We start from the raw sequence: 60,284 nt of genomic DNA, 5'->3' as shown, positions 1-60,284 counted from the left end.
CCCACAGACAATACAAAACAGGTCAGGGTCTGGTGACAGGTTGTACTTTCCAAAGATGGCTGCAATAACATCTCCCATCTGCATGCTATTTTTATAAGGTAACCATGACACTTTTTCTATCAAATGGTGGAGGTTACTTTTCCTCCCCCGAATCTGAGTGGGACTTTATGAATTCCTGAAACAATAGTATAGTGGAAATCATACGATGTGACTTCCAAAGCTAGTAAGGCATAAAAGTGCCATGCGTTTCTGCCTTGCTCCCTGGGAATGCTCACACCTGTAACCCAGCCTCAATACTAGGAGGGAGCCCAAGGCCCCTGTGGAGTGGAGAGGCCCATGCTGAGAGGAACCAAAGCACCCAGCTCACACACTTAGCTGGGTTCTTAGCCAACAGCTAGCTCTAACTGGCCAGTAATGTGAGTAAACTATCTCGAAAGTGGGTCCTCCAGCTCCCATTTAAGTAGCCGCAGCTGAGACCATGGAGAGCAGAAACAAAGCCATTTCCTGCTCAGTCTTGCCTAAATTACAGATTTATAATCAAAATAAATGAAAGTCATTGTTTTAAGTCACTAAGCTTTGGAGTGACTTTTTACACAGAAATTTTGAATTTGTAGCCAGAGGCACTACTGGAAGGGCAAAGAAAGGCCCAAGATCAATTCAGAACCTCCAAAAGCACAGATACCAAAATGTTTAAGTTAAAAGGAAAAGGTGTTTTCTTTCCAGGTTTCCAAGCTGAGAGAGAACTCACTGAGACAAATAGCAGGGGGAAATGGACGATCTGAAGCTTAATTTGAACCTGACATCAGGCTGAGGAAGGAGTAGTAACCCTTCCATAGCTGAATGTAGCATTGCCCCAAACTGTTTTTAAGTGTGAAGACTGAGCATTTTAGTTGATCATCTGGGCCAGTGTTCCTCCAGCTGTGATTTTTCACACTGTCCCCTGCAGCCAACTGTCTTAGAATGGGGTCTGGGAAGCTGCATTTTTCAGTCACTTTCCACATGATTCTTTTGCACCTAAGAATCACTGATTGTTTCTAAGTTTAGAGATCTATACTTCACACATCTTCCATGTAACCCTTTAAGACATTTTTCCTGCAGTTTATTTCTTAAAGAAATGCTCATAATTTAACATTTAAGCCGTCCGCATCTTGTCAGGGGAGGAAGCAGGGTTTCATTTCTCAGCTGACAGAGGCCCTGTGTCCCCAATGACTGGATATAGTGGGCTTGGCATTAAGCTTGAAGGAATGGAGGAAAAGGGGCATCTGAGACAGATGGTGGGTAAAAAGAGGAATAATCATTTAGTTCTGCTCTGATCTTTGTTAATTTCTTTTATTCTGCTGGTTTTGGGTTTGGTTTGTTCTTGTTTCTCTAGTTCCTTAAGGTGTGACATTAGATTGTCTATTTGTGCCCTTTCAAACTTTTTGATGTAGAGATTTAATGCTATGAACTTTCCTCTTAGCACCACTTTTACTGTATCCCAAAGGTTTTGATAAGTTGCGTCACTAACATCATTCAGCTCAAAGAATTTTTAAATTTCCATCTTGATTTCACTGTTAACTCAAAGATCATTCAAGGGCAGATTGATTAATTTCCATGTATCTGCATTGTTTTGAGAGTTCCTTTTGGAGTTTATTTCCAGTTTTATTCCACTGTGGTCTGAGAAGATACTTGATATGATTTCAATTTTCTTAAATTTATTGAGACTTGTTTTGTGGCCTATCATATGGTCTATCTTGGAGAATGTTCCACGTGCTGATGAGAAGAATACATATTCTTCAGTTGTTCAGTAGAATGTTCTGTAAATATCTGTTAAGTCCATTTGTTCTAGGGTATAGTTTAAATCCATTGTTTCTTTGTTGATGTTCTGTCTTAATGACCTGTCTAGTGCTGTCAGTGGAGTATTGAAGTCCCTCACTATTATTGTGTTGCCATCTATCTCATTTCTTAGGTCTAGTAGTAATTGTTTTATAAATTTGGGAGCTCCAGTGTTAGGTGCTTATATATTTAGGAATGTAATGTCTTCCTGTTGGACTAATCTTTTTATCATTACATAATGTCCTTCTTTGTCTTTTTTTACGGTTGTTGCTTTAAAGTCTGTTTTGTCTGATATAAGAGTAGCTACTCCTGCTTGCTTGCTCTTGGTTTCCATTTGCGTGGAATGTCTTTTTCCACCTCTTTAAGTTTATGTGAGTCCTCACGTATTAGGTGAGTCTCTTGAAGTCAGTAGATCCTTGGTTGGTGAATTTTTATCCATTCTGCCATTCTGCATCTTTTAAGTGGAGCTTTTAGAACTTTTCCATTCAACATTAGTATTGAGATGTGAGGTACTGTTCTATTCATCAAGTTAGTTAGTGCCTAAATACCCTGTTATTTTTCATTGTGTTATTGTTTTATAGGCCCTGTGAGATTTATGCTTTAAGGAACTTCTATTTCAGTGTATTGTGAGGTTTTGTTCCAAGACTTAGAACTCCTGTTAGCATTTCTTATAGTAGTGGTTTGGTAGTGGCAAATTCTCTCAGCATTTGTTTGTCTGAAAAAAGACTTTATCTTTCCTTCAGGTATGAAGCTTAGTTTTGCTGGATATAAAATTCTTGGCTGACAATTACTTTGTTTAAGGAGGCTAAAGATTAGACCACAATCCCACTGGCTTGTAAGGTTTCTGCTGAGAAATCTGCTGTTAATCTGAGTTGACTGTGGGGACCGGAGCCTCTTCTGGCTGGCAGAAATAGACCATTGCCACTCCCTGTTCAAATATTCCTATAACTTCATTTTTTGGGGCACTGTTTGGGCATCCTTAATACACACCAAGTCACTGCTCAGTCCCAACTACCACCCAGAGTCCCACTGAGTCCTTCTTTCCTTTCAGTAGTAGAAAGAATTTAGGCTGCAAGAACTTAGGCTAAAAGTTAGAGAATGTGTGATTTTAGTAAAAATAATACCAGCAAATGTTGTTAAAATATTCTCTGCCTCCCTCCCTCCCTTTATTTTTTCTTCCACTATCTTTCTCTCTTTTTTGAGAAATGATTTCACTGTCACTCAGGCTAGAGTGGAGTGGTGCGATCCTAGCTCACTATAACCTCTAACTCCTAGGTTCAAGCAATTCTCCTGTCTCAGCCTCCCAAGTAGCTGGGACTACTAAAAATTAGCACCCAGCTAATTTAAAAAATATGTAAAATTGTTGGCCAGGCTGGTCTCTAACTTGTGGCCTCAAGCGATCCTCCGTCCTGGGCCTCCCAAAGTGTTGGGATTACAGGCACAAGCCACTACACCCAACCTATTAAAATATTGTCTTTTGGTGTAAGAGGAAATGCTCATCAGCAAAGAAAGACACTGAATCTAACGTGTAAAGACCTATTATATGCAGGGTTCTTTGCTAAACCCTCCCTCTGGGGGAAAGCAATGGCCCTTTGTAGGAGCCAAAAACCTTAAAAATGTTATAATCGAGTTGCAAGAATATGTATGTAGTAACATTCCACATCCACAAAAATTGTATGCACAGATACATATTAGTATATTTATTAGATAATCTGGAAGAATAAACACCAAACTAATCACTGTGGCTGTAACTTGGGGTGGGGTAGGATGACCAAATAATAAGAAATTTGAAAAGAACAGGTCTCATTTGTTTATAATGGTAGGGCATGCGGGAGCAAATCAGAATTTCGAAATGTCCTTAGGCTATTGTTCACCCCTACATGAAGTGCCATCATCTGGTTTCCCAGTGAAGATGCAGAGGCTCCTATTTTTCCTTCTGGAATGCCAAAGCCCCTTGTTTTATGCTAATGTCTCCTCATTAGCATAGGGAGAAATAAGATCAGGATTGCAATTACGATTATTTCCTTAGGAGAGATTCTTTAGGGGCAATGATCCATTGCATGGTCAATCATACTGGTGAGGGACCTTGAGGAGTCAGGTGGAAGAATATCCAGCTTGATGTCTTTTGTAAGCCTTGGGACTTTAGGGCTAAACAAAAGTTAATGGGAAGCCCTTCCCCATTTGGTCAGAAGTAGAGGAGGAAGTGTGTGGGACAAAATGGGCCATAGAAGACTGCCTTTACTTACATTCTATGGCTATTAGTTCAAATTGATGAACTAACATAATTTTAGCTGGAATTCTATTCTTTCTATGATATTTGCAATTTCTGCAGCATTTATAACATTTGTAACAGAAATATCAAAATAATAAACAATACAGTAAATAACTGAGAGGTTCATTTAGCTAAAGACAATGAAGAAAAGAAATAACATATTGTAGAAAAAACCCTGAACATACATTTTGATAGTTTGTGCTTAATAGAATAATCATCCTTCTCCGTTTGCTTATATATGTACTTTATGATATATTTGAGTGGATTTATCCAGAACTGTAATTAACTGATGATTTATAATATCTAATTACTTAACTTACCATTCATTTTCTGCTAGGAGTACAACTTGAAGAGGGTTGAGTTCCAATTGCCAAAAATATTTGATTATCAGTGTCCTCATTATTCTATGGGTTATTCTGTCCTAAAGGTAGCTTTCCTATGAATCCAGTAGTGCACTAAATGGCAGTATAATTTAAATCAAATACTGTCTGCTTTCAAGTAAGAGCTAAAACACTTACAGTCTTATTTGTCTTCACTTCCAAACAAAAATATCCATTTCCTATATATTATTTTGAATAGGGGTAAAAATTAGGAACCATGTTTTCATGATCTCAGGAGTCCAGATGTTTTGGGGACAGAACCACTCTTCCTGAATTTGTTTGCAATCTAAAACTGAAATTGGATTCCAAATATTATTATTTAGTATGGTTCCATCAACTGCCCTTTGAGAGAACATAGGTATTATTAAAAATGATCCTTATTTCTGCTAGCTGTACTGCATTATATTTCTGGTTACTGCCTATGTGGGTTGCTGAAGCCCTAAGAGTACAGGCTGTGTACCCTGGTAGCAATTTTCCAGGAAGAAGAGGGCCCATATGTTTTCCATAAATGTATACCTTGTGCTTCTGCATCCAAAATGACTGGCCATGTTTTAGAGGCCACTTCTGCTTCCATTTGGATTAGCATGGTCAATAACCTTGTTGAGTCTGAACCCATGCGTTTTCTGACTGTTGGGCTTTGGCATAGTTCCTTGTTAGCTGGGCAGTTTGATTCACCCATTTAGCAATAGCATCATTATCTTTCCATGCAGCTTCTCAACCCTCACTTTCCTTCTGAAAGAGTATGCTTTTTATTCTACTTAGGTTGGTAAGTATCAACTTTTCTTGTAAATGTCTTTCTTCATTAAATACATTCTCAACTTGTCTTAATGTCCCAGGTCCTGCCTCTATTGCATTTAAGGCTCTTTTTACAATTTAGTTTTTTTGGAAAAGAAGTTTAGTTAAGCTTTTTAAATAATGGAGTATATCTCCCTTCAGTAAAGTTGGTTCATACAAACTGCGATTCACTTTCATAGGTCAACCTGTAATTATCTCATGGAATAATTGATGTATTATTCCAGAAGGAGCTGCTCTTAGATTAAGCAAAACCAGTAGAAGAGCCTTGAGCCAAGAAATAGGAAAAGCTTTCGATAATTTTCTAGCTGGGTTTTATTTTCAATATGTTCATTCCACCAATCAGAAGACTGGGCATGGGGTGTACAATAAAAATATTGGAGAATAGGCCAGATTATACAAATTGAGTGAATTATCTATTCAGTAAAATGAGTTCCCTATTTCTATGTAATTTGGAAAGAATTCCTCCAAAGGAAATTATCCATTCCAACAAACATTTTCCTACTGCTTACACTGTGGCTTTTTCTCAAGGAAATTCTTCAACATAATGAGAGAACATATAAATCATAACCAATACATATTTATAACCCTAAGCTGGAGGTAAGTGGATAAAATCCATTTGTCAAATATTGAAAGGGCCAGTGGGCAAAGTTAAATGCCCTTGAGATCTAGAAGAGGCTTTTCTGGATTACATATAGGACAAATTGGACATTTAGCATAAACCTTATGAACTACTGTGGGTGAGGGTTTCCAGTAATAGTGTTTTCCCCAGGCAAATATTTTCTCAGGTCCCCAGTGAATGAGTTCATGGACATGTTGTAATATAGGAAATTGATATCCCAAAGGCAAAATAGGGATTTGCTTTTCTGTCACTGGGTCTATATTATATTTTGCAAGTTGAGGGAAAAGCATTCTCCCTTAGTTAGTCATATTTTCTTTTTCCGCTTTGGAGTCTTTTCTTGAGCCCCTTCACTTTAAACATGGCCATCTCTACAGTTTCATTTGATATTAGCATTAAGCTTTTTTTTTTTTTTTTTTTTGCTCAGCATCAGCAAAATTATTTGCTTTACTCCAGGGAGTCGTGTTTGGAATGTCCAGGACTCTTAACAATAGCCAATTTTTTTTTTTTTTTTTGGTAACTGGATGGCTTCCAGAAGATCAGAAACTCGAGAGCCATGTTTAATAGGATGTCCAAAGGAGGTTAAATAACCTCGCTGTTTCCATAACATTCCAAAGACATGAGCTGCACCAAAAGTGTAATGGCTGTCAGTATAAATATTAGTTATTTGACTGTTGGCCAGTTAGACAACCTCTGGTGAGTACTATTAATCCAGCCAACTGTGCTGACTTGACTTTAGGCAAGAAATTGCTCTCTATGATGTCTACCTGAGACACAATGACATAGCCTGTTTGGTATTTTTCAAATTTATCCTTTAGATATGATGCATCTGTGGACCAGGTAACATCAGCATTTTGTTGTGGTATCTCCTGTAAATTCTGACTGGGCATCAAAAACTGTTCTATTAGTAATAGAACTATATAGCATATAGAGTGTATGCTGTTTTATACAGTCATGAGGTAATCTCCTCAGGTGCTTCAAGAAGTAACTTGTGAGATTAAGACTATTACAGCAAGAGAGAGTAATGTGTGGAGCAGAGAATAAAAGTACATTGTAATAAAGCCAATCAGTTGACAGAAAAATATTGTGCATGATGTGAACTCAAAAAAGCTTCTGCAGAATGAAGTACATATATAGTCAAGGGAGCCTCCATTACAGTTTCCTGAGTAGCCTTGAGAAACATGATAATGCCTGAAATGGCCCTCCAACAAGGGGGCAGCCCATGAGCTATAGAGTCTATTGCTGACTATCAGAGCCAGTAGTTCTATATTTTCCCCTGTGTTTTGGGGCTGGAACACCCAGGATGACGTCATGGCTTCCATAAACAAAAAAGAAAAATGGTAGCTGATAATTTGGATGGCTCAAAGCAGGAGCCCTTGTAAGATTTTCCTTTATTTATTGAATAGTTATTTGTTCCTAGGATATCCAATGTATGGGGTCAGGTTGATCTTTCATCAATGTATATAAAGACTGTTCCATGGGAGAAAAATTGGGTATCTAACTGTATCAGCAGCCAGCTAAGCCTAAAACACTCCTAAGCTGTCTTTCGGTCTTTGGAGTTGGGTATGCAAGAATTCCAGTTACTTGATCTGAATTTATATGTATTTCCTCCTTAGAAATTAAATGTCCCCCTTTTCCCGCCCCTAGCGCCGCTGGGCCTGCAGGTCTCTGTCGAGTGGCGGAGGCGGGTCTCTGTTCCGCAGGATGGGGTTTGTTAAAGTTGTTAAGAATAAGGCCTACTTTAAGAGATATCAAGTGAAATTTAGAAGACGACGAGAGGGTAAAACTGATTACTATGCTCGGAAACGCTTGGTGATACAGGATAAAAATAAATACAACACACCCAAATACAGGATGATAGTTTGTGTAACAAACAGAGATATCATTTGTCAGATTGCTTATGCCCGTATAGAGGGAGATATGACAGTCTGCCCAGCATATGCACACGAACTGCCAAAATATGGTGTGAAAGTTGGCCTGACAAATTATGCTGCAGCATATTGTACTGGCCTGCTGCTGGCCCGCAGGCTTCTCAATAGGTTTGGCATGGACAAGATCTATGAAGGCCAAGTGGAGGTAACTGGCGATGAATACAATGTGGAAAGCATTGATAGTCAGCCAGGTGCCTTTACCTGCAATTAGGATGCAGCCCTTGCCAGAACTACCACTGGCAATAAAGTTTTTGGTGCCCTGAAGGGAGCTGTGGATGGAGGCTTGTCTATCCCTCACAGTACCAAACGATTCCCTGGTTATGATTCTGAAAGCAAGGAATTTAATGCAGAAGTACACTGGAAGCACATCATGGGCCAGAATGTTGCAGATTACATGCGCTACTTAATGGAAGAAGATGAAGATGCTTACAAGAAACAGTTCTTTCAATACATAAAGAACAGTGTAACTCCAGACATGGAGGAGATGTATAAGAAAGCTCATGCTGCTATACGAGAGAATCCAGTCTATGAAAAGAAGCCCAAGAAAGAAGTTAAAAAGAAGAGGTGGAACCGTCCCAAAATGTCTCTTGCTCAGAAGAAGGATCGGGTAGCTCAAAAGAAGGCAAGCTTCCTCAGAGCTCAGGAGCGGGCTGCTGAGAGCTAAACCAAACAATTTTCTATGATGATTTTTCAGATATAGGCAATAAACTTACAGACAGAAACTAAAAAAAAAAAAAAAAAAGAAAGAAATTAAATGTCCCAAATGTTTTATTTCTGTTAAGAAGTATTGGAATTTTTCTTTAGATAACTTATGTCTTGTTTTAGCTAATTGTTCCAGCAACTACGGGGTGTGATTTTTACAATCATGTAGAATGGAAAAGCATAACAAGAAATCATCCACATACTGAAGTAGAGAGGAATTTTCCTCAAAATTTAGCTCAGTCATCTCAGCCCTTAATATTTTGAAATATAGTTGGGCTTCCAGTGTAACCTTGAGGCATAGCAGTCCAGGTATATTGACAGCCATTCCAGATAAAGGCAAACAAATGTTGACTGTCGGGATCTACCAGTATGCTGAAAAACAAAAAGCACTGCATAAATCAGTTAGTGAAATTCACTGCCTACTGGTATATTAAATAAAGGAGTGTGTAGGGATTTGGGGCTACTGAATGATGGGGAATCACAATCTTGTTAATGGTTCTCTAATCTTGTACAAAGCTCCATTCCTTCCCATTAGGTTTTCATGCTGGGAGGATGGGAGTATTACAAGGACTGGTGGAAGGGATAATCCATCCTTTATCAATAAAATGTTTGATTATTGATTTTATTTCTATTGTTACTCCTGATATTGTTTAATATTTGGAAGTGGAAATAGTTTATTTGGATCCATTCATGTCCACATTGGGGTAGCTGTTAAGATTTTAATGACATTGGTAGATGATTCAGACCATAAATAATTAGGGATTTGGCTTAATAAAGCATCAAGATGGCTGGGCATGGTGGCTCACATCTGTAATCCTAGCACTTTGGGAAGCCAAGGTGGGCGGATCCCTTGAGATCACGAGTTCTAAACAAGCCTGGCCAACATGGTGAAACCCTGTCTCTACTAAAAATACAAAAAATTAGCTGGGTGTGGTGGTGTTCATCAGTAATCCCAGCTAGTTTGGAGGCTGAGGGAGAAGAATTGGTTAAACCCTGGAGGCAGAGGTTGCAGTGAGCTGAGATTATGCCACTGCACTCCAGCCTGGGTGACAGAGTGAGACTCCATCTCTAAATAAATAAATAAATAAATAATAAAGAAGGAAAGCATCAAGTTCTTTTTTTGTCTTAATACTTGATGATTGAATTTGGATGACTATCTGCTCTGAATTTTCTGATTTATCATTTTGAATCAATCCTCTTTCTTTTTAAAAACATTTTTCTTCTTTTTGAAAAAGAAATATGAGCATTATAAAGTTCTAGAAAATCTCCTCCCATAAGATGTATTGGTGTAGAAGGCTCCAAAGAAAAGAAGGATGTACATCTAAATTTCCCTACTGGAAAGGCAGAGATTCTGATTTGCATATAGTCACTAGTTGAGTAGATATCCCTACCATTTGAACTGTTTGATTACTCTGAGGAAGAACATTCTTTAAAAAGGTAGGGTTGAGAACAGAAAGGGTAGCTCCCATGTCAACTAATGCTTTCATTTATTCTCCATTTATACATAGTTTCACTTCCTGCAAAGTATTGCAAAAGAAAAGGGAAAGCCCTCTTGATTCCCTTGGAGACCCTATTCCTATTTTCCTTTTCTTCCTTTGTTTCTGTGCCCATTTCAGTATTCTGCAATTTTTCTTTTCTTTTCTTTTCTTTTTTTTTTTCTGAGATGGAGTCTTGCTCTGTCACCCAGGCTGGAGTGCAGTGGCGCGACCTCGGCTCACTGCAAGCTCTGCTTCCCGAATTCACGCCATTCTCCTGCCTCAGCCTCCCGAGTAGCTGGGACTACAGGCACCTGGCACCACGCCCGGCTAATTTTTTTTTTTTTTTGTATTTTTAGTAGAGATGGGGTTTCACCATGTTAGCCAGGAGGATCTCCATCTCCTGACCTCGTGATCCACCCGCCTCAGCCTCCCAAAGTGCTGGGATTACAGGCAGGAGCCACCACACCCGGCCTCTGCAATTTTTCTTTAGATGTCCTGTTTTCTTGCAATAACAACAAACATCTTTAGATGTTTCTGAGGCTTCTTTTGAAAGCAAGGCCTCTGTTTAGATCAGGTAAACTGAGCAGTAAGTTGTTGAATCTGTAAATTCATTATTTTAGCCGTTTTGTTGTCTTTCTTATTCTGTATAACTGGCCAGTTTATCAGCAAGTTTCACCAGCTCCAAACTGTGCACAGAATCCAAGTTTATTTGGTGCATTTTGACCACCTTGGCCAGTTGCTCATCCAATCTCTTAAAGAAGGTTAAAATTAAAATAGAATCATTCTGATGATTCCTTAGACTTTCTTCATTCATTTCCAAATATTGTCTAAAACCCTTTCAAATCTTTTCATAGATCTTGTTTGGTTTTTGTTTACATTGCTGGACTTTAGACCAGTCAGAGGTCTTAGGAAATATCAGGCGAATTGTTTAGGCTAAATGGTTTGTCAGTTCTCAAGCTTTTGCTTGGTCTCCAGCTGTTTGTTTATGAAGATAATTTCTCAGGCTGGGTGTGGTGGCTCACGCCTACAATCCCAGCGACTTGGGAGGCCAATGCATGAGAATCATTTGAGGCCAAGAGTTAGAGACCAGCCTAGGCAACATAGTAAGACCTTATCTCTACAAAAAATGTTTAAAATTAGCCAGGTGCAGTGGCTCACATCTGTAATCCCAGCACTTTGGGAGGCCGAGATGGGCAGATCATGAGGTCAGGAGATTGAGACCAGCCTGGTCAACATGGTGTAACCCTGTCTCTACTAAAAATACAAAAATTAGCTGGGTGTGGCAACACGTGCCTGTAATCCCAGCTCCTCAGGAGGCTGAGGCAGGAGAATCACTTGAACCTGGGAGGCGGAGGTTGCAGTGAGCCGGGATTGTGCCACCGCACTGCAGCCTGGCAACAGAGCAAGACTCCATCTCAAAAAAAAATAAAAAAGTTTAAAATTTAAAAATATTAGCCAGGTGTGGTGATGCATGCCTGTAGTCCCAGGTACTCAAGATGCTAAGGTGGGAAGATCATTTGAACCCAGGAGTTAAAGGCTACAATGAGCCATAATCACACCACAGCACTGCACTGCACACCTGCCTGGGCAGCTGAGTCAGATCTCAACTTTAAAAGAAAAAAAAAAGAAAATTGTTTAGTGGATCTTTCCAGTCAGCCTTTGACACCCATTCCCTTGCTTTTCTTTCAGATACTAACATGTGAACCAACTGACACAGAGCTAAATGGCCAAGATTCATATTTTCTTATGACTAGACTAAACTCCTAAGTAAAACCAGTAGGATCCTGGGTAGGATCTGGAAATTCCTTAGTAAGAGCTCTAAGTTCTGCCTTGGTCCAGCGAGTATGGGCCACTGAAGGTTTTCCCCTTGGGTCAGGCTTTTCTTTAATGCATGCTGTCAAAACCTCTGTGGGTTATGGAAGAGGGAGTAAACTCTAGGCCAGCAGTTTTGAAAGCAAAGAATAAAAGGGTTCTGGAGGATCAGAAGAAGGAATGGTCAGAGGAGGAGGTGAGAGACAGTGGAAACTTCAGATAATTTTTGCAGTAGAGAAACAGTTTCCAAAATCTTGTGTCCCACCTTCTGAATGGAAGCAATTTTATCATTCCCTCTTTTAGAAGCTTCTAAATACCCCTGGAAAAAACTATTCCATTCTTTTTGTTTCTGAGCCAGCTCTTTCCAATTGTGCACATAAAGAGACTCCCCCCTTCTCCTTTGTCTGCAACCAACTAATTGTGTTCAGGGTCAAAAGTGTGCTGCTTATGAACTTCACTTCTCAGGCTCTTACCCTGGAGTTAATCTTCTCCATCTCGGGAGATGCTAACCTGTTGAAGCAGTGAGGTACTTCAAATGCGAGGTGACCAACTTTTATGAGCATCCCCTGGAGGATCTATTGCAATTGAAGTATTTTTCTGTTGATGGTGAAGCCCTTTGGGACCAAATTACATGTCAGGAGGGATCTCCTGCAGTACCTCCACAAGATTTTTAGTCACCTAAGAATACCTGAGATTCAGGCTGGAGGAAGGAAGTGTCCCATACTTTCAGAGTAATTCTGTCTCAGTGGTTCACATATAGAATGTAAGGGTTGGACCAGACAAAAGAGCTTTGAAAACACTCAGCTGATCAAAGAAACTGCCACTCCAACCTGCAGCAATGCTTAGTTGACCTTTTTCATTTCTTCCTTCCTAGCAATTTAGAATAATAATAACAAGCATAGGAAGAATTTAGCAAACCCAGGATTTACTATTCCTTTTACTGATTCTGGAAATATTTAGAATAAAGTGAAATAGACCTCTACCAAAAAAAGAGAGAGGTCCAGATTCCAGGCAACTCACCCTGTATACCCAGTGGCTCCTCCAGAGTCAGTTCAAACACAATAAGTTCATTCTGGTACTAAGTGCTGAGTCCCAGAGAATGAGTCCTGGGTGTCCATGGATTCTGCTAGAATCCTGCCAACTATGTCATCTGTGGACCCAAAAGGTTAAAATAACTGGAACTATGGACTTAAAGAAATCAAAGTTAATTTTATTCTGAGCCAAGTGTAAGAACTATAGCTTGGAAACACAAACTCAGGGCACACCAAGAAGGCATTCCCAAATGGGTACAGGAGGCACAGTATTTATATGTTTTGTAACACAGAAAATGAAAACAGGAAGCAGTGAAGCTAAGCTGACATTCTTAAAATATGTTATTGATTTATATAGGGTAAAAGTTTAACACATATGTAGGCATCTTAGGTTCTGGAGAGGGATGATTGATCCTATCCTGCCTCTGTGCTTCATCTGATAGGCAAAGTGGCCATAAGTACATGTCAGTTAAATATCTGAAGGCTGGGTATGGCAGCTTATGCCTGTAATCCCAGCACTTTGGGAGGCTGAGGTGGGAGGATGGCTTATGACCAGGAGTTTGAGACCAGCCTATACAACATAGTGAGATCCCATCTCTATTTCAAATACATTAAAAAATAATTTGTTTTTAATTTTGGCAAACTCCAGCCTCACAGGTGAGAATTCAGCTTTAATTCGTAGGCCTAGCGTCTATTACCCATATGCCTAACCTACAGCCATTTTGGACCCTTGTAAAAATGAAATTTTTGTTCAAATTTTTCTTCTTCTGAGATAGGTATCATGCATACCTATGATAAAGTTTAATTTACAAACTAGGCACAGTAAGAGATTAACAACAATAACTAACAGTAAAATAGAACATTTGTAATAATATGCCAGTATCACTACTCTTGCACTTTGGGGGCAGTATTAAGTAAAACAGGGATTCCTTGAACACAAGTACTGTGATACTGTGAGGGCCAATCTGATAACCAAGATGGCTATTAAGCGACTAACAGGCAGTGTATATAGTGTGCATGTGCTGGACAAAGAAATGATTCACATCCTGGGCAGGACAGAGTTGGCCAGCATGAGATTTTATCGCACTACTCAGAACAGGATGCAATTTAAAACTTGGAAATTGTTTATTTCTGGAATTTTCCACTTAATATTTTTGGACCCAAGTTCACTGCAAGTAACTAAAACTGCAGAAAGTGAAACCGTGGATAAGGAGGAACAACTGTGTAACAATTTGCTTATCCATTAATCAGTTGATGAACATTTGAGTTGTTTCCGGTCTTTAGCCATCATGGATACAATAAACTTGTTATGAACACTTGTGTACAAGTCTTTGTGTGGAATTATGTTTCACTTCTTTTGGGCAAATACTTATGAGTGGAATTTCTGGACCCTAAGGTAAATGCATGTTTAATTTATTTTAAAACACAACTGTTTCCATTTTAATGCAGCAATTTTTCTCACAATTTATTCTAAATAAAAAATCATGGAGATGTGTAATGATTTAGCTACCAGGATCTTCATCATAACATTGTTTATACATTTGCTACAATTTAACATACAACCATGTTATAGAGTACCATATGGCAATTTAAGCTCAGGAATCTTCTAGCTCAGGAATTAAAATGTCATAAGCCTACAATAAAGAAGAACACAGGAATCTGCTTTATAGAGATTTCAACAGATTTCTTGGAAACAGAAATAGTTGTATGAATATTGACTAATACAGCAGGGTGGAGTGAGCTGCAGCTAAGAGCTCAAGGTCTCTCCACAGAAGGTGAGAGGTGCTTCAGTCTGGAAATGTAAAGGATCCTAGATAGCAGTAATGGAAAATGGGGCTGAAACCCATTGAAGTTCTATATGTGCAATAGTTGACACCCTTGCTTGTATAGATTAGACAGGTGTCAATCTCTTCTCAGTAAAACACTGGAGAGTGTGTCTCTGAAGAGACTGTATAGACAGCCTGTGGAGAACTAGGACAGCCAATATGGAATTTGGAAGTCCAGAGTGAAGCCTTCTGCATTCCTGCCTTTAGGGACCCTCAACAAAAAGAATGACTTATTGTCAACATTCCTTGACAGTGGACAAGCTCTCTCTATGTTCTTAAGATTTTCTATCAGCCTCCTTATTGCCTCAGTCTTAAACAGAAATGAAAATCCAAGAGTAAACAGACATGAGAGGAAAGTCTGCAATAGGAAAAAGGAAAAATAAATCAACAGACAAACATAATTTTAGAGGAAATAGAGATAATTCATGGGGGGAAAAAAGGATTAAATAAATGAACAAAAACTTTTAAAAACCTTAGAGAAAACTAAGAAAAATATGTCACAGTGGCAAAACAAGAAGAGGGTGTTATGAAAAAGAAACAATCAGGGAACAAGAAAGAGCTTTTTGAAATTAAAAATATGGTTTCCAAAATAACAATAATAAGGTTAAATAATGAAGTCAAAGAAATCTCCCAAGTATAGATTTGAAAAGAAATATAAAATACGATTTAAAAAAAGACAAAAGGTCTAAAGGGGTGATATAAAGATTTGAGATCTAAATGACAGGAATTTCAAAAAGAGAAAAATGTTAAAAGGAAAGAAGCATAGTGTTGAAGAGGAAAAACTTTGCCTTCTACCGACTCTGAAAGTTTGCTGGAATGATCTAACCATGGACAGATTAATATGAGAAAAAGGCATACAAATTCATTTGATGTGCATAAACACAGGAGCCATACAAAAGCATGAGACTCAAAGAGAGGCCAGATGGTTGAGGCTTAAATATTCTCTTCATAGGAGAGTGATATTTGAACCTGGGAGGCAGACACTATTTTATAAATGATTACCTTTGAAAGCTGGATGGGACTAACATGGAAGGTGAGAGGTGAAACTATGCAAGAACAAAGGTTGTCTTATTATGTAGATAAAGTTTCTTAGGTAATCTCTTGGAACTGTTCTCAGAAGAACAGATGAAAACTCTGTTCAGGTGTGGCGACAACTTTTAGTGGTTAATTTTTCCTGGTTATTTGATGAGATTCCTAGGAGGGGGTTTTAAGACAATTGTGTTTCCTTCAGAAGTTTTTTTCAGTAAGATAAAGAAACTTCTAGAGAGAGCCCTTCTCATTGCTTCCAAAAAAAGGATCAGAAAGATGAGGCTGGGGAAATGTCAGAAAGAGACCTTGATTCTGTGGCTTATTTCTTAGGTCTTCCAATTTTCTTTAACTCAAAGCACTCATCATGTCAAAGCATCATATTTTGGGTTATCATTTTCTGAACCTCAATAGAAGTTATAAAAGAACAGTAGAAGGCCAGGCATGGCGGCTTATAACTGTAATTCCAGCACTTTGGGAGGCAAAGGTGGGCAGATCTGAGCTCAGGAGTTCAAGACCAGCCTTGGCAACATGGCAAACCCCCATCTCTACAAAAATTAGCTGGCATGGTGGTGTGCACCTGTAGTCCCAGCTACTCGAGGGGCCTAGGTGGGAGGATTGCTTGAGCCCAGGAGATTGAGGCTGCAGTGAGCGGAGATCATGCCACTGCACTGCAGCCTGGATGACAAAGTGAGACCTTATCTCAAAAGAAAAAAAAAATAGTAGAATTTTCTAAAATTTAGAAGAGCACATGTCTTTGATTGATATGGCCTGTAGGGGTGGAGGAAAGCCTCCTCTCCATCCATTGAAGGTTCACTGAAAATGAACTGAAAAAAAAGACAGATTAATAGGAGAAAAAGACATACAAAATTTCTTTAACATCAAAACAAGGATCGCTGAGGGGGAAAAATTATTTAACATGCCAAAGCACAGGAAAATCCCATGAGAATGACTACCCAATAACCCAATGAGGGTTATATATCCTTTGTCATAGAGGAAGGGGAGATGGAGAATGATGGGTATGGGAGTAAATGATTTTCAGGGGAAATGAATGAGCACAAAGAACAATGGCCTGGGAAAAACTTCCTTTGAGCTCTGCAGGAGGTGGTGGGAAGGCTAGGGGTGGAACTTCACTGTGAACAAAAGTTGTCTTATTATGCAGATTAAGTTCCCCAGGTAATCTCTCTGTGCTACTCTCAGAAGAACAGATTAATAGTCTGTGTGGATGTGGTGATGATCCCCTGTTTCTTCTCTCCAGTGGTTACTCTTTCCTGGTTAGTTGGTGAGATTCCTAGGGAAGGAGTCTTAAGACAACCGCACTTCTTTTGGAAAGAAGTTTCCTGGGTCAGATAAGAAAATTCCGGTGGTTCATGGCTGTAATCTCAACACTTTGGAAGCCAGAGGCAGGAGGACTGCTTGAGCCCAGGAGTTCCAGGTCAGCCTTGGCAACATGGCAAAACCCTGTCTCTACAAAAAATAACAAAAATTAGCCAGGTGTGGTAGTACAGATCTGTAGTCCCAGCTACTTGACAGTGAAATTGGGGGTCTGAGGTGGGAGGTTCAGGGAGGCAGAAGTTGCAGTGAGCTGAGATCACACCACTGCACTCCATCCTGGGTGACAGAGTAAAACTCTTTAAAAAAAAAAAAATTGCAGAGAGAGTCCCTCTCTGTACATTCAGAAAGAGGATCAGAGAGAAAGGGAGGTGGAGAAAATCAGAGAGAGACCTTAAGTCTGCTTCATTAGTTTAATATGTTAAAGCACCATATTTTTGACTACTGTTTTCAGAGCCCCAACAGGCCCAATGAATGCCCAGAACAAATGAATCAAAAAGACCCACACATAGACACACCGCTGAAAACTTTCAGAGCACCAAGAATAAAAAGTAGATGCTAACAGATTCTAGAAAAAAACCACAGATTCTATTTTGAGTAATATAGTATTTGACCTAGAATTTTATACCCAGCCAATTTATTAGTTAAGTGAAAAGTTGAATAAAGGCATTTTCAGATATGAAAGCAGAATTGTACCTCCTGTATAGCATTTTCTAGAAAGTTACCTGAGAATACATTCCAGCAAAATGAATGTATAGATTAAGAAAGGAAGCTGTTGAGGGCTTGAAAAATGTGACTCTGAACATTGAGAGAAATGAAGAGAAATTGGAGTATGGCAACCATGTTACAGACCCAGAGGAAACGAGAGAAGATAGAGAGCTACAGAGTTTTCTAGTTTTGTTTCATTTTTGGAGGGGAGCTGGAACAAACAGAAGTAGAATCAGTTAAAAAAATAGCTTGATTAAAAGCATGGAAAACATGATATGAGGATAAGATAAAGAAAATTGGTGGGATTAAAAACAAAAGAAAATAAGATAATTTGTTCCACAAATATTATCTATTGGGTAGGGACATTGGTTCCATAAAGAAATGTAATCCTAGTTCACTACTTTATCTGCTGTGAACTATATTTCTATAGGCAAAATAAGATAAATATTATTTTCTGGTCTTCAACTTGTAGAATCAACATTAGACAAACATAACCAACTCAACAATGATTTCAAAACAAAGTGTAAAAGTATATAACAGGCTGACAGAGGTTGGGAAGTAGAAGAGAGAAGTGGAAGGGAAAGGTAGGGTGCCAAGTGCTCCTTTGACAAAGTGAAGAGTAAAGAGATATTATCTACATTTGATGGAACAGGAAATGGGGGTTTAACTGTGTTCTTTGAAGTTGAGGAGGAGATGGAGAAAGATCTGAAAATAATGATTTCACTATATTTAGAAGGATAGGGGAGGAGGCAGGAGTGGGATAGAAGTAGCTGACTCCTCTATCACTGTAGAAAGTCAATAGAAAACACTAAAGTTGCTAAACTAATAAATAGCAGCTTCTGTTGGAGGTAACCACCAAAAAAACTCAAAACAAAGATGCTTAAAATTTTCTTTGGGGGATCAAGGCTGGGGGGTGTTGGAGGGGGGAGTAGTGGGGAAGGTAATTTCTGTTTTTCATGATAAAGTCTTTGGTACTATTTGATCTTAAATCATTAAAGACCTGCTGGGCACAGTGGTTCACACCTGTAATCCCAGCACTTTGGGAGGCTGAGGCGGGCAGATCACCTGGGATTAGGAGTTTGAGACCACTCTGACCAAGAAGGTGAAACCCCGTCTCTACTAAAAATACAAAAATTAGCAGGGCGTGGTGGTGGGTGCCTGTAATCCCAACTATTCAGGAGGCTGAGGCAGGAGAATCACTTGAACTCGGGAGGTGGAGGTTGCGGTGAGCCGAGATAGCGCCTTTGCACTCCAACCTGGGTGACAAAACAAGACTTTGTCTCAAAAAAAAAAAAAAAAAAAAAAAAATTGAAGACCTAATAAAGATCTTTAATGAGGAATTCTCCCAAACATTTCTAAGATAAGCAGTTTGCAAGACTCTGTAAAACCCGATGGCTTACAATTAGAGGGATGTAAATGAAACTGCTGGCCTGACATGGTGGCTCATACCTGTAATCCCAGAACTTTGGGAGGCCAAGGCGGGCAGATCACCTGAGGTCAGGAGTTCGAGACCAGCCTGGCCAACATGGCTCTACTAATAAATATACAAAAATTAGCCAGGCATGGTGGCATGTGCCTGTAATTCCAGCTACTCAGGAGGCTGAGGCAGGAGAATTGCTTGAACCTGGAAGGCGGAGGTTGCAGTGAGCCAAGATCATGCCACTTCACTCCAGCCTGGGTGACAGAGCAAGACTCCATCTCAAAAAACAAAAAAAGAAATTGCTGTTAGAAGTTATCTCCAGGTCTTTGGTTAACAGATTATTTCACTTTCTTCTTTACAGTTTATAAATATATGCATCTTCCACAGCAATTACTCTTTTATTGTTACCATTTAAAACAAACAAACAAACAAAAAAAACCACACTTTTGACAATTAGCCCTCAAGTTTTCCCTGAGCACAGGGAAAGCATGTCCCAGGATGAATACTAAAGGTGGTTATGACTGATGAAATGTTCACCTCTTCCCATCCATCTCTCAAAGTCTCAGACAGGAAACTGGCCCACATTAGCACACTCTGATGCCAGGTCAGGAACCCTAGGACACTTTCATGGCTTCAAAAATGTTCATGAAAACCTCACGTCCCTGCAGCATCATCCTGCTCCATGCATGCCAAGGCCCACGGTCAGCAGCCTTTCGAAATTCTACACAAGTTCCAGGACCCTCTACAGACACCAGGCGAACTAAGGTATCACCTCTGCCCAGATATGACTGGCTAGGGAGTTAATCAGCACTGTGCGAATACTGTCCAAAGCTCTCTGGTCATTCAAATCATCTCATTTCTGACTAGTGGAATTGAGTGGGCATTTAACTCTAATATACTCCCATTAGGCTAAAGATATGTAGAACAGAGCGGTACACTGGTGCTTAAATTCATTTACATTCATTTGGTTCATCGGTTCATCTTACAGATAAGAAACCAAGACCCAGAGAGGTGAAGTCATTTGTCCAAGGTCAGAACTCAAATCTGATTCCTGGGCCAGTGTCTTTTGTCTCTAACAGAATTTTTGAAGGAAGATAATTAGGGTGTCTCAGCTCTTTGGGTTGCAGGAAATAGAATCCCAATTTTAAGCCAAAAGAAAAAGTTTTCAGAAAAAAGGAAGACTAGAATCCAAGGGCAAGAAGTACAACTTGTGAAGGACCAAAGCACAGTCACGAAAGCTGATGGGGACACGATCAACTTCTCTCGCTTTTCCTTCTTCTCTGCAGCAGACTGGCCAATGTGGCTTCCAGATCGACCCTGAAGGTGTGGGACATCCCTCAGCATGAGAGGATGGGTTCTATAGGACAGATATAGGGTCTGGGGCAGCATAAAACTAAGTGGAGAAGGGTGAACGCTGTAGCAGGGAAGAAAGGGAGGGTTGTGAAGTCTGACTGATATGGAATGCCTTCTGGGCTTTGCATGGAGCTGTGTACACTATTAGTATTGTCCTTGCTTTCAAAGACAGAGGGTGAGGCTCAAAGCACTTAAGCACGCAGCTGCTAAGTATCAGAGATAGAGATACGTTCAAACACCAGGTCTCTTTCCTCTTAGTTTTAAGACTCTTCCCTTTCCTTTATGCTTCTCTATTATGTAAAATAATCCTCCTGGCTTTGGGGCTTTAGAACAAATCCAAACTATTTCCATTCTTTGGATAGAACCATTTTCCATTCTTTGGAAAGAACTGTTTTTAACCGATGCTCCAATGCTTGGGAACCAGTCACCTGGCCTGTGAGCTTCTTCCACAGGTAATCCTGGCTCTCTGGGTTCAGAAACCAACGCTGAAAAGAAACGTACTCACTACTTATGCAGTGGCTCCAACCATTTCCTGTCATTTGTTCTACATTCTGGAGTGTGCTAGAAACAGCTCGTACTGGCTCCCAAGAGCCAACTGTTACAGTTTTGGAATTTTACAAGCTAGTTGACATCCTGTTGTTAGCTTGAAATCGGCCATTATGAGGGAATTTTATAGGTTGGAAATTGACATTCGCTACAAATCAGGGCTCTCCTGAGTCCCAGCCTGTTGGTAAACGTTTCCCAGCACATCACTGTCTCCATGTGCCCACTTGCTGCTTAGGAGACTTTTGAATATGTTCACCTGAAAGCTCACACTTAATTTTCAGTAATAAATGTCCTGTAAATACATTTAATGGATTGATTTCTTAAAAAACATCTTTGAAGACTTGAATGCTTCCTATCAATTTTGGTGGTAACTCAAGGCCAAAAGTCTAATAGAACAAATGGATTCTTCGTGTAACTCTACTTCCCACTTAGCTAGAATGCTTAGACTCCTTATTTTCCATGCACCCTTGCCATCCCCTTTCCCCAGGCCCTTCCCTCCCAGGAAGCCCACTTCTGGGACCTCCTGTCTAGTTTTCCCACCTCAAGTCTCCCCCTCTCCTATCTGCCCTTCATACCTCTACCAGGTCAATATTTGAAAGCCCTCTCTCTGTCATGTCTCCACCATAGGGTCTGCACCACCTGCCAAATGTGATCCAAACTCTTGACCTGGCACTCAGGCCCTTCAACTACCTTTCTGCCCACCATTTCCCTGGGGAACCCAAATGACAAACTGGACTGGACTGTTTTCTGTGTCTTTGCTTCCTTAGAAGGCCCTCCTCTACCCCAGCTCCTCTGAAACCCAGTTTAAGTGGCATTTCATCCATGAGGCTGTCTGTCCCTAATCCCTACTGCCCAGCTAGAGGTACCGCAGGGTCAACCCTGGACCTCTTTGAATGCGACTCTCACATGTTCCTCACAGGCATTATTCCTCCAGGGTGGGCTGGACACAACCACCTGTGACACCACTGCAACTCACAGTGTGGTCCAGACCAGCAGCACCAGGTAGTTTGTTAGAAATGTAAATTCTCTACCCCCCATCCCAGGCCTAAAAGAATCAGAATTCCGATAGTCCTCCAAGTTCTAACACACATCATTGTCTATATCATTCCCATCGGCTTTTTCTACTCTATGTCCTTTTTCATGGCTACCCCTCCTAGCAGTCTTTTTACTGTTAATATTTCCCCTGCTCATTCAGATTTCAGCAGTCTTACCTTTTGGAAGGATTGCCCCAGCAAAGCTGTAGGTGGTGGTTCCACCCTGCATCCCTTCCCATGATGACCCTCCTTTCTCCTTCTCTGTATTTCACAGGGCCTGGAATGCTCCCTGTGTCCCCAGCCCCCAGAGCTCCATTCTGCCTTCAGCTTGGTCCAGTGTTCCTCCTCTGCCTATAGGTGTGAATTATATTCACTCCCTCAAAATGTTTAAGCAAAAGCTGTCTCCTAGGTCAGATAAATCTATTATCAGGTAAGCTTTGTGTGCAGTCACTCTGGCCAGTCCAGGGCAAAGGTCAGCACTCCACAGTGGTCTGAAGCCACACTTTACTAAAATGAGGCCTCTCCTCACTGTCCCCACCCTCTCACTGAGAAAGCTTTCACTGACTCAAATTGGGTGTGGCCACCACACGGCCAAAGCTCTGGAAAACTAGGACAGTTTCTCTCTCTCTCTCATTCACTTTTAATACGGATACAATTTAAAAGTTACAGAAAAATTGTAAGTATAGTATAAGGGACTTCCATGTGCCCTTTGCCCAGATTCACCTATTGCTTACATTTTGCTCCATTTCTTTTGTGACCTTATCACTATCTCTGTGTTCTTTCTTGACTATTTTAAAGCTAGTTGGAGACATTGTACCCCTTTACCCCTTAATATTTCTGAGATCAAAGACATTCTGTTATGTAAACATATTATGATTACAACTTTAGGAAACTTAACATTGATACAATACTACTATCTAAACCACAGTTCAAATTCAGATTATATCGATTGTCCTAATAATGTCCTTTATATTTTGTATTGCTTTTTTCTCAGCCCAGGATCCAATGAAAGATCATTTATTACATTTAATTGCATTTAGCTGTATGGCCCTCCTTTAACCTGGAACAGTTCTGCCTTTCTTTAACTTTTTGGACCTCAGCAATTTTGAAGGGTACTAGCCAGTTGCTTAATAGACTGCCCCTGATTTTATCTGGTATTTCAGAATTAGGTTTAGGTAAGCTTTTTATGACAGGAAAATCACAGAATTGATGTTGGATCCTTTTCAGTGTATCTTGTCAGGGATCAGGGAGCCCATGGTGACATATGCCCCAATACTGGTATGTTAGCTTTGATCGCTGCAAAGGCAGTAAATGGCCTCTTGGTGGAGGCTGTCCTCTGCTGGCTATTCTCAACATTGCGTCACTCCTTGGCCTTTTGGCTAAGATCAAGTGTATTCTCAACATTGCAGCTGCTATGCCTCTGCTGATGTGATTGACAAAGGACCAGATGCCCTGAGTACGAACTCTGACACTCCACTGGTTGTGTGACCTTACGCAAGTTATTCAGCCTTATTGAACCTCAATTTCCACATCTCACAGGATGGTGAGGGTGAAGGGGTCCCACAGAGATGGTCATGCAGTGTATTCCTAAGCTAAAGTCTGCACTGGCTGCTATGACTTCTGGGCGGGCAGGGCCTGGTGGTCCCTGGAGTGCCAAAGCTGCTCTTCAGGACTCACGTCCACTACCCGCAAAACCTCCAGTGGGCTTGGGATCTGCCTTTGTCGCTGTTGTGAAGGAACTCTGGGCAGTGCCCAGGGAGAAGGAGGCCTGGCCTTTAGTGTTTCTGCCCTGTGGGCCCATCTGGGGGTCACCACTGGTGTGTGTACCAGCTGTTACATCGGCATCCACTGGGTTAACAGCCACACAGCTGCTCCCAGGCTGATATGCACCTGTGAGATTGAACACAGCTCCTGTGTGGCAGCCAGCAGAAGAGGCACATACATCCCTTGACTCCCACAAACCAGGCGTCCAACAGGTTTTATCCACCGGGCTTTCACCTGAACTAACCCAGGGATTCTGTCTTAAAATACGGAGTGCAAACTCTGCTCTTACCTAGACTTTAGGTTTCTGTCCACATTTTATGTACAACCTCAGAAGCTTAAGTGCACCCCCACACATTTCTTCCTCCTTGCCTGCCTGCCTTCTTTCCTACTTTTAATAACTATTTATGGAGCACCAGGCGCTGCATTAGGGCTATATGGAGAGCACAATATACAACTTGCCCCACAGAGCTACAGTTTATTAGGTAAAGGAAACAAGCTGAGCAACAATTATATCACACCTGAGATCCCTGGGCTGTCTGAGCAGGCATTCAGGTCCCACTGGGCCTCTTGGCTGCACTTATCACCTCCCAGGTGGCCCAGAACTGCCTCCTCCTCATTATCGCTTTATATTTATTCAGTGCTCTCCCAGGATGCCAGTGAGATGCATTTTATAGGCCCCGGGGAGAAGCTCAGAGACGGGAAACTATGAGAAATAAGCAGATCAAGAGGGAGAGAAAGAAGAGAAACATTTCTCAGCATAAACATAATTAGTTGTTTCTTTTCTTACTCACATTTACTCTTCAGAACAGAGGTGTCTGCAGTAGTGAACTTGAGCCTTTCTCTGTGGGGTCTCCATATTTTGGGGATCTTGGGATTCCTGGGGATTGATGACTCAACGAATGGAATTAGGAGCATGTTCAGAGGAATGTCTTACACGTAGCAGGTGATCAGTAAATGCTGAACATAAAGTGAACCTCACTTGGTAAAGCTGGTGCTGCAGGTTGTGAGAGGTGGGGCTTCGTGAAGCAGGGAAGCAGCCCTCCACAGTAGGCACATGATATAAACTAGCTGCACAGGAAGCCCCCTATGACTAGTTTATTCTATCACTGTAGGATAATTTTTGCTCAGGAATTGACAGGAGAATAGAGTTTTATGTTTTCTCATGATCATATCCTCCAAGCAATATTTTGAAATTATGCTGCAATTTCTAGCTTTGCTTTCATCGGTGAATAATTCACAAAATCCTTTAGAAATTAAAACTCTGGGCAGGGCATGGTGGCTCACACTTGTAATCCCAGCACTTTGGGAGGCTGCGGCGAGCGAATCATGAGGTCAGGAGTTCGAGACTATCCTGGCCAACACAGTGAAACCCCGTCTCTACTAAAAGTACAAAAATTAGCTGGGTGTGGTGGCGGGCGCCTGTAATCCCAGTTACTCCGGAGGCTGAGACAGGAGAATCACTCGAACCCAGGAGGCAGAGGTTGCAGTGAGCCAAGGTTATACCACTGCATTCTAGCCTGGGCAACAGAGCTAGACTCTGTCTCAAAAAAAAAAAAAAAAAAAAAAAAGAAAGAAAGAAATTGCAACTCTGTTTATAACAAGCAATAGATGGTAATATTGAAGGCATTTAAGCTATTGCCCACTGAATTCTTGATTGACAATGTCAAAACAACCACCATAGCTAGGAACAAGATATTCAGGAATGTAACAAAAAATGAAGATAGAACAAAACAAAACCCCCCAAACTAAAACTATCTTAGCTATACTTACAAAAACAGGTGCTAACTTGTATTTTGCTGAAGTCCTGAAACTGCCTTCAGGGGCAGGCAAGTAATCAGTACATTAAACCACACCCCTCCTCCCCGCAAAAAAAAAAAAGTTATAATAATAGAACTAGCTTCTCTGTCCTGAGCTTGGGAAGGCAATAACTTCCTGGATGGTTCCGCAATATCTGCCTCTCGGCCATCTGTTTCCCTGGTCCCCCCACATCCTGTTCAACCAACACTGTTCTGGTAACAGGAATCCCTGCTTCTGCTTTATGTTATCTTTTCAGCTTCCTGTCGTGTTTCTGCAGGAGTTTGATTTAGCCTTATATGTGAGCAGGCACTTGTGAGTATGAGGGAAGGAATGGGCCGCTGGGCATCAAAGCAGGGGTTGAAAGGGGTCACCTCCAGTGCGGGGGCAGCAGGCACATGGTCTGGCATTGCTCTCTGGTTCTCAGGGCTGAGAGCCCAGCATTCCCAGTGGGTCACTTTCATGGTTTTTGAAAGCTACCATTTATTGAGTACTATCCTAAGTATTTTACGTATGTTATCATATTATCTCACTGTATTAACCTCACAGACATTCCAGGAGACAACTTTTTTCTTTTTCTCTCATTTACAGATGAGGAAATGAGTCTGAAAGTTGAGTGTCACGGCCTTTCATACAGTTCAGAAGTGGCAGAGGTAGAGGTGGAAGTCAGGCTGGCTCTAAAGCCTGTGCCCTTAGCCATTTGGTTCTCTGACCTTCCCTGTGCTTCTCCATGTCATCTCTGGCAGCATTCCCAATCTTACTCCTCTTCTATTCTCCTTCCCTGTAAGTCTCTGAGTTGCTTCCCAGCTTAAGGTGATATCCGTGCACAACAAACTACATATGACATTCTCCATCCTGGCTTTGACCGGCTGCAGCTGACTAGCCCTGTTTACCTGCCACGTCCCTGCCTATCACCTTTGCAGTATTTTGCCCCACAGCACTTTTTGCCAAGGGGCTCTCCTCCTCTGTGCTTTCCTACCCTCCCAGTTCACCTTCCCCTAGACCTCCTAAGCCCTCTTGGCTCTGCCAGTCCCAAGGAAGCTTTGCTCCCTACCGCCCCACACCACACAAAGCTCCCCAGCCTACCGAGGCTTTGGTGACTGCTCCCTCCTTAGTGGTGAAGACTGGTTCTCAGGGCCCCTGGTTTGGTTATCAACCACCTGCCACTTTACAGTACTCTTAATACTGCTGACTTTGCTATTTTATTTTTCGTATGCTAGTGCTTTCCACAATTAGATTATAAGCTCCTTGAGTGCCAAGTGTCTCTTTTTGTACTTTGTGACAGTTTTCTTAACACCTACGTCAGTGCTTTACACACACAAAGAGTTCAGAAATATCTGTTGGTTTCTGTGTGATTATATTCATGAGAGACTGATATCAGCACCGTTAGCCAGGATCAGACTAAAGCACAAGTGCCGCAAAGCTGACGTTAATCTTCAATGCCTACTGCCTCCTTCTCAGGGCCTTCCTCTGCTTCCTACAAGCTAAATATCTTGGTCTATGCCTACCACACAAGCCCCCACCTCAGGCCTGCTCTGATTCAATGCTGTGCACCTGGGCTGTCCTACTGTCATGGTTGTCGGCATCTCCAGAGCGGAAGTGTCTGGGTTTGTATCCCATTCTGCCACTTCCTAGCTGTGATATAAGCAAACTACTTAACCACTCAGAGCCTGTTTTCTCACCTGTAAAATGGGAGGTAACAGTACTTTCCATCATTAGTCAAGTATTTACTGAGGACCAGGCATTTGTTTCATTATATGTCAGGCATTATTCTAGGTGCTGGGTATAAAACAAATTCTCACCATCAGGGAGCTTACATTCTAGTGGAGAGACACAGACAGGTAATGAAGTAAACATAGTTTCTCAGAGACTGGTAAGTGGAGGAGAGTAAGTGGGTGGGTGATGAACGGTTTTAAAGAGCAGGCTAAGGAGGCACTGGAATACAGCCCCGTGGGTCAGTAATGATTAAATGAGCAAATGAGTGTAAGCACCTAAAACAGGTACATAGTTAAGAACATAGTTAACTGAAGAATTGTTAGATATTAGGTATCAGCAATGTATACATGATATTTTTATAAGTAGAAAAGTATCAATTAAATGTTATAATTGTGTTGAGATAGAAAGGCACTGATCCATATGTTGTTATAATCGTATTATCTGTGGGTTGTCCTTTTTTTTTTTTTTTTTCCTGAGACAGAGTCTCGCTCTGTCGCTAGGCTAGAGTGCAGTGGCGTGATCTCAGCTCACTGCAATCTCTGTCTCCCCAGTTCAAGCCATTCTCCTGCCTCAGGCTCCCAAGTAGCTGGGATTACAGGCACGTGCTGCCACACCCAGATAATTTTTGTATTTTTAGTAGAGACAGGGTTTCACCATGTTGGCCAGGATGGTCTCAATCTCTCATGATCCGCCTGCCTCGGCCTCCGGAAGTGCTGGGATTACAGGTGTAAGCCACCGCACCCAGCTGGGTTGCCCATTTTAAACTGACTTTGCTAACCAATTCATACTTCAGGAGCACCTTCCCTGACCACTCTTCCCACTGGTTACCAAGCCCACTTGCTTTTGCTTTTAACTATTAAAATGCATGTGCCTTAGAGAAAGATACAAAGGTAAGTTGCTTCCTATTCTTAGCTCTTTTCTGGATCTTTTATTTTTATTTTTTATTTTTTGAGGAATAAACTTACTACTTGAAAGTGGATTAAAATTCTAATCCTAAAATGTGACCTGTATTAAATATTGGACCTTTGCAACTTACAGAGAAAATTCAGGCAGATGCTGCTAGATGCGAGTATCTTTTCACCTACCACAAACACTATAACTTTGCCAGATTTATTTATCTATTTCCTGTTATTTATTTATTTATTTTTCTTTCCAACTTTTATTTTAGGTTCAGGGGTACAAATGCAGGTTTGTTACATGGGTAAATTGTGCGTCGCGGGGGTTTGGTAGACAGATTATTTCATCACCCAGGTAATGGGCATCATACCTGATAGACAGTTTTCTGATCCTCACCCTCCTCCTACCCTCCACCCTCAAGTAGGTCTCAGGGTCTGTTGTTCCCTCCTTTGTGTCCATGTATACTCAATGTTTAGCTCCATTTATAAGTGAAAACATGTGGTGTTTGGTTTTCTGTTCCAGCATTAATTTGCTTAGAAGCCAGATTTATTTAACAGTAAACTCTAAACCCATACAGAACACACTCACACCAGCACAGTTGAAGATGCTACTCAAGTATCCAGAGTCCATCGGTACCTCAATTTCTGCAGAAATTGGTAAGAATACCAAAAGAAAAACTAGTTTTCGATGCTCTTAATACTTCTGACACCAAAATGTGTAGGTTTTCCAAACTAAGTACTTCTTCAATTCTCTGCAGATACCAACTAGGATCTTACCATTTAACTCAATTCTGATACTAACTACCTGGAATTAGCACAAACCCCACAGGTTAAGGGATCAGCCCCATAAAACTGACCCCCATTTCAGATGCCAATCACAAGTCTCAGGTCTCCTGTATTCCTGACTGACCAGCTATAAATTGGGGGTTCCCAAAATCCCCTCCTCAGGTTCAAAAATTTGCTATAGTGCTTCTCATAACTCAGTGAAACACTTTGCTTACTCTGATTAGTTTATTATGGAGAATACAACTCTAGGAGCAGCCAATGAAAGAGATGCATAGGTCAAGATATGTGGGAGGAGGTGAGATGCTTCCACGCTCTCTCTGGGCATTTGCCTTCCTGATATGTGGCTGTGTTCACCAACCTGGAAGCCCTCTGAATCACATTGTTTAGGGTTTTTGTGGAGGTTCCATTACATAGGTATGATTGATTAAATCAGGGGCCATTGGTGATTGGACTCAGTCTCCAACTCCCCTCTTCCCAGAGGACAGAGGATGGGGCTGAAAGTTCCAAACCTCTAATAGTAAGCTTGGTTCCTCTGGTAAGCCGACCTCATCCTGAAGCTGTCTAGCTCCCCCACCCCCAACCCCACCCAACCTAGAGTCACCTCATTAGCATTACAAATTGACATCTTCTCTCTCCAGAAATTCCAAGGGTATTAGAAGCTCTTATATCAGGAACTAGGGTCCAAGACCTAGTTATATTATATATATAAAAAAATACTCCTGTCACCCCTACCTCTCTGGAAATTCCAAGCGTTTAAGGAGATCTGTGCTAGGAACTGGGGCAGAGACCAAATGTATATTTCTTATTATGTCACAAGTACATAAGAGCCTTACTTCAAATCACCATTTGCCTCTTGAAGGTTTTTCTTCAACACTGAGGGGTATGGGGAGGGTAAATCGGCCGTCCTCCCTTGAGATTCCCTCAGGGATCCTTCTAACCCAGATTCCACTGAAGTTCAGAGATTAGAGGGCAGGAATCTCCTGCAGAGGCCAGGAGCAGAGCCTCCTCTGACCTCACCAAGGAGATGACCAATAAGGGAAGGGCCTGTAGAGAGCTCTGTGAAATTGTGGGTGGATATCTTCGATTTCTCTTTAGAGATAGCCCTTGGATGCAGACAGAGTTCAGAGGTGGTGATAAAGAAACCTTCAAAAATGTCTACGGTACACACCATGCTGTTTGCCCACACTAAATACCGTAGCCCCAAAGACTACAGGGGCCTTTCAACATGCAGTTAGTGGGTGGTGAAATGTTAGGGCCATTTGAAAAGTGAGCAGATGTCTTGGAATCACATTTTGGCATGAGGTTGCTCTATTTGTATGTGTGTTTACAGTTGCCCCTCTGTGAGGATGCTAATAATAACCACCACCAAATAAAAAGAATTGCATTTACTGAGCACTACACATATACTTAGCACAGTACTCCATGTGTTGTGCTAAGCATTTAGCATACCTTATAATCCTCACAAAAATTTAATGAAGTAGGTACTATTATTAGACCCATTTTTACCATTATTATGCCCATTTCACAGAAGAAGAATCAATTAGGAGCAATCAATTAGATTGCTCAGAGAGTTAAATATCTTGCCTGAGGTCACCCAGCCTGTAAGCATGAGAGCTTGGCTGTGTGCTTTCTGCACCTTGTATTTAACCACTGTACCAATCTGCAATAACTGAGCCACTTGCAAAGGAGCACAAAGGAGCGGGGGCCAAGCAAGGTTAGGGAAGCTGGGATATGCTTGAGGAGAGTGTTAGTATAGCAAGGGCTGTCTCAAAGAACAAGGCAGGAAGGGCCAGAAACAGTGTGGGCAAAGGCACTGAGGCATTAAAGAACTGAGAAGGTTCAAATGAACATTGCAATCCATCTTTGTGGTGTTTTTTTGTTTTTTGCGACAGTCTCACTCTATCACCCAGGATGGAGTGCAGTGGTGTGATCTCGGCTCACTGCAACCTCCACCTCCTGGGTTCAAGCGATTCTCCTGCCTCAGCCTTCCAAGTAGCTGAGATTACAGGCACGCACCATCTCGCATGGCAAATTTTTTTGTTGTTTGTTTTTGAGACAGAGTTTTGCTCTTGTTGTCCAGGCTGGAGTGCAATGGTGCGGTCTCAGCTCACTGCAACCTCTGTCTCCCCGGTTCAGGCGATGCTCCTGCGTCAGCCTCCAAAGTAGCTGGGATTACAGGCGTCTGCCACCACACCTGGCTAATTTTTGTATTTTTAGTAGAGATGGGGTTTTGCCATGTTGCCCAGGATGGTCTTGAATTCTGAGCGCAAAGTAATCTGCCCGCCTTGGCCTCCTAAAGTGCTGGGATTATAGGCATGAGCCACCATGCCCAGCCAGCAATACTTTGGATATGGCTGGAGAAAGGCACTTGAGTATTGTTGAAAAGATGAGGGTGAAGGAGCAGGCAGGGACCTGAACATGAAGGGCCTTTTATGTCTTGCTACAGAGTTTGATTTTTTTTTTTTTTTTTTTCTGAAAGTGAGACAAAGTTATCTGTAACAGACACCTGTGGTTGCGTACCCATCAACTCATCACTACTCACTCTTGATTCATTGACTAACAGAGCTCCCTTTTTAGATCAGGAAATCTGCTCCACCCCTGGCCCTGTGCTTCTTAGAGGCAACCATGGAAATCCAGTTCCCTTGACAGTGAGTTAGGAAGAGGCATCACTCAAGTCCAGCCCATAAGTCGTGAAGGCAATCTGCTGGGGCCCTGAGAAGGGTCCCCTCCCTGCTGTAGATGCACAGGGAGGAGTGTCTCTCCTCCTGCTGAGTGCTGTGGTATCTGTGGTATCTGGATGTAGTAGCCATCACGCCACTCTGAAGGGGTGCAGCCTGGAAACGACAGAGCTGAAAGAGGGGAAGGACTTGGGCTCCTGGGAGTCAATCACTCAACCTACCAGGAGGCACCTTCCCCAGGTTACTTGCTGGGTGAGGTGCTAAGGGTCTTTATGACTGTGCCAGCTGAGTCAGGAGTGTAGGAAGGTGAATGAGGGGAAGCTGGTGGAAAGAATACAGTTAGGAGGCAGTGGTCTCTTCTTCTGGAGCTACCTGCCCTCTGCAATCTTCCTTTTCCCTCCCACCCCTGAAGGGATTATTGACTATTTTGGAAATGATGAGTGGAAAAATGCATAAAAGTGTTGTGTAAGTCAAAACGACATTGACAGGCAAAATACTGACTGTATTTCTGCTCTACTGATGCTGTCAGAGAAGACAGCCCCAGCAGCCTCAACCTGGTTGGGAAGCGAAGACAAACAAGAAGCTTGTTTAACATACATAGAAAAGTATCTCATTGTTTTTTTGTTGTTGTTATTGTTTTTTGAGACAGAGTCTCACTCTGCGGCCAGGCTGGAGTGCAGTGACATGATTTCGGCTCACTGCAACCTCTGACTTCTTGGTTCAAGCGATTCTCCTGCCTCAGCCTCCTAAGTAGCTGGGATTACAGGCACACGCCACCACGCCCAGCTAATTTTTGTATTTTAGTAGAGACAGGGTTTCACCATGTTGGCCAGGATGGTCTTAATCTCCTGATCTCGTGATCCACCTTCCTCGGCCTCCCAAAGTGCTGGGATTACAGGTATGAGCCAACACACCCAACCAAAAAGTATCTCATTGTTTACTTGTCTGTCACCCCTCACTAGAAGGTAACCTAGAATATAAACTAGAATCCGGAAGATCAGGGAGTCTGTCTTGTTTGCGGTATTCCTAGTAGACATTCAACTAATGTTTGTTGAGTGAACAAATGAACCCTCAGCCACTACCCTAGGTCTGGCCAACGTGGCCTGGCCAACTTTACCACATCCTCTCTACATCTTGCCTAAAGTGCCTCCTTCATTACCATTGCAGACTCTTCCTGCAAGCACCGTTTAGGACTCCTAAAGAACAAAACAGTATGGACACAAAGAGCTTCTGTCTACATTTTCCCTCAGAACCCCTAGTGCTGCTACCCTCTCTAAAGCACTGTTGGCACTGAACACACCGGTCAGGGGCCAGGAGCAGGTGCTCATCCATCCATGGCTGGTGGGTAGGTGGAGGATGACTCCTTCAGCTAAAGGGGCCCATTCTTTCTTCTCCCTCCAAGAGGGCTGGGCTGGGCTCCTCAAACACGCAGGCTACAGGCCTCCAGTGACAACTCTCAGTGCTGGGGAAAACACTGACCAGGGTCCAGCAACTCTCCTTGCATCCCTGACCTTACCCCCACTACCTCTCTCCCTTTGTTCTCCCACCTCCTCTTGGCAAAGACCCTCCTCCTTTCTTAGTGGCCCTCTCTTCCTCCTACTCTGTTTCCTGGCTTTATTCCCCCCAGGCTTCCTGTCACACTAACCTCTTTGTCTCCTCTCCCCATTCCTCAGATGACATATTTTTCATGCCCTCTGCAAGCCCAAAGCTGCCCACAGGGCCTTTCTTCTTCATTTCTTCTGTCTCATCAAAAATGCACTTAATTTGGATTTAACCAAGTTTCCCTCTGGGCACTTTGTTCTGTGTGCCCAGGTAGCCTGGGGGGACCATCCCTCTCCATTGGATAACCAAGCCATCCCAAGAAAGAATCTCTGAAAGAGGCAGCTTTGTTGGGCTTGGCTGCGAGCCACCTGCCTGGGTTTTGTTCCAAGCCATACCCATCTGTGGCTCTCTGGTAACCTATCAAAACTCATGAGTGCATACAGAGACCCCCTCAGTGGGTTTAGTCAGCTCTAGAATGGATTCTCTGGGTGATGTATAAGTATATGACATTACCTCCACATCCAAGGTCAAGTTCAGGAAGCAGTACACACAAAACCTGACACAGTAATACATGATACAATACTGGAGTGCTAATGCCTGTGTCCCTCACTCAGCCTCAGGGTAGTCTCATTTCCAGGGCTGCCAGCTCTGAGTGTCCACTTGGCTGGCAGCTTCCCCCAGCACAGCTGTCCACCTGAAGTGCACTCACCATGGGCAGCCTGGCCTTGAGATCCCATCCTACCCACCCTACTTTCCTTTTAGGAGCTGTATAGCAGCAGCCACCCTTGGCATATTATTCTCCCTCCTACCTACAGGGAGGTTTTTGCAGGCTTGAGCTCCTCCCTGATCAAGAAAAGCAACCTAAACAGTTAAAAGTTAAGGTCTCTTCAGAGAGGAAAGCAGAGGTCACTCCAGCAGGAGACAGTACAATTTCTTTTGTGGAAAGGAAACAGGTCATGGTCCCTGCCTTTCTACACTCTCTGCCTGCCCCTTGCCGTGGGGATTCCAGATGCCCCTTTTCTCTACTTTGAGCTCGGCCTTCCATCCTCCTTTCCCAGGGTCAAACCTTTGGAGTCAGCACCCACTGGTGAGGCACTTGACGACCAGCCTCCAGGCCGTGCGAGCAGAGGAGAGGGCATCATTTAAAGGGCCTGCAGCAGCAGAGAGGCTTTCTCTGCTCTGTCTTTGACCCGTCTCTGTTCTGGGTAACTTCACTAACCTGGTCCCTCTAAATCTGTACCTACTTTAGGATCCACCAAGAGTCTGTTTCTGCCCTAATTTACCCACATGCCAGCTCTCATCTGCTTCCCTGGCCACAGTTCCAGCCCAGTGGAACCATTTTTGGTTTGGAGCTGGATTCACCTTTCAAAGCAGAGAGTGAGAAGAAAATTCTCTAACTCTTGATGCACAGAAGGAGTTCAGTAAATGCGAGTTGAATTTGATGAAGAATGAGAGAAGGGAAGACAGGAAGCAAGGGAAAGAGGGGAGAGGGAAGAAGAATTCTGTTCTTTAGAGTGCCCTGCCATGGTAAGGACTCCAGAGTCAAGGATTCTGTAAGTTCTGATGCAAGGAGGAGGGCAGTGTCTGGGAGCTCACAGCTTCTCCTGCCAGCCTCTGATGTTCCACACCTGCCTCATGAACTTCTCTCCAGACCCTGAAAACACCAGGCCCACCACCTCCTGTCTTTATTCATGCTGTCTCTTCTGCCTGAGCTGCACTTTCCTCTCCTCTTCACTTTACTCATTCCTTCTTCTTCAAGATCAGGTACCAATTTCTTCTGAGACCTTGCCACCCATCCCTTCCCTATCATAGCGGCTGGGGTCCCTTTCTATGGGTCTACCAGTCTTTGCTCCCATTCCTTCTGTGATCTTGACAGTACATATCCATCTCTGTCTATTCGTCTCTCCCTTTCACAGCTTCGTTCATCCACGTATTCATTCATACTTCATTCATTGAGGGCCTGCCGTGTGCCAGGAAGTGATCCACATGCTGCCAGGTAGTTTACAGTCCAGTGAGGGAGAAGACTTAAAAAGGAGTTACCAGACGGAGAATGTTTTGATAAGGAAAGTCAGGGTGCTAAGGGAATATATAACAGGAGTTGGGGGCAGAACACTCAGGGCAGATCTCCTAAGGAAAGTACACTGAAGTCGAAACTTGAAGAATGGAGAAACCCATGGCTGGGGAGAGAGGTAGGGGGATGTGCGTGTGCGTGCATGTGTGCGAGCATGTGTGCGAGCATGTGTGTATGTGTGCATGCATATATGTACCTGGGGAGGGCAGGGGTTCCTGTTCAGGCTAAGCATGTGCATGTGCAAAACCTCCCCAGGGAAAGGGACAATATGACAGGGAGGAGTCCTCAGTGGAGGGAAATAAACCTGGAGAGTTAGGTAGGAAGAGATTCTGGAATACCAGGAAGGCCATGGTCAGTGCCGGCTCCAGAAAGGAAGGGACTGTGACCTATTTGTTTTGGTATTATGGAGCCCCTCAGAGTGCCAGAGCCATACAGGTACCTGAGAGGTGTTTATTGAACAAATAAAGAAATGAAAACACCTTAACTAGAGAAACAGAATTGAAACAGAACATGGTGTCTAACAAGTGAAACAAAAGCACCTCTACAGGCCAGCTATGCCATCATGAAGGCCATTTCCACCTTTAGCTGGGAGACCAAAAAGTACTGCATCCATCTGGCTGTCACAGGGACAAGTTTGTAATGAGGCACATATGGCATGATTTGAGTTGGTCAGATTTAGCAAAACAGGAGTGTCATTTATCCAAAGCAGGTCTATCTGGAGCCAGTGCGGGAAATCTAAGTGACATTTGCCAGAATGGGACTTTACACAGCAGGGGAATCTAGCAGACTGTGACCCAGCTCCCTCCAAGAGGGCTGTCTCACCTACTTCCTGAAGTCTTATGGATCTTGGAGGACCAAAGCATTTTGGAGCTGGGCAGGACCCTAGGCATCCTCCCTTGTTCAGCCCCTAATTTTACAAGTGAGGACACTGAGTCCAGAGAGGCTGAGTTACTTACCCTAAGTTAAGGACAAGACCAGGCCAGGTTTCTAGGTCTCCTGATTCTATATCCAGCCTTCTTGTAAACACATCTAAAAGGAAGGAGAGAGGGAGGGAAAGAGAGAGGAAGAGAAGGGAGGAGGGAAAGGAGGAGAGAAAGGAGAAGGGAGGAAAGGAGAAAGTATGTGGGGGAGAGAGAGAAGTGATGGCCAGTGTTGGGTCTCAGAAAACAATACCTCAAAGTAAGACACTTTGGCATGCTGAGTACCTCAAACTAAAGGAGACTGGACGGCCTCAGAAGCAGCCCCAGAAGCAAGTTCTCTCTGACCTTCTTCCGCCCTCATGTCTCTTGCCCCTCATTCTTCCCAGTCATAGAAATCACAATTCCTGGCGGGGCATAGTGGTTCACACCTGTAATCCCAGTGCTTTGGGAGGCAGAGGGCAGGAGGATTGTTTGAGCTCAGGAGATTGAGGCTGCAGTGAGCTATGACTGCACCACTGCACACCAGCCTAGACTACAGAGCAAGACCCTGTCTTTACAAACATTAAAAAAAAATTAGCTGGGCATGGCAGCGTGAGCCTGTAGTACTAATGACTTGGGAAGCTGAGGCAGGAGGATCACTCACTTGAGCCCAGGAGTTTAAGGTTGCAGTGGGCTGCGACTGCCACCACTGCTCTCCAGCGTGGGCAACAGAGCAAGACTCTGTCTCTTTAAAAAATATCGTAATTCCTCTTCCTCAAGGCAAGTCATAGAAACTAGAATCCCTCTCTTCCAAATTAAGCCATAAAACCTAGAAATATTACTCTGACCTTCCCCTGCCTTTCTGTGCAGAAGCTAGCCATAAATAAATTCCCTGACCTACCTTGTCTGACTGCAGGTTATCCTTGTTCCAGAGGGGTTCTCCCCTCTGCCTGGGAGGAAGGAATGCTACACAGTAAGAACAAGAAGAATCTGAGCAGACAGGCCTTGCTCAGTTCCTCCCGCTCAAGTTTATTACCTTTAGACCATATCATTTTTGTGCAACCACATGTCTACACAGCTGTTCATCTTCATCAAATCCATGCATACAAGTAGACAGTTTCCCCTGGGTCTTTGTGTGTGCATTTTTGAAGTCTCCTGCATCACATAAAACTTTTCTTTTTGAGACAGGATCTTGTTCTGTCACCCAGGCTGGAGTGCAGTGGCACGATCTCGGCTCACTAAAACCTCTGCCTCCTGGGTTCAAGCAATCCTAGTGTCTCAGCCTCCCAAGTAGCTAGGACTACAGGCACACACCACCACACCTGGCTAATTTTTGTATTTTTAGTAGAGATGGGGTTTCACCATGTTGCCCAGGTTGGTTTTGAACTCCTGGGCTCAAGTGACCCACCCACCTTTGAAATGGCTCTATTGTCTGGGGTTTATGCCCTGGCTTTTGGTCTCACTTGAGAAAGAACTCAGGACATGGACACACATGAGGAGTGGGTTTACGAGTGGAAAGTTTAATAGAAAAAGAAGAAAAGAGAGAGAAAAAGCTTTCTCATGCTGAGAAAGCAGGTCGCCCAAAAGAGGGTCTCTGGTCTGCAGTGGAATGCAGTTGGTTTTGTACAGGCTTGAGGAGGTGGTGACTGATTTACATAGGGCTCAGGGGATTGGGTTGACCAGGTATGCCATTCACATAGCCGGGAAAAGACTGGCCCTCCTACCCTAGTCTTTTATTATGCAAATACAGCCACCACCTGGTGGTGGCCATGATACTTGTACACGTGGTTTTACCTGGAGGCTGCCGTGACACCCAAAAACCTGGTGACAAGGAAAAGAGGGTGGGAGACCTGGTGACAAGGAAAAGAGGGTGGGAGACGCCATACTGAATGTACCTGGCTTCCAGGTACAGCTGTCTGCATTTACATATAAAAGTTCCTAGTTTGCATATCTACGCCTTACTTCTCAGGCTGCTTTCTGTTAGAGAAGAAATGGTTTTGGGGCTGCTTTTTATTAAAGGAAAATTCCACCGAGAACTCTCACCCTTTCTAGCTGCCTAAAAATTATTTCTTAATAACTCCTGTATTACCTTGGCCTCCCAAAGTGCTGGGATTACAGGCATGAGCCACCACACCTGGCCTAAAACATTGATTAAATAAATTTGCTATGCTTTTCCCTTGTTAACTTGTCTTTTGTTATAAAACTGTTGGCTGTGAGCCTCATGATGGGTGAGAAAGGGTACCACACATTTCTGCCCCTACAATGGCTTAGTTCCAGACTTTGTTACTGAAATGGTTTTGATCTGTGTCACCCAAATCTCATGTTCAACTATAATCCTCAGCATTGGAGGTGGGGCCTAGTGGGATGTGACTGGATCATGGGGATGGAATTCTCATGAATGGTTTATCACCATCCCTCCTTGGTACTGTATAATGATAGAGTTCTCACAAGATCTGGTTGTTTAAAAATGTATAGCACCTCCCCACTCACTCTCTCTTCCTCCTACTCTGGCCATGTGAAGTGCTTGCTCCCTCTTTGCCTTTCACCATATTTGTAAGTTTTCTGAGGCCTCCCCAGAAGCCAAGCAGATGCTAGCATCATGCTTCCTGCACAGCCTGTGGAATCATGAGCCAATTAAACCTCTTTTCTTTATAAATTACCCAGTCTGGCCGGGTGTGGTGGCTCATGCCTGTAAACCCAGAACTTTGAGGGGCTGAGGTGAGTGGATCACAAGGTCAGGAGTTCAAGACCAGCCTGGCCAACACGGTGAAACCCCATCTCTACTAAAAATACAAAAATTAGCTGGGCGTGGTGGCACGCGTCTGTCAGGCTTCTGAGCCCAAGCCTGCATGTATACATCCAGATAGCCTGAAGTAACTGAAGAATCACAACGTAAGTGACCTCTCCCCTCCTCCCCAGGCTGCTCCTCGCCAGGCCGAGTCAGGTCCCAATTCTTCCTCAGCCTTTGCTCCCCTACCTTATAATCCTTTTATCATTCCCTCCTCGCACCCTGTCTGGCTTACTGTTTCTTTCCACGACTAGCCCTCCCCAACCTGCCCAACAATTTCCTCTTAAAGAGGTACCTGGAGCTGAAGGCATAGCCAAGGGTAATGCTCCTTTTTCTTTATCCAAACTCTCCCAAATCAGTTAGCATTTAGGCTCTTTTTCATTGAATATAAAAACTCAACCCAGTTCACAGCCCATCTGGCAACAATCCTTAGATGCTTTACCACCATAGACCCAGAAGGACCAGAAGGCTGTCTTATTCTCAACATGTATCTTATTATCCAACCCACTCCTGACATTAGAAAAAGCTCCAAAAATTAGATTCTGGCCCTCAAATCCCACAACAGGACTTAATTAACCTTGCCTTCAAGGTGTACAATAATAGAGTAGAGGCGGCCAAGTAGCAAAGTATTTCTAAGTTGAAATTCCTTGCCTCCACTGTGAGGCAAACCCCAGCCACATCTCCAGCACACAAGAACTTCCAAACGCCTGAACCGCAGCAGCCAGGCATTCCTCCAGGATCTTGCTTCAAGTGCTGGAAATCTGGCCACTGGACTAAGGAATGCCTGCAGCCCAGGATTCCTCCTAAGCCATGTCCTATCTGTGCAGGACCCCACTGGAAATTGGACTGTCCAACCCGGCAGCTACTCCCAGAGCCCCTGGAACTCTGGCCCAAGGCTCTCTGACTCCTTCCCAGATCTTCTCGGCTTAGCGGCTGAAGACTGACACTGCCCAATCACCTCAGAAGCCTACAGGACCATCACAGATACTTTGGGTAACTCTTACAGTGGAGGGTAAGTCCGTCCCCTTCTTAATCAATATGGAGGCTACCCATTCCACATTACCTTCTTTTCAAGGGCTTGTTTCCCTTGCCTCCATAATTGTTGTGGGTACTGACGGCCAGGCTTCTAAACCTCTTAAAACTCCCCAACTCTGGTGCCAACTAGGACAACATTCTTTTATGCACTCCTTTTTAGTTATCTCCATCTGTCCAGCTCCCTTATTAGGTCGAGACATTTTAACTAAATTATTTGCTTTCCTGACTATTCCTGGGCTACAGCCATACCTTGTTGACACCTTTTCCCCCAGTTCAAAGCCTCCTTCACATCCTCTCCTTGTATCTCCCCACCTTAATCCACAAGTATAGGACACCTCTACTCCTTCCTTGGCAACAGATGATGCACCCCTTACCATCCCATTAAAACCTGATCACCCTATCGGGGGAACCAGCCCCCAATATTTCAACATAGGTTATTTTCTATTTTCCCTAAGTGTCGGCTGGTCTGAGAAACAAAGAGAAAGAGTACAAAAGAAAGAAATTTTACAGCTGGGTCTCTGGGGGTGACATCACATGTCGACAGCTTCCGTGATGCCCACCTGAGCCACAGAACCAGCAAGGTTTTATTAGCAATGTTCAAAGGGGAGGGAGTGTATGAATAGGGTGTGAGTCATAGAGATCACATGCTTCAAAGGCAATAAAATATCACAAGGCAAATGGGGACACAGCAAGATCACAAGGCCAGGGTGAAATTAGAATTACTAATGAGGTTCCATGTCCTGCTGTGCACACATTGTCATTGATAAACATCTTAACAAGAAACAGGGTTCAAGAGCAGAGAACCAGTCTGACTAGAATTCACCAGGCTGGAATTTCCTAATCCTAGCAAGCCTGGGGGCGCTGCAGGAGACCAGGGCATATTTCATCCCTTATTTACAACTGCATAACACAGACACTCCCAGAGTGGCCATTTTAGAGGCCTCCCCCGGGAATGCATTCTTTTCCCAGGGATGTTCCTTGCTGAGAAAAAGAATTCAGTGATATTTCTCCTATTCACTTTTGCAGGAAGAGAAACATGACTCTGTTCTGCCCAGCTCTGCAGGCAGTCAGACTTTATGGTTATCTCCCTTGTTCCCTGAAAATCACTGTTATCCTGTTCTTTTCAAGGTGCCCAGATTCCATATTGTTCAAACACACATGCTTTACAAACAATTTGTGTAGATAACACAATCATCACAGGGTCCTGAGGCAACATGTATCCTCAGCTTATGAAGATGACGGGATTAACAGATTAAAGTAAAGACAGGTATAGGAAATTATAAGAGTATTGATTGGGGAAGTGATAAATGTCCATGAAATCTTCACAATTTATGTTCAGAGATCGCAGTAAAGACAGGCATAAGAAATTATAAAAGTATTAATTTGGGGAACTAACAAATGCCCATAAAATCTTCACAATTTATGTTCTTCTGCCATGGCTTCAGCTCATCCCTCTATTCAGGTTCTCTGACTTCCTGCAACATCACCCTTACCCCACTCAATGCCAATATCCCATCCCACAGCATGCTTTAAAAGGATTAAAGCCTGTTATCACTCGCCTGTTACAGCATGGCCTTTTAAAGCCTATAAACTCTCCTTACAATTCCCCCATTTTACCTGTCCAAAAACCGGACAAGTCTTATAAGTTAGTTCAGGATCTGTGCTTTATCAACCAAATTGTCTTGCCTATCCATCCCATGGTGCCAAACCCATATACTCTCCTATCCCTCAATACCTCCCTCCACAACCCATTATTCTATTCTAGATAAACCTAGCTGACCCCATGGATCCTAAGTCCTTTCCCTACTCCTCTTTCCACTCCTTAAAAACAGCCCTAAAAGCTGCCCCCACACTAGCTCTCCCTAACTCATCCCAACCTTTTTCATTACACACAGCTAAAGTGCAGGGCTGTGTGGTTAGAATTCTCACCCAAGAGCCAGGACTGTGCCCTATAGCCTTCTGTCCAAACAACTTGACCTTACTCTTTCAGCCTAGCCGTCACGTCTGCGTGTGGTGGCTGCCGCTGCTTTAATACTTTTAGAGGCCCTCAAAATCACAAACTATGCTCAACTCACTCTCTATAGTTCTCATAACTTCCAAAATCTATTTTCTTCCTCACATCTGACACATATACTTTCTGCCCTCCAGCTCCTTTGGCTAAACTCACTCTGTTGTGTCTCCCACAATTACCATTGTTCCTGGCACAGACTTCAATCTGGCCTTCCACATTATTCCTGATACCACACCTGACCTCCATGACTACCTCTCTGATCCACCTTACATTCACCCCATTTCCCCATATTTCCTTCTTTCCTGTTCCTCACCCTGATCACACTTGGTTTATTGATGGCAGTTCCACCAGGCCTAATCGCCACTCACCAGCAAAGGCAAGCTATGCTATAGTATCTTCCACATCTATCATTGAGGCTACCACTCTGCCCCCCTCCCACTACCTCTCAGAAAGCTGAATTCACCGCCTTAACTCGGGCCCTCACTCTTGCAAAGGGACTACATGTCAATATTTATACTGACTCTAAACATGCCTTCCATATCCTATACCACCATGCTGTTATATGGGCTGAAAGAGGTTTCCTCACTATTCAAGGGTCCTCCATCATTAATGCCTCTTTAATAAAAACTCTTCTCAAGGCCACATCCAAAGGAAGCTGAAGTCATTCACTGCAAGGGCCATCAAAAGGCATCAGATCCCATTGCTCAGGGCAATGCTTATGCTGATAAGGTAGCTATAGAAGCAGCTTAGCATTCCAACTTCTGTCCCTCACGGCCAGTTTTTCTCCTCCTCTTTGGTCACTCCCACCTACTCTCCCACTGAAACTTCCACCTATCAATCTCTTCCCACACAAGGCAAATGATTCCTGGACCAAGGAAAATATCTCCTTCCAGCCTCACAGGCCCATTCTATTGTGTTGTTATTTCACAACCTCTTCCATGTAGGTTACAAGCTGCTAGCCCGACTCTTAGAACCTCTCATTTCCTTTCTATTGTGGAAACCTATCCTCAAGGAAATCAGTTCCCAGTGTTCCATCTCCTATTCTATTCCTCAGGGATTGTTCAGGCCCCCTCCCTTCCCTACACATCAAGCTCGGGGATTTGCCCCTGCCCAGGACTGGCAAATTGACTTTACTCACATGCCTCAAGTCAGGAAACCAAAATACCTCTTGGTCTCGGTAGACACTTTCACTGGATGGGTAGAGGCCTTTCCCACAGGGTCTGAGAAGGCCACCACAGTCATTTCTTCCCTTCTGTCAGACATAATTCCTCGGTTTGGCCTTCCCACCTCTATACAGTCCAATAACGGACTGGCCCTTATCAGTCAAATCACCCAAGCAGTTTCTCAGGCTCTTGGTATTCAGTGGAACCTTCGTACCCCTTACCATCCTCAATCTTCAGGAAAGGTAAAATGGACTAATGGTCTTTTAAAGACACACCTCACCAAGCTCAGCCTCCCACTTAAGAAGGACTGGACAGTACTTTTACCTCTTGCCCTTCTCAGAATTAGAGCCTGTCCTCAAGATGCTGCAGGGTACAGCCCATTTAAGCTCCTGTATGGACTCTCCTTTTTATTAGGCCCCAGTCTCATTCCACACACCAGCCCAACTTGAACTGCATCCCCAAAACTTGGATAGAGCCTAAAAACTTGCCAACCAAAAAAGTAATTATGCTGAACTCCCTTGGGCACTCTCTAATTAAATGTCGTGGGTCCTCTCAATTCTTAGTCCTTTAATACCTGTTTTTCTCCTTCTCTTATTCGGACCCTATGTTTTCCGTTTAGTTTTTCAATTCATACAAAACTGCATCCAGGTCATCACCAATCATTCTATATGACAAATGCTCCTTCTAACAACCTTAATCTCTTCCCACGCCACCCCTAATCCCTCTTGAAGCAGAAACATCACCCATTATCTCTCCATACCACCCCCCAAAATTTTCACTGACCCAACACTTGACCACTATTTCATTTTATCTTTCTTATTAACATAAGAAGACAGAAATGTCAGGCCTCTGAGCCCAAGCCTGCATGTATACATCCAGATGGCCTGAAGTAACTGAAGAATCACAACATAAGTGAAAACGGCCAGTTCCTGCCTTAACTGATGACATTCCACCATTGTCATTTGTTCCTGCTCCACCTTAACTGAGTGATTAACCTTGTGAAATTCCTTCTCCTGGCTCAGAAGCTCCCCCACTGAGCACCTTGTGACCCCCGCCCCTGCCTGCAAGAGAAAAACCCCCTTTGACTGTAATTTTCCACTACCCACCCAAATCCTATAAAATAGCCCCACCCCATCTCCCTTTGCTGACTCTCTTTTTGGACTCAGTCCACCTACACCCAGGTGATTAAAAAGCTTTATTGCTCACACAAAGCCTGTTTGGTGGTCTCTTCACATGGACATGCGTGACAGCATCACTAATCCCAGCTACTTGGGAGGCTGAGGCAGGAGAATCACTTGAACCCAGGAGGCAGAGGTTGCACTTAGCTGAGATTGCGCCATTGCACTCCAGCCCGGGTGACAAAGCAAGACTCCGTCTCGAAAAAATAAAAAATAAAAACAAATAAATAAATAAATTACCCAGTCTGAGGTATGTCTTTATAGCAATGTGAGAATGGACTAATACAGTTACCTAATATAGAATAAAGCTCCAGTTCATTTAAGCCTCAGTTGCTCTGTTTTGTGTTTTCTGCGTTTCATTCACTTAGCTGAATATAATTGATGCACCTTCTTTCTTCTTGCTCCCTCTTCATTTCCCCAAACTTCAATGAGCTTCTACCCACTCAGCTCCTGTTCCTGGTCTCTCCTTCCTTTTTACTTCTCTGTTGCTTCCAAATTTTGCCTCCAGATTTACTAGAGAGCCATATTAATCCATTCTCAGTTCGACTTACTTTAAATTCTTATTCCTGCTCCAAGATTCGTCTTGTTGCAGCTCAAAGACTGCTGGGTCCCACCCCTTCAAGATTCCTAGCCAATCAGGCTCCACTTCTCTCCTTCTAAAAGTAAGCCATATCGGGTTGGGTTTTAAACATTTCTTTGTTTTCTGGCTTGCAACATGGAGCCACATTCTCACATTCTAGGTCCCATCTGTAATGAGTGGTACAGTGTGGGTACCAGCCCAGCAGAGTGGTGGGTAGCCTGCTCAATGGGAATGGGCTCTGGCCCTTACTCCATGTTAGTACCTATGAGCTCAGTGTCAGCCCCAGTCATAAATGTACCCGAAGAATTAATTGATCCATCCATCCATTTAATACCCACATGAGTCATGTTCAAGGCTCCAGCATGGACTCTGTTAGGACAGTATCTACAGGGTCTTTCCATGTATCATTATTGTTTGCCACAGGCTTAGAAATGACAAACCCTTGGCTAGCAAGTAAGATCATCCAGAGAAACGGGGGAAGGGATGGCCCCTCTCTTTCTCTCTTTATGCTCCTGGCCTTAGTCTGTTTTGTATTGATATAAAAGAATACTGGAGACTGGGTAATTTATAAAGAAAAGAGGTTTGCTTAGCTCACAGTTCTGCAGGCTGAGCAGTTCAAGGGCATGGCCCTGCTTCCCGCAAGGGCTTTTGTGCTGCATCACAACATGGCAAAGGAGATCAAAAGGGAAGTGGACATGTGTGAAGAGGGAGAAAAACCTGAGGAGCATCCTATCTTTATTACAGCCCATTCCATGGGAACCAATCCATATCCATGAGAAGTAATCCAGTCTAGCAACAGTGAGAACTCATGTACTACTATGAGAATAGCACCAAGCCATTCATAAAGGATCCAGCCTCATTACCCAAATACCCCCGACTAGGTCTGACCCCCAACACTGCCACACTGGGGATCAAATATCAACATGCGTTTTGGTGGGGACAAACTAACTCTATCCAAACCATAGCACCTCTCCATTACTAGTGTTGAAAAACTTGACACTAAGTAGCCCTCCCCTTTCTGGTCATTTACAGTCTACTACTGAAGATCTGAGAAAAAAAGGGATGCTGACCTTACCATTCTACAAATGAATTTGCAATTATACAATTAGACCGTCAGGGATCCAGAAGTAAATAATTTGCATTCAAGGGCAGACATTCTAAGCAAGGAGGGCAATTTCAGCCAGTGTATTTGCTACCAGTTGTGACTATCTACCTGATGTCTTGAGATATAATAAAATGTACAGAATGGATCATTTCAAGGAAAAGTGGGCAAAGACTAAAAAGTGAAATAGTGAAACAAGGAGCATCCCAGTGGACCTCCATGTCCTTCAGATGAACTAGGACACATTCTGAGTCTAGTTCCAAATTTCAGTTATTTAGTTATAAATAAACAAAAGCAATGGCAAACAAAAACTAAAAAGTGCCAGGCGTGGTGGCTCACACCTGTAATCCCAGCACTTTGGGAGGCCAAGGCAGGTGGATCGCCTGAGCTCAGGAGTTTGAGACCAGCCAGGCCAACATGGTGAAACCCTGTCTCTACTAAAAACATAAAATTACCTGGGCATGGTGGCGTGTGCCTATAATCCCAGCTGCTCAGGAGGCTGAGGTGGGAGAATAGCTTGAATCGTGGAGGTTGCAGTGAGCTGAGACTGTGCCACTGCACTCCAGCCTGGGCAAAAAGAGTGAAACTCAGTCTCAAAAAAAAAAAAAAAAAAAAAAAAAGAAAAGAAAAGAAAAGAAAAAAAGAAAAAAATGAAATTAAACTAAACTAAAAAGTGGGCAATGTATCTAGTTAGATTCAGAAAGCTGAATGACAAATAACAAGATCTCAATTGGGACAAGGATTGCTGGTGTCATCTATGGGTCCATAACAGGAACATACCTTGGGGAAATAGCAGAAGTTGTGAAAGCTTAGCTACCTCTGGTTGGAGGATTTTCTTTATCAATCAGCTTGGTACTCAAGTATGGTCATTGCCTAACTGAGGTCGTAGGCCTGAACCTTCTGACTCAGAAGAAGGAAGGCAGCCAGGAGTTACTCATCTGCCTCTTCTAGAATGGACTGAACCTATATTCTGTTAGACACCATTAGCGATATAACTTTTCTTCTTCACTTCCCTCACACAATGAGAAGGAAAAGGTTATAGTTTCCTCTGAAGTAATTTTTTTGGGCCAATATATCAGATTGATTCTGAGCTTTTTGATGGAGTTCTGAGATTTGCTTATTAAGGATTTAAATTTATGCTAATAACTGACGCCCAAGTGGAATAATGAGAGCTCGAATACCTAAGCCCTAAACCAGTGCATCTTAAACGTTAGTGCAAATTAGTCACATAGGGGATCTTAGTAAAATACAGATTCGATTCAGCAGGTCTAGGGTGGGGCCCGAGAACCTGCACTTCTAATCTGCTCCCAGATCATGCTGATGCTCCTGGTTCATGGTCAGCATTTTTGCAAGAAGGGCAGAGGGCATTATTTTCAAATTTGGCTACATATGAGAATCACCTAGGGAGTTTAAAAAAAAATGCTGATGCCGGGGTCCCATCCCCAGAAATTCTGATTTAACTGGCTTCAGGGTGCATCCTGAGCATCAAGATTCTAGAGCGTGGTAGAGTTTGAAGACCACTAGTCTAACAAGTCTGCTCCCAGTTGCTTGCTGATTCTCTCCTGATTTCTTTTCTAGGAGAAAGTGCTGCAGTCCGGGGTATATGTGAACTTGGGGACAGGCGCCTAGATTCAATCCTGCTGCTTTCCTTGTGGTTTGCCTTCCCATCTGGGAATGGGGCAATGATCCTGCTATCTTAGAGGGTTGTTATGAAAATTAAGTGAGGTCTGATATACATGAAGAACCCAGAAAAGTGCCTGGTGTGATGTGTTATTACTTCATTATTATTTTCAACAGCTAAACAATTAAGATTCACTAAGCTCTAATAGATGGTTATTTGTTGTGAGGCCCAGGAGTGGAGCTCAGAATGCCTTTCCTCCCAAATACGCTTACCAAAAGAAGTCATCCTGCTAATTTGTTGAGAACTTAAAAGGCAGAGATGTCATTCTGAGGGGAAGAAATTTAAGACCTACTCCCCAAACTGGGTCACTGAAAGCAGGAATTAGGACACCGAAGGTCAACTTCTACTTCCACAAAGGCATTCAGGCAACATTTATGGAGTGTCCACTGTGTACAGGGCATTCTGCTAAGCCTTGGGGAGAATTACAAAACAGCTAGAAAGCATGGATGTTTAGCTTTCAAGATCTTCTGGTCTAATGCAGAAGATAAGTTAAGCATATAGTCAAGTAGCTTCCTTATTGCCTACAGGACTCATTTATTTGTTCAGTCAATATCCAAAGCTGCTTGTTGTGAGCTAGCCACAATGCTAGGGACTGAGGTTACAAAGATAAAGAAAAAGAAGACGTGTTCCCCCCACCTTCCTCCCACTCCCCCAAGATGCTTATTGTCTGGGAGAAGAGATAGAAAATCACACAGAAAATTATAGAGCTTTGAAAGTACTTTGGGAACCCAGGAGGCCCTCCCCACCACCAGGAGACTAGGCTGTAGAAGAATGTCTGGGAAAATTCTCAGAGGAGGTGACATGGGGCTGCTCAACCCCAGGCTCCTTAGCCTTGCATCTAAAGTGCTTCCAGATCTCTGCCCCACTGACTTTCTCAGCTGTATCTCTTAAGTCAAGCCCATTTCCTATACTCATCTCATTTCCTATACTCATCCATGCTCTGCTGTCTGACTTTGCTCAAGATTACAAGGTCCATGGCAGCAATGACAGCATTTGTCTTCTTCACCAAAGTGTCCCAAGAGACTTGTGGAGAGCCTGGCTAGTCTTAATGCTTAAATGAATGAATGTGGTCTTTTGTTTGTGCAGGGACAAGCTTGACCAGCCTTGAAGACCCAAGTAAGGCTCAGCCTTTGTTTGGCCATCTCAACAGCAGACAGGTAACTGCCACTTACAAGATACTCCTACATCCTTCCTGAGCCCTACTAGGCTTGGAAGCCTGGTCAGCAGCCCTAGGCAACCAGCCATGAGATCTGGAACTGGTGGCCTGCCTTAGACACCATATACCTGCATCTGCCTCAGTTTTCCTTCATGACTAGACCTCTTCTCTGAATACCACCCTACCAGTCTAAGTCTTTCAGTCAGCCTCCCAAGCCTTCCCCTGTCGGGGCCAGATCATGTTCCCTTTATCCTTAGCTATGATTCTTGTCCTCTTGTGAACAGGCTGATGGCACAGAACCATGCCTTTGTCACCAGTACTCCGAATCTCAATGACCTTCTTTACCGGCACCTGCTGCAACCAAGACCAAGTTTGCGGCACCTTTTTAAACACTGCACTGAACTGCTGAGCCTCCATTATTTTCCCAGCCTAGTCCTATCTTCTTCCTCATAACCCCTGAGTCTGGTTTCTACCCCTGTGCCCTAGCCACAGCATTCCTTGTATGCAAGTCAGTCCTAGATTAGCTAGCCCATTTCAAATGCAGCCTCCCTGTTTAATTCCCTCTCAGAAAGTAATCTCTCTCTTCCCTGAAGTCCCGTATCACACCTGCACCTCACTTAAAGATCTTTTTACTTTACATCACAGCTGTTTGTGTAACTGTCATCTTTTCTTTTTCTTTTCTTTTCTTTTTTTTTTTCCTTTTTCTGGAGATGGAGTCTCGCTCTGTTGCCCAGGCTGGAATGCAAATGCTGTGATCTTGGCTCACTGCAACCTCTGCCTCCCAGGTTCAAGCGGTTCTCCTGTCTCAGCCTCTCGAGTAGCTGTGATTACAGGCACGTGCCACCACACCTGGGTAATTTTTGTATTTTTAGTAAAGACGGGGTTTCACCATGTTGGCCAGGTTGGTCTTGAACTCCTGAGCTCAGGTAATCCACCTACCTCAGCCTCCCCAAGTGCTAGGATTATAGCCATGAGCTACCACGCCTGGCCTATCATCCTTTCTATAAGGCTTATAAGCCAAGCACATGTGTTTTTCATCTTTGTATGCCCCAAGGTCACTACAACTAGACCCTCAGACAGCTTGTTGAAGAGATGAAGAAATCATACAAATTAAATAGGATGCAGTAGTCTCCCTGACCCTCTGGCCCCATTCCATTCTGCCTGCACATTCCCTCCTATAGTAATCACTCTAAACACAGCCTTTCTCATGCCAAATGCCTTTCCCATTGCCATATTCCTTATCCTGAATCAAGTCTGCCCCTACCCCTTTTGCCGTATCTGGCCTGGATCCTACCTTCCCAACCTCGTCTTTTGACACATCTTCCATCACCCCAAACTGTACTTCCATAAGGACCCATTCAACCCTCATTTTTGTCTTGATGTTCTGTTTTTCTTCATCCTGGAAAATTTTCTTTTCCTTCCCCTATTCCTGCCTGGCCATCTGATGTGGTTTGGCTATTGGCCTGGCTCAATAATCACACTCAGCACTAAGATATTTTAGGATGAAAAAGGCCTTCATTTCAAAGTTGTGAGTAGATTTTAGGATGAAAAAGGCCTTCATTTCAATGTTGTGAGTAGATTTTATCTAACAAGAAATGAGTCTTCACAAGTCCTTAAGGGTGGATGGTACCCTTGTTTTGGAAAACCATGTGGTGGGTAAGGCAAATGAAAATAAAAATGTGCCTAAGGTTCTTGAACAGAGAACTGTGAGGAATTGAAGCTGAAGGAGATGTCTTCTGTCTGAGAAGCTAAGTGTTCTGTTTGGTAACAGAAATGAAACATACAGCTGAGTAGGAGTTGGGTAGGGAGCTGTAGAATGTCCCTCCGGTTGCAACAAATTTAGCTGATGCTGTATCTGTACTGTCCTTTGTTTCTGCAGGATGTGGGATTTCTTTATTAAGAGCTGCTTACTAAAATAATAGCAAATATTTGTTACACACTTAACATGTGCCAGGACTGAGATAAATCCTTGAGAGGATTAACTACTGCAATTCTCATAACAATTTTATAATTTTTCAGGCAGAGAAGTTAAGGATCATGTCCTGCAAATAAACGCAGAACCAAGATTTGAATGACAGGGTCCTGACTCCACAGGCTGTACTCTTAACCCCTACTACCATAGTTTTTGTTGTTCTTTTTTTTAAATCTCACCCTTTAAAAATTCATTTTTAGATATGTTTTATAATTAGTACAATAGAGCATCCTTGTTCCTTGGGGGTCCAAACTCAAAAAATTTTTACTGGTAGGAATGCCCAATCACATTATGCCACTTTTTCACATGCTACCTTGCTTCATTTGCTTATTGCTTCATATTCATAAATCGTATTTCTCCTAGGAAATTTGCAGTGTCCTTGAAGGTAGGAATTATGTCTTAAACTTTCACTTTATTCCCACAGTAGTCCTAACTGTATTGTCCCTACTCATTGAATTGAACAAAACTGGTACTCCAGCAACCTTATCCCTCTGGAGTAAAGCAAAGCTAGTGAAAATATATACAGTAGAATTATAGTCGATTTCCAGAGCTTCTGGGAAGGCCGAAATCACTAACCACCGCAGTAACTTAAAAATAATCCTGCTGGCCAGGCACAGTGGCTCACACCTCACTTTGGGAGGCCGAGGCAGGCAGGTCACAAGGTCAGGAGTTCAAGACCCACTTGGACAACATGGGGAAACCCCGTCTATACTAAAAATACAAAAATTAGCCGGATGTGGTGGCACATGCCTGTAATCCCGGCTACTAACGAGGCTGAGGCAGGAGAATCACTTGAACTCGGGAAGTGGAGGTTGCAGTGAGCCGAGATCACACCATTGCACTCCAGCCTGTGTGACAGAGTGAGACTCTCTCAAAATAAAAATAAAAATGAAATAAAAATAAAAATAAAAAAATAAAAAATAAAAAATAAAAAAAATGAAGTATTTAATTTAGGGCTTTGCTGTCCAGCGAACTCAAACTGCAGATGTGCAGAAATCAGCCCAATTGAAGGTGGCTATAAACCATGCTTTGACTCCCTCTGTTGGCAGGAAGAGGTTGCTTTCTCACTTGTGGGAATTCCTGGCTCAGATTGTATAATGGCTGTTTACTATACATACAGCCTGAGAAAATTCAGCCAGATTAGAAAAGGGGAAGACAAAACCCACTGAATCTTTCTCCCCAGATGGCAACTAAATATTCTTTTCATTTTTCTTACATGCTAGCATTGCTACCTATAAACTGCTTAAGTTAATTGTTCAGAGAACCACCACACACCTGACCTTGTTCGGCTGTGACTTTCTCTTTTTTTTTTTTTTTGGAGATGGGGTCTCACTCTGTCACCCAGGCTGCAGTGCAGTGGCGCAAAGATAGCTCACTGTAACCTCAAGCTCCTGGCCTCAAGTGATCCTCCCGCCTCAGCCTCCCGAAGTGCTGGAATTACAGGCGTGAGCCACTGCACCTGGCCCCAGTCTTCTAATTGCAGGGCATAAAATGTACAACCTTGATAGCTCACAGGAGGCTGCACAGGGAAAGCCTGGCTTTCCCACACTCTCTGCTAACACTGTATCTCTAATATTTTCCATGATATAGGATTTTTTTGGGTCTCATCTAGTGGAATAAAATATCTAAAATTATTCGTTTGATTCATTAAGTGGAATTAAACACATACACATCTTTCCTTAGCACATTGTTTCTTTCCCAATTCTCCCTTTCCAGAATTTTTATGTATGTGTCTCAATTGTCATTTAATCGCATCAATGGCTCCTCATCATTTGAGATTTGGCTCCAATACCCCAGGCAGAATTCCTCCGTATGGTTTTCCCACAGGCATACAGAGCATCTCTTCTCCCATTTGGGCTGTGAGCAACTCCTAGGACCAGTGGAGACCCTGAGATGCCACCAGTGCCTGGCATATTTCAGAATTCAAAAAAGATTTGTTTAAATAAATTTAAAACCATATTCCATTTTAAGGGCTAATTTTATCCATGTGAGAATTCTCCCTGCGTGCAATGTGAAGACATTTATTTCATTAAAGGGGCATAACAATTATATATATATATGTGTGTGTGTGTGTGTGTGTATACACACATCTACCATGTTGTCAAGAAACTTTGTTTACATTACAGTAGAATTAAATAGGCCTGGCACCAATCAGGGCTCTGCCACTTACTGTTTGAAGAAGCGATTCACAATCGGCATCCTTGCACGTTCTCGCTAGATGTGCCAAGAATGCAAGACCCTGATGACGCTTTACTTGGGCCATTTCTTGGCGTTGTGTTTGCAGCGAGCAATCTTGAGGGATGAGGTAATGTCTCCCTATGGAACAAAGAGCAGGCTTGCTTACTGCTCACTATAACATGGTGGGTTCCCCAAGCTCAGCATTCCTCTTCTGTAATGCAACCCGTCTTCTGTGTAAGCATGCATCTGGGCCCGTGTGCTTCGTTCCTGTGAGAATTGGGGTCCAGAGAGCCAACTCAAACATGACGACACTCTGGCTATTGCTTTTGCTGTAATAGTCTTTTATCTCTGACTCAGAAGTCTGGTGTGTTCTGTCAGCATTCACGAAACCGTGAAAGCTAACACGTTAGTTTGCAAACATAACAAAATATCAGATTCATCAGTTCTCCACGCTCACTAGCTGGGTGTCCCTACACAAGTTTTTCAACCTCCCTTAGCTGCAGTTTCCCTTCTTTATATTGTAAAGGGGAGAGTGGTATGTATCCGCCTCATAGCTTTGTCTTGGGGTTAAGTTAAATAAGACCGTAAAATCCCTACCACACTAGACTTTTCCCGGATGTTCCCTTTCCCTCTTTGAACTCTGCCAGAGACTATTCCGCACTGAGGCCTGGCGATGCTGGGCAGGGGCGGGTACGGGTGGAGCACAGAGTGGGCCGCGGTAGGCGGGTTTGGTGCAGAAGCGGGCTGTGGCCAAGCCGGGAGAGCGCGCCCAGCGGACGCCCTGCGAATCTTCTTAGGCGGGGCTGGGGCTGCGGCGAGCTAATAAGAGTGGGAGCCGGGCGTTCGGTCTCGCCGCGGCAGTAGCAGAGCAACCACGCGGCTTTGACAGTCCATTTCAAAGGACTTCGGGGTCTTGCGGATGGGGATCACTGCGGGCACTGGAGACCTGCAGGCCCTGGAGACCTGCAGGCCCCCACCCATCTGCCTCTCAGATTCGTGGCAACCGCACCCTTCCGGGCAGCGGCGCCAGGCCCTCTGCCGTCCCAGCCGCTAACAGCCACCGAGAAAACCCGGCGGCCGCGCTCGAGCGCGCGCCCTCCGGCCACATGCACCCGCACACGCATGCTCCCAGCGCTCCCACGCGTGCTGGCACCCTCCCAGCTTCCGCCCACGCAGTCGCGGGCTCCGGGCGGCTGCGCGGCGTCCTTGGAGGCAGGTGCTGGCTGGAAGACGAGCTGTCGGAGGATGCTGCGGCGCGGGGCGCGTCGCCCCCCTCAGTCCACCAGAGCCCGGATACCTCAGAAATTCGGCTCTGGGTCTGTGGGGAGCGAAATGCAACCCAAACCCCATTTTTCCGAACCCCGCGCAAATAAACATGCACAAGCACGCACACAGACGTCGCCGCGGCTGGCGCTCGCCGCCTCAGGTCCAGGCTGGCCGCCGGCCGGCCCGGGCCGCGAGGGAAGAACCCAGGCCCGAGAGGGGTCGCCGCCTACGTCTCGCAGCCCGAGGGGCGGCAGCTCGGCCTCGGCCGCTCACAGGCGCGACGTAAGTGCCCGGCTTCACCGGCCCTGCTTAACGGTGCAACGGCCGGCCTGGGCCTGCAACTCTGGGGTCCCGGTCGGGCTGAAGCGGCCGCCGGAGAGACCTGGTAGGCGGGGCGCTTGGGGCAGGAAGGGAGCCGGGGAGGGAAAAGCGCGACTGTGATTTGTACGGCTGGGCCCGGACCGTGAAGGAGACCGGGTTGCGGCTGCCCTCACACCGACCACCTGGGACCGGCGGACTGCGGCCGCCCTTCGCTCAACTGGGTCGCCGACCTTGTTGAGGGGCGACCACTGCGGGAAGGCCGGGAGCCTGCGGCCCGCGTTTGAGGTGAATGGCAGTGCCCTGAGTGCGGCGGCTGGGTCTCGGTGACACTGACGACTGGAGGGGCGGTCGGAAGAGCGCGGTGCCGTCGCCTTTGGCTTAACAGGGCAGATGCGCCGAGACTCCAACAGGTGGCTCCGTGGCGCAATGGATAGCGCATTGGACTTCTAGAGGCTGAAGGCATTCAAAGGTTCCGGGTTCGAGTCCCGGCGGAGTCGTAACGCTTTTTATCCTTCCTCCTCACAATCTACTTTCTGCCCCTGTCATGTCTCCTATTTCTTTTTTTTTTTTTTTTTTTTTTTTTTTTGCTAAACGGTTTAACTTGTCTCCCATTCCCTGCTCTCGCAGTTCACTGCATTCGGCTCTTGGGGTCCTTTGCTCTTAAGCGGCTCGAAGGGTCCCGAGCCCCTCAGCTCCCCGGGCCTCGGTGGCTCAGGGCCCGGCTCAGCCTATTCGGCAGTCGATCTAGGTCCTGAGAAGAGCGACGGCGGCGGCGGCGAAGGAAAAGCGACAGCAAAGCGAGGGCTGGCGGTTTCGGCCTAAAGGAAAGTGCAGGGGAGGCCCGGGTCTCGGGTGACACCCGCACGCCTCGAGCGGGATTGTGGCTGCGAGGGAGGGACGAGAAAACGCGCCTACGCCCTGCGTGCGCTGTGCTACCTCTCCAGCATGGAGGCTTCCAGATGAGCAGGCACTCGAATCCCAGCGGGAGCCCGTCAAAAATGGGGATTTCTGCCGTCACTCTGGGACTCTTAATTCGGTCCGTCTGGGGCGGGGCCCAGGAATCTGCATTTCTGATAAGGTCACCTGCTCCCCTCCCCCATTATTCCAGTGCAAAGAGGTCCTAGGCCCACTACCCATCAGCTCCTCAAGACAGGAGTTGCTGTATCTTTTTCTGACAACTGTTAGCTTTGCACAAGGTTAGCAAATAAATCCAGGAATGAATGGAATCTTAAACTCGTAAAAAACAATGAAAGGTAATTCACACAAAAGATACAAAATCCAAAATTGTCAAAAAAGGCACAGGGAAAAGTAAGCATCCTTGTTATTCTTATAGGCCAGCCTCGCAATTCTCTCCGCAAGCCATTAGTGGTAATGGTTTCTTGGAAATATTTTCAGATTTATTTTATGCCCATATCAGCATTTTTAACATATTTTGTCATAAATATGTCATAAATAACTGTGTTATTGATATATGTGATATGTATCCTTTTAAAAACACAAATTGTAGTATGCTATACTTGCTTGTTTTACTTATGAATACATGTAGAGCTGCCTTGTTCCATTGTACATATGTATGGTAATGATTTAACAGCCCCTAATAGCTGGACATTTAGATTTCCAGTATTTTCCTATTACAAACAATGCATCAGTGAACATCCTTGTTCTTATATTATTGTATACAAGTACAGGTACATCTATCTGTAGGATAGATTCCTAGAAAGTTGAATTGCTGGTTCAAAGTTTTGTGCGTTCTTAATCTGTACATTTTTTTTTATATATATTGGCAAATTGCCCCTTAGAGATTGTATCCATTTTTCTCTCCCTAGCAATGTGTGAGAGTGCCTGTTTCCCCACAGCCCACATGTTCTCAAAAGGTGGTTTCTAGCTGTGATTTTAATTCATGTCTCTTATATTGATTTTTAAAAATTTGTATTTATATTATTATTATTATTTGAGACAGGGTCTTATTCTGTTGCCCAGATTGGAGTGCAGTGGCACTATCACAGCTCATTGCACCCTCAACCTCCTGGGTTCAAGCAGTGCTTCCACCTCAGCCTTCCAGGTAGTTGGAACTACAGGTACATGCTGACACACCAGGCTAATTTTAAAAATTTTTTGTAGAGATGAGGGTCACTCTATGTTGTCTAGGCTGGTGTTGAACTCCTGGACTCAAGTGATCCTCCCATCTTGACCTCCCTAAGTGCTGGGATGACAGACGGGAGCTACTATGCCTGGCCTATGTCTTTTATTATGAATCAAGATGAATATCTTTCCATACGGAGAATAATTTGTAATTTTTTTCTTGTGATTTATCTGTTCTTGAGTTGTGTTCATTTTTCTGTGGTATCATGGAAAACAGCCCTTTGTGATATATGTTACAATTATTCTTTTTCAGTCTTTTTGTCATTTGATTTGTTTATGGTATTTTGTTTTGTTTTTCTGTCTTACAGAAATTCATGTATTGGGATTTATCAGTCTTTTATGGCTTCTAGGTTTGGGGCCATACTACACTCAGATTATTTCTTTTTTTTTTTTTTTTTTTTTTTTTGAGACGGAGTCTGGCTCTGTCTCCCAGGCAGGAGTGCAGTGGCGGGATCTCAGCTCACTGCAAGCTCCGCCTCCCGGGTTTACGCCATTCTCCTGCCTCAGCCTCCCGAGTAGCTGGGGGACTACAGGGGCCCGCCACCTCGCCTGGCTATTTTTTTTTGTATTTTTTTAGTAGAGACGGGGTTTCACCGTGTTAGCTAGGATGGTCTCGATCTTCCAACCTCGTGATCCGCCCGTCTCGGCCTCCCAAAGTGCTGGGATTACAGGCGTGAGCCACCGCACCCGGCCAGATTATTATTTCTTTAATGGCTTTATTTTTATGGTTTTATTTATCTTTGCTTCATCTGGAATGTGTTTTTGTGTAAGGAGTGAAGTGGGAGTTTTGTCCCAAAATCACTTTTAATGAACACTCCTTATCTACACGATGTCATTTGAAATGCCACATATATATATATACACACACACATATATATACACATACATATATATATATATATATATATTTTTTTTTTTTTTTTAAGCAGAGTCTTGCTCTGTTGCCCAGGCTGGAGTGCAGTGGTGCAATCTCAGCTCAGTGCAACCTCCATCTCCCAGATTCAAGCGATTCTCTTGCCTCAGCCTCCCGAGTAGCTGGGATTACAGGCGCAGGCCACCACACCTGGCTAATTTTTGTATTTTTAGTGGAGATGACGGGGTTTTGCCATGTTGGCCAGGCTGGTCTTGAACTCCTGAGCTCAGGTGATCCACCTGCCTTGGCCTCCTAAAGTGCTGAGATTACAGGTGTGAGCCACGACGTCCGCCCCACATTTATAATTTTCTAAATTCCCACATGCATATGGGTTTCTGGATTCTCTTCTGCATATGGTTTTCTGGATTATCTGCTCTATTCCACTGACTTTTCTGTCTTAATTTTGATTCACCAGAACTGTGCTGTTTTAACATTTGGTAGGGTCAGTCCTCTCTCATTACTCTTTTGTTTTTTTTTTAAAGATTTTTCTACCTGTTCTTGAATTATTATTTTTCCTCAGCGAATAATAATAGTTAGCACTTATTTGGCACTTGTTATATGCCAGGTACTATTCTCAGTGCTCTATGTATCTTCATTTAATCCTCCTGACAGCCCTACCAGGCAGATACTATTATCCCCTTTCATAGGAGAGGCATCTTAGACAGCGAGATTAAGTAACTTGTGCAAGGATATGCAGTTAATAAGCAACAAGCCTGGATGAGAACCCAGAAAGGCTGGGTCTATGGGTAAAACCACAATTCCTTATCATCTTTTCACATGAGCTTTAGCTACAGCTAGTCTGGCTCTAATTTTAGGAGGTTTTTTTGTTGGAGTCATGTTATATTTATAGATTGAAATAGAACTGGGCCAGGTGCTGTGGCTCATGTCTGTAATCCCAGCATTTTGGGAGGCCAAGGCAGGTGGATTACTTGAGGACAGGAATTTGAGATGAGTCTGGCCAACATGGCGAAACCCCGTCTCTACAAAAAATATAAAAATTAGCTGGGCATGTTGGCACATGCCTGTAATCCCAGCTGCTTGGGAGGCTGAGGCATGAGAATCACTTGAACCTGGGAGGTGGAGGTTGCAGTGAGGTGAGATCGTGTGACGACACTCCGGCCTGGGTGACAGAGCCAGACTCTGTCGAGAGAGAGAGAAAGAGAGAGAAAGAGAGAGAGAGAGAGAGAGAGAGAGAGAGAGAAAGAAATGAGAATTGAACTAATTAGGATGTTGAATCATCCTGTGTAAGAGCAGCAGGAGGAAATAAAGAACAACTATGCCTTTTCATTTTCAGTCCTTCTGTGCTCTTCTGGAGTGTGTTAAGTATAAATCTTGACTTTTTTTAAAGTTTATTCCCAGATAGTTTATCTTTTTTTGTTGGAATCCTTTCCTCCACTATGTTTTGTAACTCATTATTTATATATAAGAAGGCTTTTTATATTTTAAATAATAATTTTGTATCTCATTAAATTATCTTACTATTTAAAATAGTTTTTCAGTTCTAAATCACAATGAGATACCACTTCACACCCAGTAGGATGGCTGTAATAAAAAAGACAGACAATACAAGCATTGGCAAGGATTGGAACCCTCATACATTGCCAGTGGGGATGTAAAATGTGTAGCCTCTTTGGAAAACAGTTTGGCAATTCCTCAAAAAATTAAATACTAGAGTTAGGACCCAGCAATTCCACTTCTGGGTATATCCCCAAGAGAACTAAAAACATATGTCCACACAAAAATGTGTACAGGAATATCTATAGCAGCATTATTTTTGTTGTGGTGATTGAGACAGGGTCTCGCTGTGTTGTCCAGGCTGGAGTGCAGTGGAGTGCAGCGGCATGATCACGGCTCACTGCAGCCTCGACCTCTTGAGCTGAAGGGAGCCTCCCATCTCAGCCTCCCAAGTAGCTGGGACTACAGGCGTGCACCACCATGCTCTGCTAATTTTTGTATTTTTTGTAGAGATGGGGTTTCGCCATGTTGCCCCAGGCTGGTCTCGAACTCCTGGGCTCGAGTGATCCGCCTGCCTCAGCCTTCCAAAGTGCTGGGATTACAGGTGTGAACCCCCGTGCCCGGCTAGCATTGTTTTTAATAACCGGAAAGTAAAAACAATCCAGATGTCCATCAAATGATGATTGGATACACAAGATCTGGTATACCTATTTGATGAAATATTATTCAGCAAAAAAAAGGAAGTAGTGATTCATGTTACAATATTAATGAGCCTTGAAAGCATGCTAAGTGAAAGAAGCCAGTCACAAAAGACCACATATCGTATGATTCCATTTATATGAAATGTCTAAAATAGGCAAATCCATAGAGACAGAAAGTAAATTAGTGGTTGCCAGGCATTGGGAGTGAGGAGAATGTGATGTGACTGACTGCTAATGGATATGGGGTTTCTTTTTGGGATGATGAAAATGTTCTGGAAGTAGTGGTGATAGTTGCACAATTATGAGTATACAAAAATCCATTGTATTATGCACTTTCAAATGGGTGAATTTTATAAGTGAGTTATATCTCAATTTAAGAAAGGAAAAATAGTTTTTCAGTTAGACTAAGTTGTGTTACC

General features: G+C 43.5%; 1 protein-coding gene, 2 non-coding genes and 1 pseudogene across 4 annotated transcripts; all 4 read left to right on the top strand.

The window, feature by feature from the left end:
- Positions 1–7,523: 7,523 nt before the first annotated feature.
- On the top strand, positions 7,524–8,559 carry LOC707117 (large ribosomal subunit protein uL18 pseudogene; annotated as a pseudogene). The gene has a single exon (XR_003728938.2). The product of XR_003728938.2 is annotated as a large ribosomal subunit protein uL18 pseudogene (transcript).
- A 44,630-nt stretch (positions 8,560–53,189) lies between these two features.
- Positions 53,190–56,307, top strand: LOC144337517 (uncharacterized). The gene is made up of 3 exons (XM_077983005.1): positions 53,190–53,194; positions 53,715–53,785; positions 53,957–56,307. The coding sequence occupies exons 1-3, from the start codon at positions 53,190–53,192 to the stop codon at positions 54,772–54,774; spliced, it is 894 nt and encodes a 297-aa protein (XP_077839131.1). The 3' UTR covers positions 54,775–56,307.
- MIR760 (microRNA mir-760) lies at positions 54,327–54,406 on the top strand. Its single transcript, NR_032728.1, has one exon. It is a non-coding gene; the product is annotated as a microRNA mir-760 (primary transcript).
- Positions 55,067–55,151, top strand: TRNAR-UCU (transfer RNA arginine (anticodon UCU)). The gene is given in 2 exon segments: positions 55,067–55,103; positions 55,116–55,151. It is a non-coding gene; the product is annotated as a tRNA-Arg (tRNA).
- Positions 56,308–60,284: the final 3,977 nt, after the last annotated feature.

This window comes from Macaca mulatta, chromosome 1, assembly GCF_049350105.2.
Source record: "Macaca mulatta isolate MMU2019108-1 chromosome 1, T2T-MMU8v2.0, whole genome shotgun sequence".
Classification (NCBI taxonomy): Eukaryota; Metazoa; Chordata; class Mammalia; order Primates; family Cercopithecidae; genus Macaca; species Macaca mulatta.
The sequence above is the reverse complement of the archived record's forward strand: the minus strand, read 5'-3'. Positions and strand labels throughout refer to the sequence as shown.

What these genes read in the sequence shown, in the direction of transcription:
- LOC144337517 (XM_077983005.1), top strand. An exon ending in GGAGCACAGAGTGGGCCGCG is followed by an intron (nt 53,786 to 53,956) that starts GTAGGCGGGTTT and finishes CGGCTTTGACAG; the next exon opens with TCCATTTCAAAGGACTTCGG.